Source organism: Papaver somniferum, chromosome 1, assembly GCF_003573695.1.
Source record: "Papaver somniferum cultivar HN1 chromosome 1, ASM357369v1, whole genome shotgun sequence".
In the NCBI taxonomy this organism is placed as follows: Eukaryota; Viridiplantae; Streptophyta; class Magnoliopsida; order Ranunculales; family Papaveraceae; genus Papaver; species Papaver somniferum.
The window spans coordinates 126222952-126295040 of record NC_039358.1 but is presented as its reverse complement, the minus strand read 5'-3'; the positions used below and the strand labels follow the sequence as shown (position 1 = coordinate 126295040).

At 37.6% G+C, this 72089-nt stretch overlaps 4 protein-coding genes across 4 annotated transcripts; 2 read left to right on the top strand and 2 right to left on the bottom strand.

Annotated features, from left to right (window-relative positions):
* Nucleotides 1-3394: 3394 nt before the first annotated feature.
* On the top strand, nucleotides 3395-13198 carry LOC113299791 (mitogen-activated protein kinase 10-like). The gene is made up of 9 exons (XM_026548881.1): nucleotides 3395-4048; nucleotides 5520-5928; nucleotides 7577-7704; nucleotides 7963-8022; nucleotides 10648-10797; nucleotides 10900-11055; nucleotides 11267-11478; nucleotides 11596-11697; nucleotides 12641-13198. The coding sequence occupies exons 1-9, from the start codon at nucleotides 4013-4015 to the stop codon at nucleotides 13017-13019; spliced, it is 1632 nt and encodes a 543-aa protein (XP_026404666.1). The 5' UTR covers nucleotides 3395-4012; the 3' UTR covers nucleotides 13020-13198.
* Nucleotides 13199-15592: 2394 nt separating this feature from the next.
* LOC113332582 lies at nucleotides 15593-18790 on the bottom strand. Its single transcript, XM_026579118.1, has 7 exons — nucleotides 18554-18790; nucleotides 18315-18451; nucleotides 18110-18241; nucleotides 17651-17761; nucleotides 17269-17550; nucleotides 16607-16806; nucleotides 15593-16433 (listed from the first exon to the last, which is right to left on the bottom strand). Exons 1-7 carry the CDS (start codon nucleotides 18774-18776, stop codon nucleotides 16232-16234), a joined length of 1287 nt encoding a protein of 428 aa, XP_026434903.1. The 5' UTR covers nucleotides 18777-18790; the 3' UTR covers nucleotides 15593-16231.
* Nucleotides 18791-39510: 20720 nt separating this feature from the next.
* Nucleotides 39511-42548, top strand: LOC113299779 (peptide methionine sulfoxide reductase MsrB-like). The gene is made up of 5 exons (XM_026548870.1): nucleotides 39511-39785; nucleotides 40571-40682; nucleotides 41719-41784; nucleotides 41942-42139; nucleotides 42252-42548. Exons 1-5 carry the CDS (start codon nucleotides 39563-39565, stop codon nucleotides 42277-42279), a joined length of 627 nt encoding a protein of 208 aa, XP_026404655.1. The 5' UTR covers nucleotides 39511-39562; the 3' UTR covers nucleotides 42280-42548.
* A 150-nt stretch (nucleotides 42549-42698) lies between these two features.
* LOC113350476 (F-box protein At3g07870-like) lies at nucleotides 42699-43454 on the bottom strand. Its single transcript, XM_026594617.1, has one exon. It carries the CDS (start codon nucleotides 43452-43454, stop codon nucleotides 42699-42701), a length of 756 nt encoding a protein of 251 aa, XP_026450402.1.
* Nucleotides 43455-72089: the final 28635 nt, after the last annotated feature.

Here is a 72089-nt window from a genome sequence, read left to right as displayed (position 1 = left end):
CTGGTAAACGGGCGGGTCGAGGCTGGCTTGTTAAGGGTTAACACGGGTCCAAACTTGCGGGTCGTTATTCTTCACGTATCGTCATTTCTTCAACCCGAGCTTGTATGGTGCGGCTACGATGTGGTCGGGCCACATACTTCAAGTATGTGGCCCCTTTTTAAATGCTGACACCTCATATAAAGTAAGAAAAAGTTTAGAAAACTGTTTTATTACCTAACTGTTTTGCTTTTTTATATTTTCAACTTCCAACTTTTTTATATTTTCAACTGTTTTGGAGGGGGTAGGTTTTTTGGTTGAATAGGTGTAAAAAAATAAAGAGGGGCCACATACAAAATGGATGTGGCCCGACCACATCATAGCCGGGGCGGAGCTTGTAGTGGGTAAAGCTTGCGGCTTGCAGGTTAGCTTGTATCGATGAGTCAACTCACCGGAAACCGATTCTGATAGAGTTTCCTATGTTTACAAGTCTATTTCCGACCACATTCAGACCATCCAAAGCTCATTTCCCGCAACCTAACATTCATTTAATTCATTCACTACAATCACACATTCAACTCATTACACACTGCTACAATCTCTGCTTCAATAGCAACAACAACTTCAATCAATCCATATCATATTCTTCAATCTCTCTACAACAACAACAACATCAGTTCAACCACAAACCCGTACTAGATTGAGTCGATTCAATTCAATCAACACCAGCGAAACCTCATATTACCCATCCATTTGTAGCTCAATTACCAGCAATAGAAACCCAATTTCATTCTCATTCTCCCATCTGTAACAGATCCCCTTTCTACTTCACTCATTCAAACCAAGACTCATAAATCCATCTCCACAATTTAAACCCATAAGTTCTTCTCACTAATTTCTCCATCCAGATTTCAATAAGAAAAAGAAGAAAGAGGTGGTAAATTTGTAATGGAGATAATGGCTGTGATTATGAGCGGCGGTGATGAAAGTTAGTGAGAGCTGTTGCTGCCACTGAAAAGAGGGTGAAGAAAAAAGAAGAAAAAAATAACATTTTCAGGGTTATAACTTATGAAATGTGTATATATATGATTATGTTATTTATAGACGGGATAACGGGTTGAACCCGTAGGTTTTACGGGCCGATCCGGGCTAACTCATTTTCCGACAAGCCAACATTTTTCCAACCCTAACCCGACTTGTTTAGACAACCAGCCAACCCGGGCGCGGGTTTTTACGGGCCGGTTTGGGCCAACCCGTGGGTTTTGAGATTGTTTGCCAGCTCTAGTTGGCGTCCTATTACTTGTAGCCTATTGCTCATCAGCATTAGTGGTCTACTCTATTAATCGAATTGTTATAGTTTATCGAGTCACTACGAGGCCATTAGTCAATTACTTGACCAAGTAATCTTATACGACTGTATCAACTCAACAATAATAACATATTGTTTCTGCTGGTTGATTTCTATGAGATATCAAACATGTCACACTGGGATATTCTTTAAGGTTTTCGTCAGCAGTTTACGAAAGAGCAATGTGCCAGCTCACACTCGTAACATGAAGAAACTAAGTTGTGATGAACTTTGAGAGAGAAAAGGGACAAGTGAACATGTAGTAATCAGTCTTCCTAGTTTTACCACGTTTTCTACATCTTCTTGAGTCTTCTTGAGCCTTCTCGATCTTCCATTTTCAACACTTTTTACACTTCTTACGGGAGACCGATGTACTACTGCTACTATAAATAGGCAACTCAACCTATTCACAAAACATTGAGAAAGCATCCCAAAAGTACCAAGCTATCTCTTAACTAGACAAGGGAATTCTCATAATAGTAGTTTACAACGAAGTCTACGTACTTGATATATACAATTCAAGGACACCACCTAAAATCACATCACCAAAATGATCTCTCACTCTTTATATGTTTCTTCCCATAAGATCAACCATATCTCCTCGCTTTGTGACCTAAACGACGCCTGCACGATCATTTCTTGGTTTAGGCGAGTTTTCACGATTTTGATACCATATAAATTCCCCCATTCTCAATAACAAAACGAAGATCTCCTCTCTCATTTGTTACAATAAGGTTTCACAGACACATACATTTAGATAATATTATGACACGATGAATCTAGAAAATAGGACACGTGGAACGTTAGATTGATACCTAAATTTAATTTTAAACGGTAAGAATTCCTTTCAAGTTCCTCAAAATTTTTAAAAAGAAAATATAGTGGATCAAAATCCGCTCGTGTTCTATTTCTAATTAGGTTTAGAAATATCCATTTATCTTTTTTTAACTTGGAAAGAAATAAAACAACTAGAGCTTAACAATCCTGGTGTAAGCTCTCTTCCCACCAAATTATCGTTTAGACATCCTACTATTTCAACCGGTGGACTATCTGTAGAAACACCAGATAAATTGTTACTACTAGTACCTTTAGCTAAAATGTTTGTTACCCCATTAACTTATTTTTGTTCAGGTGTATCAATATTACCAAAGCTGCTTGATATTCCCCATTTTTACTCATCGACCATGAGGTCACGTGATTCCCATATAAATCCTTCGGAAACCCTTAAGACTGAATCATATGGGATAAATTTGGCTGCTAGATTAGCCAAAAAGCGTTGCAGAATAAAAAAAAGTGTTGTATTTTTTAACACTACTTCTCTCAAGATATATCTCGCATTTGAACTAATAGCGAGATAGTTTCGCTGAATGGTTCATCGCAGCCAAAATCACATTTTCTCTAAACGAAAACGCGCAGCCTATTTGCTGAACCATACAACGCCAAAAGATTTTTTTTTTTTTGAAGGAAACTAGCTTTAGAGTACTAGTTATAGAGTACGAACTGCAAATAAATATGAGTTGTGCTACTTAAAACCAAACATGTGGTGACGGTACAATTGACAAGGGTAAGGCTCCCTCATTTGAATTTGAGATTTTCAAATTTCTTAACACTTTTGAAAGGGAAATGAGGATGTAAATTGAACTGAGTTGATTAACGGTCAGAAAGTGTCTGAGAATGATTAAATGTTAGTACTATATTACGATGGCGCTGAACCATTCAGCGCAACCTCGTTGTTTGGTTCATCGACTGGCATACTAGATTAGCACCCCTAAAGGATTTAGGAGGTTGTCCTAGCTACCCATCTAGATGCTAGATTAGAAGACCATAGGAGCTAAGTCACTTGGACGAATGTACCTTTACGACATGTCATGTGAAAAAGCGCTGGCCGCAAATTGTGGGCACCAAGCACGTCCCTCACTCACCAAGTCAGCATGAGTCAAACCAACACCGGTAGTTGTTACAAGAAGCAGCAATGCAGCATGATTTCGAAAGACTCGAGCGTCCCTTTGCACATTTTAGACTAGACAAGCAAAAGTATGAAATAATATACTCCCAAAGTCTTACCTATCTGTCTGTGTAAACTAGATAGACAGGACATCGAAACCTTCATAAAAGTTGCCAAATAAATCCACTTTCCGTATTCAATCCACTATCCGTATATAGAGATCCATTTTGGATAAGAAAGAAAAGAAACGAAGAAGAAGACAAGTCCTCTTATATAATTTCCCCACTAGATTTACGGGCAAACTTTTCTGCTCTGCTCTGTCTTTTGTCTGAGAACAATTTAGATCTCTCTGAAACGTAGCAGTAACTAGGGTTTTGTTTCTTCTCAAAAACTCTAATTTTATTTTATTTATTTATATTTATCAGATCTCAACTGATAATAATCATTCCCTTTTCAGTTTCTTCTTTCTTTCTTTCTATCTCTATCTGTGATTCTTTGTCTCTACATGGTTCAGTTGTAACCAAAGCTAAGTTGGAGTGCACGAGGGATCCTTTTTTTACTTTGTTTATAGTGAAGAAGAATTTGACAAGTAGAGAGAGATTTGTGGGCTTATTAGGGGTAGGTCGGGGAAATGTGGTTAATTTGAGTTCTGAGACTAGTATTTCATCTCATCAACTACTAACCCTAACTGCAAACATAGGGTTTTCAATCTGGTTTAAGTTGGATTTCAGATTGTTTTCATAATGCAGCAGCACCAGCAGCAAGAGCACCGGAAGAAGGTTGAATTTGTTGAAAATTTACAGTCTTTCTTGTAAAATTACTATTAGTTTTGAGAGTTTCTTTGTTTTCTTTGTTTAAAGTTGGGATCTTTTTGATGAATTAAGCTGTTTTTATGTTTGGGGATTGGATTTGGACTGAAAATATGCTCATAGCTCACTTTAGCACAACATGCAAACTTCATTCCTACTTTACTGTTTAGGATCGAATATTAGTTGCAAGAAAAGGAAGAGTTATCGTTGTTATGCATGTTCATTTATGTGTCTCAATGGAAAACCTAGTTCTCATTCATGAAATGATCCATTTTTAGTTCCTGGTTTCTATGTTCCCCTTTAGGATTGAATATGAAAGCTTAGATTCGTTATTGGAGTTATCGTTGTTATGCATGTTCATTTATGTGTCCCAATGAAAACCTAGTTCTGATTCATGAAATGATCCATTTCGTTATTGGAGTTATCGTTGTTATGCATGTTCATTTATGTGTCCCAATGAAAAACTTAGTTCTGATTCATGAAATGATCCATTTGCAGTTCCTGGTGTCTATGAATATGAAAGCTTAATTTCGTTGTTTGAGTTATCGTTGTTATGCATGTTCATTTGTGTGTCTCAATGAAAAACCTAGTTCTGATTCATGAAATGATCTACTTTCAGTTCCTAGTTTCTATGTTCTCCTTTAGAATGTTTTTTGTTGTTGTATAGGGTTAAGTGTTTACATGGATTTCCCTTGGGTTTCATTTGTTTATGTATAACATAACCGCTTCCTTTATTGTTTTGTGAAAACAATTGAGTGAAACTAGATTTGGTATGTTCTCTAACTTAGTGCTGTTTCATGATTTGCATAAGAATTTAATTATGTGTTATGTATCAGACCTGATAGCTTACGTGGATCTTGTCGAACGTTTCAGCTTAACCGTTACCGTTATCATGCACTTCTTAGACCTACTATGTTCAGTTTAACGTTGTACAGCATGAACATATAAGGCGTTAAAGTTCAGTGGATTTTGTTCTGCGTGTAGTAGTTTTTTGACCAGCCTCATCATTGACAGCAAAGATGTTGTTATACCAATTTTGCTATGAAAGAAGAGAACCTAGACTAACGATTTTGTCGTATTCCCGATCAGGTGTTTCGGTAGTTTCATAATTATCGTGAGCACCAAGTTCATTTGTGCTGCAAATGATGAGCTTGAAATAAAATCTAAACCGTGATATTGTATTCTGTTTTTCCATGCAGATTGTGGTACTACTAGAGATTGTTTGAAAGCAAGTCCCTTTTTGTAGCTTATGATGAGATTGCAACTGGATCTAAAACTTGATTGTTGTGATTCTGTTTCGCTAGTTGTTTATGCATGTGTTTTTTTCACTGTGTTACTTCTACATGTTACTCTGGTGTTTGGTTCGGGAACATGAAGTGTGGATAGTTCCATAATCTCAGTTAGTCATGAGCTCTGATGTAGTTTTTCTCTATTTTTGCAGAATCCCTCAGAGATGGATTTTTTCAGTGATTATGGAGATGCCAATAGGTATAAAATTCAAGAAGTTGTTGGAAAAGGAAGTTATGGTGTTGTTTGTTCAGCCATTGACACCCATACTGGAGACAAGGTGGCGATAAAGAAAATACATGATATCTTTGAACATGTATCTGATGCTGCTAGAATACTTCGTGAGGTAAAGCTGCTCAGGCTTCTAAGGCATCCGGACATTGTTGAGATTAAACACATCATGTTGCCTCCATCCGGAAGAGCTTTTAAAGATATTTATGTTGTTTTTGAACTCATGGAGTCGGATCTTCACCAAGTCATTAAAGCTAATGATGACTTAACGCTGGAGCATTATCGGTTTTTTCTTTATCAGCTGCTACGAGCCTTGAAATATATCCATACAGGTACGATTTCTTTACTTTTTTCATATTTCAGTTAATTATCACAAAATAGGTATGTAATTTATGGATGAATGACCTGGTTTCACACTGTACTATTGCGTATGTGATAATTGATCCCCTGTTAGTCGATTCCTATGCAGTTGCTGACTTCAATAAATGGCTTTTATTATTATGTCTATTGCTGCATTTTTCTAGCTAAGGTTCTAAGCCACAAGGTTAAATTCCTTGGAGTTCCCTCTGTATGACAGCTAAGCAACATTCTACATAGTGGAACGGCACCTGATGTATATTATCTTATTAACATAGAATTTCCTGTCACTCCTCTGTTTTAATTTGAAAGAAACCTGTATTTTAACATGACTTTGGAATTGTTTAGCGGTGAGAATAGGCAGTGTCATGCTTGTTTCCTGGACAAGTTGTATATCATGATTGAATCGGGACCAGATATAGGGGGGCCATAAACATACTAGAATCCACATTAACGTTCTCACATTATTAGTACCTTGGTCTAAAATCGTAGATTCGGTGCTTTCACTCCATTAACATAGGAATCAGATCACATTTATAGAGAGAGTAACTAATCCCTAGGTTAGATACTAAGATGAATTTGTTGGCTGGATTAGTAATAAATATTAGTTGAATTAAGTTAAATTCAGGAAAAAGGTAGGTTATTCCGAGGTTCATAATCAGTAAGATCTTAATAAATGATGTAAGGAATGTGACACGTACTAACTGTCGGTGGGGCCCATAGGACGACTTTGGGCCAGTTTTTTCCATGCTCTTCCAAAGACAAGAAATCATATACAAAGATGTTTATTGTTTCCCTGCTGTCTTTAAGGTTGTCTGAGAGTTTGCCACAAATAGGTGTAAATGTGCATTATCCCTGTCGTTAATCTGCAGCCTAGTTTTCATAAGGTTAGAATTTAGACTTGCATGAGATTTTGTGTAGATGAGTGTGTGCTGAGGAGAATATTCCAACATAGTGATCTTCATATGAGCCACACAACCATGTGTTTTTTGTGGGTCAAAATTTTGTGTCAATAGATCTCCACTCATCAGACATCGGCATCATAGTCAGGATTGTTTCATGCCTTCGTAAATTCCTACTTATCTGTAGCTATTGTTTCTCGAAAACAGTGAATCAGCAACCAGTAAAACTTAATTTCAAAAAGTGTAGTAAAAAGTTTTTTTGAAATAAGGCTTCGTTGATATTGCTCAGAAGGCTCCTAAAGAATTTGAAGCTCACTACCAAAACTAGTCAAATTAACAAGTAAGACTTTTAGTGTGCATTTTAGAATTTGAAGGTTCCTAGAGATTTTTGTGTGCATTTTGGAATTAGATCCACCAAATATGGTAACTCTCTCTCGAAGCTTGTAGTAAGGTATACGGGGAATCTTGAATAATTTCTTCAAGCGTTGTCCTGCCAATAAGCATAATACAGTTTGTCCTATGATTGATTAAAACAACTGAACTTTATTTGTTCCGGAACTTTGACTCTGTGTTTGCATATTCTTACCTGGTGTTTTGTTGTTAGGAAGTAGAATTAAATGGTAGTCAAGTTGAGTACTGATAAATAGTTTATTTTTCTGATGTCTTTCAGATTCCTAAGATTTAGTAACTTCTATCTGAAACTTTAGTTATTTGGCTGCAGCAAATGTGTTCCATCGGGATTTGAAACCGAAGAATATATTGGCTAATGCAAATTGCAAACTTAAAATTTGTGACTTCGGGTTAGCGAGAGTTGCATTCAACGACTCTCCGACAACTATATTTTGGACGGTACGTTATAAATATTTGATGTGAATCAGTTTTGATCCATCTAATATTATTAAAATAGCTGTTTTAAATTTATTATAACTATTTTGTTGTTAACCTGCCCTTTTATTATTTACCATATTATGTGCACTTACATGGTGAAACTTTTGCCATGGACTCACCATCACAGCCTGATACATGAATAGTTAGGTGGAAGCAATTGTAGTTTATTTTATCTCAACTGTCGACAACAGATTCACTGAGAACTGCTGCATTTTTCAGGATTATGTAGCCACGAGATGGTATAGAGCTCCAGAGTTGTGTGGATCATTTTTTTCTAAGGTATGTGAAATTGTTTCTGCAAGTTCTGCGAATTGTAAGCAGCACTGAGATTTTTTTGTTTGTTAAGATCTTCATGTCATCGCCCTTTCCTATATTGTTTTAGAGTCGTGTGGATTAGTTTTCTGAATCTTATATGCATGAGTTGCTACTTGCTAGTGCATTTTCTATCTAGTATGCAAGTCTTATTGGGTTTCCTGGACCGAGATTTGGTTGAAACAAAAATGCATGCTTGTGTTTTTTTCTTAAATATCTTCGACCAGTATTATATTAACTGCGGTAGAATCGGCCTGGAGTACTTAACAAGAAGTGTATATTCTTTGCATCACATGGAAAGGATCTTATACTCCTTTTAAGATGCACTACATAAAGCTATCAAATTTTTTCTTAAATATCTTCAACCGGTATTATATTAACTGTGGTAGAATGGACCTGGAGTATTTAACAGAAAGTGTATGTTCATCAGAATGAAGAGAATCTTATACTCCTTTTAAGATGCACTACATAGAGCTATCAAATACAGGGTCCTTACTTTTACCTAGGTAACTACTAATTTTGAAAATAAGTGTGAGAACTTGCAAACTTAGAACTTCTGGCTACATTTTCTTACCTCGTTCTTTTCAGCATTGCATTTAAGTTGCATCTATGTCACCCACGGTCTTGGCTGCAAGTTAAGGATTTCCCACTTGGAACCTTATCAAAGGCTGATTCTGGTGAGGATGATTTGGCGTACATGACTTGTGGAATACTCAAACTAAATTTATCTTTCTAATATACTAAATTCACACTGATGCCATCTTTCTTATCCATGACTGGAGCCTAGGAGACAGTATGCTTATCTAAGTAATAAGTAAGACATAGTTGTTTGAACTCCACTTTTTATTCAGTTGTGATGGAGCATGATGTGGACATTTTGGACATTGTTTGATGAGTTTCGTCTAGCAACTAGGTTTACTATTTTTTCCAGAGTGAGTTTGGTAACCAGAAGTGGAAGTCTTCTGCTTCTTGAGGAGAAATTCTTCTGAGAAGTCAAAATGTGACAAAAGTTTGGAAGCTTAATAATCCCGATTTACAAGTCCCATTAATGAAGCAATTTAGGAATCCGGAGAAAGATTTGATTTTCCGATTTAAATACCACTACGACATTCTCGCGTGGACTTATATTTTGTGGTGATAAACGGAATCAGCATTGATTGAAATATTCAAGCGTTCGGCACAGAAAGAGAAACAAAAAGGCAAAACAAAGACTAGTGAAATAACAAGTTTATTGAGCTCTCGAAGAAAAGCATCAGGTTCAAAATTCTTTACCTGTAACAGTATCCTGTACCTATTAGTGTAGTTTATGATATGGTTAAGGAAACTTAAAAATAAAAATAAACTTAGTGCCACTGGAGGAAGAAGAAAAGTATGAAACAATATTTGAAATGTTCTGATTCGTAAACTCCATTGTTTCATCTTTCTTCTCTTCGACTCTAATTGATCTGAAGTGTTTAGAACTCTCACTGTATTCATGTCTATATCAATACTGAAAAGGAGTGGAGGAAGCAGAAAATAGAAACATGGTCCGATCTTTCCAAATTCCTTGCTTCAACTTTAGGACTTGCAACGGCTATAATCCCAGAAAGACAAACTCTGACCCTTGCGGAACTTTCATTGCCTTTTACAAGATGGCAGATTTTGTCATAATAGGATTATAGCTGTTAGAAAGCCTGGTGACAGTCAGCTGTAACTGTGTGAACGATTTTGTCGTAATAGGATTGTAGCTGTTATAAAGCCAAGCGACAGTAAGCTGTGAGTGTGTGAACAATCTTATAGAGCCCTAACACAGAAGTCAGGGGAAGAAGCAGCAAACAAATTTCTTCCAACAGCTGATCTACTTACAAAAAGTTAACTTCTCTCCTCGAGTAGCAGCGTGTTATTGGCTTCTTCTTTTTTCTGTTTCACTCCTTTTTTTTTCTCGTCATGGAAGGTAAGCATTGATATAGCTTACACAAACTCTCTGCCGCATGTCTCTCAAGCTCTCTTCAGATTCGATGTTTTTAACTATTTTGTGACCCGATTTTTAATCGTGAACAAAATTTCTTACCTGAAGTTGGGTTGAGGGTGTTTGAAAAAGGTGCAGCAGAGTAAGTTTGGTTAGATAGACTCAGCTTACAAAATCAAGTGGAATCTTATGTGATCTGCGCCAAAGTCGTATCAGCTGGGTTGCAATGAATTCCACGAACTAGTGGAGATCCCACATTGATGTATAAATGGACAGTAAGCGAAACTTCTATCATTATATGTATGAATCTTGTCACATATCTCCAACTTTGAGTTAGGCTGTGTCTAATTTTGTATGTGCTCCTGTTTCTCAGGGTACTGATATTAGTTTCACCGTGCATGTTCTGTATCCCTTTACCTTCTCTCTCTCAGTCTCTCCCTCTCTCTCTTTTTCTTTCCCGTTTTTAGGGTTTGTTCGTTTGGTTGTGATGAAGGAACACTGAACTCTCCTGCAAGTTAAAATATCTTGTCATTCTGGTGTGTTGTTGATTCCGATGCTAGTCTTAAATACAGTTTTTTTCTGCATTTTGTTTTTATTAAAGTTTTTGTGCGCTTACTTGACAACTGATGCTTTGGGTACCTCAGTATACACCTGCAATTGATATTTGGAGTATTGGCTGCATCTTTGCTGAGGTGTTAACAGGAAAGCCATTGTTTCCTGGAAAAAATGTTGTTCACCAGTTGGATTTGATGACTGATCTACTCGGAACACCTTCTTTAGATACCATTTCACGGGTACGCAGAATACTCTCTCTGTATATGCTTTTGTTCCACCTTATAGTTATGTTTTTGTCGTTATCATCATGATAATTTTGTTTCATCTTGTGTCTAATCTAGGTTCGGAATGATAAAGCTAGAAGATACTTAAGTACGATGAGAAAAAAGCAACCTGTGTCATTTGCACGGAAGTTTCCAAATGCTGATCCTATAGCACTTAAATTATTGGAGAGGCTATTGGCATTTGATCCAAAGGATCGACCAACTGCTACTGAGGTATGCAACCATGGCAACATAGAACACTGTTAATGGTTAATTAATCAGCTACTAACGCGGACGAGTGACCAACTTCTTTTTAGTCTTTTCTGTAATTCACTGCTTCTGGAGCATTGGGGTACATTTGACTAGTATTAGATCCCTTAAATTTGTATATTGTGATACAGATGCTCTTTACAGTCAAGTAACAGGTAACTGTTTGATATTTTAGGCACTAGCTGATCCTTACTTTAGAGGCCTAGCCAAAGTGGAGAGAGAACCCTCCTGCCAGGCAATCTCAAAGCTAGAATTTGAGTTTGAGCGGAGGCGGGTGTCAAAGGAGGACATTCGAGAACTAATATTTCGTGAAATACTAGAGTATCATCCGCAACTATTAAAAGATTACACTACTGGAAGTGAAAGGGCAAATTTTCTCTATCCCAGGTTTCAGCTGCTCCTTTTATTTACTTTAATTAGTATTATAATGGGTAAACATAAGAACTGTGCTCTTAAAGTCAATTTTTTTTTCTTTTCTGATAATTTACGCAATTCTTTTTTCAGTGCTGTTGATCAATTCAGAAAGCAGTTTGTTCACCTAGAGGAGAACAATGCAATGATGGAGCCTGTTATTCCACTTGAGAGGAAACATACTTCTCTCCCAAGGTAAACACTCATGACAAGCTGGTTCTCTTTCATTTCATTTGATCTCTGTAAACACAGTTAATTCTGGGAGGAAATTTGGATGGGTGAAGTCGTCTTGTAGGACTATGTATCTCCCTCATGTGACATTTTTACTACATTAACACCTGAGTGTTGAATTATACATGCTCGACTGATATTACTGTTGAATGCACACTTCCAAATGGTAGCTTACTCTAGATTTGGATAATCAAGCCTCTAGGATTTACCTTAATACACGAATGGGGTAGCAGATGCATGTTTTAATTGATTACTGCCTCATGAACTCAATTGTTGTTATATAATAAATTACTTATAATACCACCATATTAGCTTTCTTGTGTTTTCCCTAAAATACCTGAAAGAGCTTGGATCCTACTTTGGTACTAAATAGACAGAACCAGGGCGCAAAGACTGTTAGATTTTTCTTAGTTGATACACATTTCTGTCTCACTTGTTTGACAACATAAATGGCTATATTGTCCTTTTAATTCTGATCTGGCGATACTCAAAATTGTGGACGCGTGTATTCTCGAAGCTTTAGTTCTGATACTCAAAAAGGTGACAAAATCCACAAAAGCTGTCAAAAAAAAAAACTTGTACAGTAGTCTCACCCATTGGCATCTGTATGCTGAGTTGAATGATTTTTCAGTATCAATAATAGATCTAGCAAATAGCACCCCTTTCAACAGTTATATTTCAGGTCTTGGCACTGGCAGCAGCAGGAACAGGCTAGTGATTGATTGACGGGTTCCACACGCTTCCTCAAGGTCCCGATAGCCGCTGCTGCTCACCTTTTTGGCCAAAGCTAGAGAAAACCTGTTGAAATACACTTACTTGAAGCCATATTAGTGATACAATTTGTTGTTTGGATGATGCCAGATGTTTTGATACGTAATATTTAGAGTTTTTGTTTCTTTCAATGCAGATCAACAGTTGTGCAGTCGAATACAGTTCCGCCAACGGGACAACCATATATGGGTTCAACAAGAGATCGGCAAGACCAGTTTCAGAACTCTGGGGATAGAGTTCTTCCCCCTCCACCGCTCGTGGAAAAAACTAGAAGAACCATGGGGCCCTCGACCGTTGTGATGAAAGATACTACAAAAGCATATGATCCAAGGTTGTACACTAGGAGCGTCGCAGTTTTCCCTCCTCAACCTCCCGTCTCATCCTCATCATCTCAGATAAGTTTCCGCAGAAGTAGCAGTATGTCCGGGAAGCAAGAAACAGTTAGGGCAGAGATGGAGAGAGACATTTCACAATCTTATTTGAATAGTGCTGTAGCTACATCTCCATCTTTGTAATGCAGGTGGTAGTGAAGATGAAAGATAGAGCGAAAAAAAGGGAAAATTACAGAAAGAAGAAAGAAAGCTGGAGGGTGTGATAGAATCATGTTAGTGTTTCATTCAGCGTCAGGTGAGAGTTTACTTTAGAACTTGTTGTAACAAAATAATAAGCAAATAAATAAGTACAATTTAATGTTTGTTCTTTTTAGCTTTTGGTACCCGCATACTGACCACCTACCAGACTTTCGTACCCCAATCATTTGAAAATCAAGTGGCAGTACTTGGACGTCAAAGACTCCTTAACCGTTGACTGTCAAAGACCCTGTTTGACAAAGACTATATAAGCTACAGGGTCGGACAATAGCATAATTTTGACTTAGACATGCAACGTGTGATCGAGTTAATCGTACCTTACCTGAAGAACCCGATGAACCCAACTCTTTTTATTTACGGTAAAAACTCTGTATATTAATAGATTTGGTACCTAAAATATTAATATTACACATTGATTTCATGATATTTTATTGGAACTGGTGAAATCAGTTTAAAAGAAACCGAAAGATCTTATTTCCGTTACTGCCCCTAGGAGTTTATAGGAAAATGGACTTAGACTCATTTATTGCCATGGGACCCGGGATTTCTAAATCGTTAATAAATCACGCCGTGATTAGTGACTAATCCAACGGCCAATTTTTAGTTTCAGTTAAGAACCCTAAAAATGAAAGCTCCTAATCGTATATATGCTGGTCGACTTGAAGTTTCAAGTGAGTTCTTTCTTCGGAATCATTTTCATAATTTTCCAACGCATAGTCCAGAAGTCTGATGACTAATAGTGGGGTCCTGTTAACTTTTTCCCAAGTTATATTGATAACCATTACTAAGTTACTCCCTCGGTTACTTTTTAATAGACCAGTTTTTATAAATAAATATTTCAAAGAAATAGATCAGTTTTTTAATTGGGAAACTCAAATGTTACTTTAATTTTTTGGGACCATTTTTCTTGTAACTTTTTTAGATGACAAGTGTTATGGGGACCATTTCACTTTTATTGACAAGTGTCTAAAGGACCACTTTCAATAATTAGTTCTCTTAATTTCCTTAATTTTCTCAAAGAAAAAGAAACTGGCCTATTAAAAAGCAACAGAGGGAATAGATCATAACGAAAATATTTGATTTTTAAAACAAGTTAAGAAAATTAAATTGGGTAAGCTCCATTGTAATTGGGTACGGAATGAGACGAAAGAAAGTAAAAAGAAGAGAGAAAGACTGAAAGAGGAACTTCGGAAGATTCTATCAAAAACGTGTTTCGTGTGAGATGTGAAAGGTGGACTCCACAGAGATTGTTAATGATCAGATACAAGGGTATTAAAGGAATAAATATTTCACAATTATCATTTGTTTATCCTATCGAAAATTTTGTAACAAATCATTAGATAAAATTGACAGCTCGTTAATGTTTATCTTGTATAATGAGATAGGGTATTCTTCACTTGTATAGCGTATACATGTTAAGGAGCCATTAATTATTCACTTTTATCTTACTTTTCTGAGTCACTAATTACTCTCCATTAATAACAAACTTACCATCATAAAATTGACATAGGTAACCTTAAGATTTGTTTCACAATTTAAGTATTTTGGTCCCACTACTTATAAGTTATGATTATGAGAGCAGATTCATTTACAAAATTAAATATTTTTTTAAGACAACTGTGTATTTTCGTCATTGCACCGATACTTCTCCGATAGATGTTGGAGATAATCTGTTTGACTTTTTTTTTTTCTTTTCTTTTTTGTACGTTTGTTACTTTAACCGTAGATATTATGATTGCCACGGGTACAAATAATTAACGGTGTATTTAAGATAAACATTTTTTTCTCGCAATTTTGTAGATAAACATCAAAATTGATTTTTAGATAAACATTAAAATAGCTGATCAAAAGAAAAAAGGATAAACATTAAAATCAACTGTTGCATCAAAAGATTATTCGTAGGCTTTTATAAGCTAAACATACGTAGATGTGAAGTTATAAGCAACTCAATTGAATGTATGAGTTAGTATATTATATAATGATAAGGGTGTAAATGGAATTAACATTTTATAAAAAACATGTAAATCTTATTTCAAGATAATGTAACTCCAACAAAATTAATCAAATTCTAAGACAAAAAATTAGAAAAACAAGATAAAGGTGAGCTATTAATGACTCATTAACATGTATACAGGTATACAAGTTAAGAAGACCCTACAAGATAAGAGGACCCTCTAAAAAATAGGCTTGTTTGATTTTCACAAAAATTAAGAAAACCAATCATTTGAGCAACTTTTTCATGTTTTTTCCTATTCTATTCTTGATCCACAGTCCCACACTCATTTGATATAAGAGAAAGGGTAGAGAGAAATAGTTTCCTTTTTATACTATTAATAAAGAAAAAGGAGAGAGAGAAGCGGTCTCTCTATGAGTATACTAGTAAAATCATAACATTTGACTTTACACATATGGAAACAAGCATATCTTTTTGACATACACAAGCCTATTTTTTAGAAACGGAGGGAGTAATATATAGTAGAGATTATTAATATATGTAGGTTATTCTCTGTATATTTTTACAAGTTGGGGCCAAATTTTTTATACATATAGAGTTTATATTATTAATATATGGAGTATCAATATTACTCACATCCATGGTTTAGAAGATTTTTCATGAGGGTTTGTCCACACCCTTTGGTTGCAGGATTCCGAGCGAGGCGACACATAAATTTATCTTAGACCCGCAGATTTTGCTGCATCTCTTCTCAATAGGTCAACCTAAATCCTTGGAGACCAATTTTGTAGTATGAGCAGCTCAGGACACCAGATAGAGTCGACGCCTTGAAGTCTCGGACAAGTTTATTTCCAGTGTCTTTAGGCTCCCAAGAAGCTGCAGCTGCATGAAGAGCCTTTGAAGTTAACTGACGCCATGATGTTCCTTCCTCGCGGAGCACCATTTCGTTGTACCCTTGAGGCCCACATGTAAACGGGCATGGAGGTTCAGATTTTCAGTTGAGCGTGAGCGGGGTGCATCCTCCTGTTTAGCTCAAATTTGTCTAGTTTCTGGAAGAAATAGACTGCCAGAACAGAATGAATCACCCAGCAACTAATTCTCTATCTATTATACGTAGTGGACACTGTACAGTTTTTGAGTCTCCCGTTACGAACAGAACAGAAAGGACACTGCCAGAACAGAATTAAAGATCCTTATTGATTATTTCGTTTGCTACTATAACAATTGCAACTTTCCCTTCAGATACGAACTTCAGGCCCTTTTGTAGCAGATCTTGAGTTGGATTTAGTGTCCTTTCAGTTCCCTGGGCACTATTAAACTCTGCTGATGCTTTTGAAGAATTCTCTTGTAATTTGGTTTTGTTTGCATTGATGAATTCCAATAAACTATATATGCTCCATGGAATAAAAAATGCCACATAATATTAGGATAAACACAGAAAAGTCTTTACTTGTACATAAATCTAAGAATAATACTCTGTATGTACTGGATATTAGCTGGAATTAAGCTCAACTACATAAAGCCTTTAACGTCGCTAAAAAATCAGTTGGTGGGATACCTGATAGAGGGCGTCACAGTATTCTGCATCGCCTGTTGAAACAATTTGTAGTTTATGCCAACAATTTGATTTGCAATCAAGCTCTTTTGAACTTTGTCTCCAAACCTTAAGCCATCGAAGACATGTCTTTGTTCCAGTTCAGAAAGTTTCTTTTTAGCGGCTATGAGCCGTTGTGTTGCCTTCTTTCTTTCTTTCCACTCCTGCATCAATTCAACAAATCAACTAGAAACCAAAACTCGTGTGAAGACAAAACAGTGGGATTATCATTTGAAAATGATGTTTTTATTATTAAAATAGAAAAAAGCCAAATCACGACAATTTTGGCTCTCACTCTTTGACAAATCATAATGAAATTTTCCATAAAAGGTTACTGCTGGAAAGAGTTAAGAGATCACTTGTTCAAAAAAATTAGACGTGAAATCACCCACAGCTAGTTCTCACAAGTAGCAAGTTCTAGTTCTAGGTTACTACAACCAAATATGGTATTTTACATGCATTTCAAAACTTCTATTGGAATAAGATTACGTTCCAGTGCCCTTGTTTTTCTCAACGTAAGTAAGAACCCTAAAGGTGATTCTAACTTACTATTAACTCTGGAATGACGGTATTTTTCTAGTTCTAGACCCTAATAAAAGTTAAAACTTGCAAAAGTAAACAGTTACCAGTTGTCGTCTTTCTTTTTTCGACCTCACATCAGAACGCAGGTTCAATTGAAGAAGCCCCTTCGGAGGAGTAATCTGCATTTCTTTTCTATCAGTATCCACATCTGGAACAATGGCTTCCACAAATGGGATCCAAACAAGGGGACCAGAAACATCACTCCCTGCCTCTACCAAACCAGAACCATTATGTGTTTCTTCAGTTGAACTAAGCATAACTTGCAAGAGATCATTTCCACCACTGCTAAAGACATTAACGACGGTTCCCACCAGTTCGCCTGTATCCTAGAACGTGGAGTATAAATCAATTGCAACAGCCAAATGCCGTTAAAACGGCAGAAACGATGAAACTCTACTTCATTCACAGGGTGGTAAGAACTCAGACCTTAAGCAGAACCCTCATGCCGATAAGATCTGGATTGTAAAACTCGCCTTCCTCCAAAACTGGTCGGTCTTCTTCTCTTACAAGTAGTACCGACCCAACAAGTTGCTTTGCCTGAGAAACAGTAATATGAGAAAATCTGAATATCTCCTAAACGTACGTGCTATTGCATCAATAATACGAAATACAGAAACCCATTACCGCTATTTGGTGAAACTTGTACTAGCAAGCCAAAAGTTAGCATCAGAATCAAGAATAATTTGCTTTATTTGCTTAATCTTAGCTCAGTAATAGCACATTACTTATAAGATAAATGCTCAGTTGCCGATATTAATGATATTATCCTTAATTTGCTTTATACCACTACACCGGTTAATTATACTTATACTGAAACGACATATACAGATATAGTATCTAAGCCACAAACAGAATAAGTAAGGAATGATTTTAGATTAAACTTACTTGGTCAATAGTGTCAATCCCTTGAAAACTAAGGATCCAACTCTTCTGTCCAGCATGCTCTCTCCCCTCAACAATCTCAACCTCCCTAATTACTTCTTTCCCCGAGATTCGTTCTTTTAACCATCTTTTCCCCTAAACAAAAATGAAAAACATTACACACGAGAAGGTATAAAATAAATCTAACAATTCGAAATCTTAATTTTACCTCTGAAAATCGTAATTCAGGGAAATCAGTATTAGGTTTTACACGAAGTTCTCCTTGAAGTCCATGAACATTACATACATACCCAATTTCAATAAATTTCAGTTCATCTTTACTTGCTTCAATAATTTCTTCAGTCACTGAAACAATCAAATGAACGAATATAAGACCTAGAAAGAAAAATCAGAAAATTACCGTAAAAATTTAAAAAATAAAAAGAAGAAGAAGATGGATAAGATTACCAGCGGTGCTACGTAGGACAGGAGGAAGAGTGCGTCGAAAAAAGAAGGAAGAGTTTAAGGGTGTTGTAGTTGTGTAATGGTGGTGTTGATAAGGAAGTGAAGATAAGTTATGTCTATTAAAATTAATATGTAATCCATCTCTGATGGGAAGAGGAAGTGAAAATGGTGATGAAGAAGAAGAAGAGGAGGAACAGGAAGAGAGAAGAGATGTTGTTCGCTGCATTTTGGTTTCCCTCTAAAAACTCAAGTTCAAGTGTTTTCTAAGCTCAGGCAAGGAAAATGCATTAGTAAAGAATGATTTTTTAGGACCATGGTTTTTTTTTGGAGGGACCGTGATTTTATTAGGCCACCTTACCTATAGTGATAAAGGGTGTCCTAAAACGTTGAAATGATTAACCTATTCTTAACCTAATTTAATTTAAAATCAACCTAATAACCACCAATATATATATAACCACCACCTCCTCCCACCACCACCGCCCACCACCGCCGATTACCATCACCGCCAACCACCGATTACCACCGCCAACCACCGATTACCACCGCCACCGCCCACCACCACCACCTCTGATTATCACCACTACCAACCACCGATTACCACCACCACCTCCTCCCACCACCACCACCACCACCGCTTATTTAAGAAATGTAACAACATCAATGCAATCACAATTAAGTTCTGTTACATGATAATTTTATCGAGTATAAAAGACGCCAGCCGCAGTCTGATTCTGCTATGGGACCACTCCGGAGGTATTTTCCAACAAACCCTTCACTTTAATTTGATTTTGATTGCTTCAATCGAATAGAAATCATCAAAATAGGGTTTTAGTAGGAGTTACAGAGCCATGTTCGGTTATGTCGATTTTCCAAAAAACCCTAGTTTACTAACCGAACTTCTTGAAAATGAAGAACACGAAGAACAGTTCGGTTCTATTGGATTTAAAACTAAGTCACCGAACTCTTTGTTCGGTTGTTTCGCAAAAAAATTTAAAACTACAAAGTAACCGAACTCCACCCTTAGAACCGAAAAAAAAAAAAAAACAAATCCAGTCTAACCGAACTGTGTTGTTGTGGCCACTATCTTGAGTTCCAAAATAACCGAACTTAGCCAGTAAAGTTCGGTTTTTTCGCAAAAAAATTTAAAACTACAAAGCAGCCGAACTTAGCAAATAGAGTTCGGTTGATTCGCAAAAAATACTTTTAACCGAACTCTTTGTATTAGAACAACAGAAGTCCATAAGTTCGGTTCCTTCGCAAAATAAGTATATCACCGAACTTTAGTTTACGAAAATAATGAGAAGTCCACAAGTCCGGTTCTTTCGCAAAAATGTTAAGTTTTCTTTGTAACCGAACTCTACCTAATTCGCCAAGAAATAAATTTCGTAGTAACCGAACGTTTGCCTAATTGCATATATGCATATATAAGCCCAGTTCGGTTGATTCGCAAAATATGTTGAAGTTTGCGAACCAACCGAACTTCTAACACTAGGTTACTTTTAACTTGCAGTTCGGTTGGGAACTTGGTTGCGTTGAAGTTTGCGAACTAACCGAACACACAAGATGTACCCAAATAAATTGTTAAGTTCAAAGTTCGGTTACCTACCATTTTATCCTAGGTAACCGAACATTACATTGGATGACCAAAACCTCCATTAACGAGCGAGTTCGTTAACCTGCGCGTTTGGAAAACGTAACTGAACTACACTTTCAGGTGTGTTCGGTTACATGTTCTTGACATGGTAACCGAACTGACCCAAATCTACATAAAAAATTTCATTTTTTTTTGAAAGTTTGGAGCAATTCAACCAACATTATCTAAGTTTGAACCACACCTGGGTACCCAAATACCCTTCCTCCGGTTGTGGTTGGTAAAATCCATTGTTTTTCATGTTTTCCTTCTTCATCTTCTCTAACTTTACTCTCTCAATAATTCTACTTCTTTAAAAAAAAACCATCTGATTTTTTAATCTCACTAATTATCTTTAACTTAATCATCTCACTAATCATTACACTAACTATTATTAACACTAACTAATCATCACCCAAAATTAATCAGAAGGGTAATTTAGGTATTAATATAAATATCCAGATAAGGGGTGACCTAGATTTACTTCTAATGTCTTTACCCAAAATAAAACAATGGTCCCCCAAAAAAACCATGGTCCCCAAAAAATCGTTCTTAGTAAAAGAGATAAGACATAAGAGAGAGCATGGGCCTGGCCTGGGCCTGTGAATCCAATTAGTGAAAACTACTGTCAAGCCCATTTTCCAGTTTTTTCGGAAACCTGTTTTGAGGCATACTCATTTTTTTTAGGCATACTCATTCATTATACCATATAGGGTGGGTTTATAAGGGGTGTCTAAAGGTAGTGTAATTACCTATATATCCTTAAATAATTTAAATTACTAGAGTGCCCTTGTTCTCAAAAATCAATATAAACTTTAAACTCAAACATCTTGGATTCCAATTCAATCAAGAAATTGATCAAGCAAAACAAACATGAATCGAAGTGAGCGATGTTGGAGTGCGAAATCCAAATCTCAATTGCTCTTAGATGTATTTTAGAATGTATGTGTAACAAACCCATCTTGTTTTTGATTGATTTTATTTTGTTTGATCGATATATGATTTCAAAAATGAAATTAAGTTTTCAGAAGATCAGTTCGGCTGATCTTGGAGTATCAACTTTGAGCCGAACCTAGTGTATGATTTTGAGAAACACTATGTTCGGCTAATGCGACTTGGCTAGATTTTGTTCAAAATCAGTCGAACCAAAATTCGTCAGTTACAGAGTGAAGTTCGGCTGATAACTTTTCAGCCGAACCTCAGTTTTTTGAAAATATACCTAGGTTCGGCTGATAACTTTTCAGCCGAACATCAGTTTTTTGAAAATACACCTAGGTTCGGCTGAAAAGTTATCAGCCGAACTGTTCATTTGTCAGTAGATCTGGGTTTTAAAAATTAAGTTTTTTGACAGATTCAACTTATACAAAGAAATTAAACCTCGTATAAAAGTCTACTTATGATTTGAATCACACATTTTGGTCACTTCTAATCACTAAAATCTCAAAATTCAAAACCCAAATTTTTTTTTCACTTCTTCTTCTTCCTCTCAAAAATCCCAACTCTCTCACATAAATTTGATTTATCTACTAATTCACCACTAATAATATAATTTTTAATCAATCCTTAAAATTCCTAGCTAATCAAATCATAATCATTAACACCAATTATATAAGGATAGTTATGCCATTATCAAAAAGGGTGGATAAGGAGTGATGTTGTTTTTATTTAGTGACCCTATTTTGACATTATTTAGTATGCCTCAAAACAATTCAATATGCATCAAAAGAAGTTTCTTTTTTCCAACCAGGAAACCCACGGACGGAAACCCACGGACGGAAAATCACATACGCGCACCAAGTTTTTAGGAAAAAAATTATGACAGACCCATATTTTTCTAAAATTATCAATTACTATGTTTTATCGGCTAAAATTTTCTTTTGTCCGTCACGTAAATATTGCAGGATTTTAAAATCTGTATTTATGTTCTCACAATTTGATCAAATTGAGATTAAGCTTCTAATCAAATGCAATCTAATAAAACCAGTCCAAAGTTCATTGAGTCATGCATTAAATCGTTTCAATTTTAAGAAATTGATCAAACAACAAAAAACAGAGAAAAAGAATAAAGAACAGCGTACATTCGAACAATTTTTTCATCAATTTCTTTTTATTAACATCAAATTCTTCCAAATACCCCATTCACTAGTTTGATCTATTACATGGTCTACTAATTATGAGGTATTTGATTCTGGAAAAACATTGATTCATCAATCAATCAAGAAAAGAAACAGAGCTGCACTTTAGCTAGTCGGCTATAGAAGATGGATAGCACGTACAGTAGTAAATTGATAATAGAATAAATAGACGTTTTGATCTATGGGCAAATGCAATAACAAAAAAAGAAGAAAGATATATGGAGCCGGTAGGTCGGAGGAAGAAGACTGCCGCAAGAGTATAGAGGAAATTTTGTTGTTTTAGGGTGTATACTCCTTAATTTGTATACGTGTAGATCATGCATCTCCTGTTAGACACATGTGGACCACCGAGAAAATGAATCCTTTTTCTATCTTAAGGCACACCAATATGATGTATAATGCTACATTATTAGTGTAATTCCACGTATTCTCCGAGGCAATCTGGACACTCTAATGCTATATTGTTATTAGGCCTGCACACGATTCGGTTAGGTGCGGTTATAGCTAAAACCGTTCACCTAACTGTGTTCGGTGCGGTTATCACAATTAAAACCGCAGCCGAACTGTTTAGTATTCGGTTCGGTTTTTAACCGCACCGATACTATTCGGTTACGGTTCGGTGCGGTGCGGTTTTCACCTGTACATAAATACATTCTGAATTTCTAATAAACTGATACTACATTCCATACTTAAGTCTTGACAAGATAACCATAGTCTACAGATTAAAAACAGAGTTGAAGTTCACAAACAAGTTGACCAAAGATTAAGTATAAAGATTAACCAAAAAGTCTGATGAAACCAAAGTTAAAAAGAAAGTAGCATAAAGAGTTGCCAGTAAAAGAAAAAGAGCCATCCATTTGATCTTCATTTCTCAAGTAGCAGACCAGTAAAAGATTGCAGTCCATCCATCTCTCAAGCCAATCATCCCCTTAATCTTCATCCTTTCCCAAAATCTCTGCAACAAGAATGCAAAGAAGAAATATTCAAATATATTCAATGAAGTCTGCATCTAACAGATAAAAGAAGATAACATTCATTCAAATTTCAAGTCAAAAGAGAAGAGATTCTATTACCATCTTCAATGTTGGAATTGTCATCTGGTACATAACCACACAGAAAATCAAGAGAGATAGGTTTCTGCAACCAGCTTTGCGTACAGAGAAGTGCTTCAACTGTCCTGGCAGATAGCGAGCTTCTCCATGGGGTAAGAATGCGCTTTCCGGTACTGAATGCAGATTCTGATGCAACAGAAGACACTGGTATTGCCAAAATATCCTTCGCCATAAGTGATAGCACCTTGTACTTGGTACTATTAGCCTGCCACCATGCCAGAATATCAAACTCCCTGGTAGACGCTTCACAGTCATCAAGCAAATACCTTTCAAGTTCTGACTTTGGATTAGTACTATGAACATCCATTATTCGCCTTTTCTTCCTTGATTCAAGCATATCCTCAATGTTCTCTTCTTGCACAGAAACAACCATGTCATCAACACCAGCAGCAGCTGTTGACCCAATACCTAAGACATCAGAAAAATCAATAGTAAGTAATGATAAAAAGCAGATAAGCAATATTAAGTAATGAACTAATGATGATCAATAGTAAGTAATGATTTCACCTTCCTCTGCATTGGAATTTGAATACATGCTGGTGTACTCATCATAAAGTCTTCCCATATCTTGTTTCACAGCCTTCAAAACAGTTGTAACCCTGAAATCATCTTGCTCATACAAACATTCCATATCAAATTTCAAACCAGATTCTTTCTCCCGAGGATCAAGCAACTTAGCAAAATACATAACAGAGTTCATATCTTCGTAATCCCCCCAATATGCGTTATACTTCCGAAACATTATTTCTGCCATCCTAGAAATATGAGGATCTCGGTTTCCTATAGCTCTAAGACGAACCAACTGTTCATGGATCAATGCCAACTGCCATAGAAATTCATGTGAAGTAACCTGAACTGAAGCCGAGAACTTAACAGTAATATCAAAGAAGATTTTTAAACACTTAACAAGACACCTAGCATATGACCAGTCTGCATCATAGGGAGCATGATGACGGGGCTTGTTCTTTTTCTTAATACTATTCTTTCTAGATACATCTACCTCACATTCAGATTCACTAGATGAACTAAGATAATAATCTTCATTATCAATTACAATAGTATCATCATCGGTATTAGGTAAAGCTTCACTTTCAGATTCTTTGAAAATATACTTAGAACGAAAGATCTTGTCCTCCCTTTCTAACCTCTTAAATACCTTTTCATATGGAATGGCAGCTTCAAGCATCAGATACGTAGCATTCCACCTGGTCTTCACATCAAGGAAAACTATCTTCTTACAATCAATCTTCTCTAGAGCAGCACATTCTTTGAATTTGGCCAACCTAGAGGGAGAACCGGCAACAAACTTGATAACTGATCTGATCCTTCCAACTGACTTGTGATACAACAACACAGCATCTTTGACAACAAGCGCAAGAACATGCGCAGCACACCTTACCTGATAAGAATGGAACAAGGAAATATCATCAAAAAATCAGTAACAAGCACAAAGAAGTATAGAATAAACATAGCAATAGAGCTAAGAAAAGTAATCATACCTGCATGTATTGAGCTCTCACTACTGCTCTTGTCCAATTGATGACACTGGTTTGAAGATACTCAATTGCGACAGTATTTGCACTGACATTGTCCAAAGTCACACCAAAAAGATCTTCTAGACCCCAATCCAACAAACATTTCTCAAGCATTTTCCCAATCTCCTCTCCAGTATGACCCTTGATCAAGCAAAACAGGATGATCCTCTTTTGAAGTTTCCAATGGATATCAATAAAGTGCACTGTCACACACATATAATTGAAGTTGTTTGGAGAGGTCCATGTATCAGTTGTAAGAGAGACTCTTTGTTTACTTTCTTTGAAGTATTTCTTCAACTTCTCTTTCTCATCTTTGTACATAATTAAAAGATCTCTGTAAATGGTCATCCTGCTTGGCACCTTGAATCTAGGTTCAAGTTGTTCACTATATCTTCTAAACCCTTCTCCTTCTACAATTCTAAATGGCATTTCATCTATGACGACAAACTTAGTCAATCTTCTTCTACACATATCCTTGTCATAACTTACAGCAACCAGTTGTGATGACTGTCCAGGCCTTGGTGGTGGAAACACCAAACTCTTTTGTCCCTTGAGCTTCTTGTTGGGATTCTCTGGACATGTGGCTAAATGTGTCTTCATGCTGGAAGTTCCATTTCCTCTACTATGTGCTTGCAATTTCTTGTAACAATGCTTACACTGTGCTTTTTCTTCGCTGATCCTTGTAAAGTCATTCCAAACTTTTGATCTAGTTTTCCCCTTCTTCTTAGGTACAACTTCAGGTGCAGGGTCCTGTGTAGGTGTAGCCTGCTGTGTAGCTTGTGTTTCTTGAGTAGCATCAACTTGAGGTGTTATAGATAGTGTCACATCAGTAGAACCAGCTGCAGTGGATGGAAAGGGAGATGCATTTGCCATCTTGCAGCTTGATAATGAAGCTGAACTTGATCCAATCATTGCCCTGCCAGAGGTAAACAAGTTAGTTCTTACTTATTACACAAGCAAAATCTTAAGCAAAAATTAAACCCTTAGAGCATATGAACTAAATAAAGCAGTTCATATGCTCTAAGGAATTTTCTATGTAAAACTTGAAAACAAAAATAAAGTTGTGGCACAGGGTAGGCTTTAAATAAACCTAAACAGTTATCCAAACTCCTAAGATATACTCCACTTAGAGCTAGAAACTCCCCTAGTAAGGGTTTAATGGAGTTATACCCAAATTCAAAAAGAAACACAAATCAGAAGCCTACCTAATAAACTCATCAGTTTGATTTGAAGTGTCAAGTATGAACAGGCCTTATAGAGTATGTTTAGAAACTTAAGCAAAAATCTTAAGCAAAAATTAAACCCTTTTTCACACAGTTACAGATCATAAATCAAAATGATTATCAGGTCTACCTAGATTGTATCAATAAATTCTGATTTCATTATCAATCAGCAGACTACATATAGAAACAGAATTGCTAGATGATGAAAGAATTAACAAAACACATAATCAAGTTCATTATGTTATTCATAAATCTATTAAATTATCATCAACAACTACAAAATCAGCACAGTTCATGTTTTTCAATACGTATTAATAAAACAAAATTAACAAAACATCTACCCAAGGATAAAACAAAGATTCAACACAATCCAATTCAAATAAGATCTAAATCTGTAATACGGATTGATATTCACACAAATTTAGTCAAAGAAATAACGGATCCTTGTATACATATACAATTGATTCAACAAAATCGAAATGAAACCAAACAAATCAGAACAAGAGAGATAGGTTACATGTAATCAGACTCCCTTAACTCAACCAAAACCTAAAATAAAAAACCCATGACTGTAATCAGAAAAATAAGATTTGACAAAAGAAATTGATTGATAAACACAAAACAACAAGCAAACGATTTCGATAAAAGAAACCCTAAGTCCTAACAGAAGAATAATTAAAAAAAAACCCTAGAAATTGAAAAACAAACAAATCAATCGAAACCCGTGACCTATTTACTTACTAGATAGAGCCATAGAGGTGGTGGTGCTCTTGATGGAGGTGGTGGTGGTCTGCTGTCTACTGGTGGTGGAGGCGACTGAGGTGATTCAGGTGAAGGCTGCCGCTGAAGAGAAAATGAAGAGGGAGAGGAAGAGAAAGAGAAACGAAGAAGAGAAAATGACGAAGAGATTAGGGTTGCCAGAATATATATGGTGGAGGCTTTAATCTAGACGGCTAGTATTAATCAGGATCAAAACTAATCGACGGTCCATACTAATCGGTTGTTCGGTGCGTTTAGTGTGCGGTTATGGGTGGAACTGTTCACCGAACCGTAAATCTAACGGTTATTAAAATGAAAACCGTGACCGACCGTTGGGTCATCGGTTCGGTGCGGTTTCGGTGCGGTTAGTGCGGTTTCGGTGCGGTTTGCGGTTTCGGTGCGGTTAGTGTGCAGCCCTAATTGTTATCATGCTATATTATTATACTTGCACCAATGCAAAAACAAAGACCGCATAACTTGTCATGCATCTACAATAATATCTGCATAACATGTTATGCAGTCGCGAAAATAAATGCATAACCTGTTATGCATCCGAAAATACGGTTGCATAATGCATTATGCATCGAGAAAATTATTGCACAATCTTTTATGCATCGAGAAAATATATGCATAAGTCATTATGCATCTATTTTTTATGTACGCACCAATACAATGGTTACATAACTTGTTATAGATGCATAATTTGTTATGCAGTCGAGAAAATGGTTGCCTAATTTGTTATGCAGTCGAGAAAATGGTTGCATAATTCGTTATGCGTCTGCAGAATGTGTTATGCATCTTTTTTGGTGGCTGCATAATGGTTATGTAGTCAGTTTTCGAAATTTTGCCTAAAATGATGATCATCTCAGCTTTTTTCGTGAAAAAAAAAAATTTAATATTGTTGTTTGTACTCGTTGCGTAGCTCTCTTAAAAAGATTTCCAACGATATAAAATTTGTAAAATTCCAAGGCACGGATTTTTAGATATGTTATATCCAAGTTGCGTTGCCAATTATACCCCTGATGCATAACCCGTCATGCGGATGCATAATCCGTCATGCAAACATTTTTAATAATTTCATATAATTATGGGTCGGAAATAATTATGGGCGCCGCTGTACCTAAAATTAATTGTGGGTCTGACAATGAGAATATTATTTTTTTGGGCCTACGCCTAATTTTCCAATTATCCAAGGGATTTTGGGTATTTTTTTAAGAAGCATACCTAAATTTTTTGAGGCGTATAAAACGATTTGATTAGCTAGAGTATGTATAGAAGGGGTGTCCTATAATAGGTAAAAAAAAAATTTCTAAGAAAAACACCATGGAATTAACAAACAAAAGAGTTACAAACATCGTTCAAGTTTTCCTTCCTAACAAGAGAGCTGAGGAAAGTAGGATAGGAGACCCAAAGACCCTTAAGACTAAGTTTTCTAGCCCGACGTGCAAGCCGGTCTGCTAGAAGGTTTTTCACACGGTTAATATACATAATTTTAGACGACACTGAGCAAGAAAATAAATTCCGACACTGATCAAGAAGGTCACAACTTCTCCAATCAATGTTTGAACTGCCTCCATTTACAAAATCAACCAGTTATGAAGACCACTTTGACAAGATTCATCTCTTCTTCCCAAGAGAACGCCAAAATAAGAGCAGCAGCTTCAGCACCCACTGCATCTTGCATCAAGCTAAAGTCTGAGCGCGAACCTCTTATATTTCCTGCTGTATCACACCAAATAAATCCCAAACCCATTTTTAAATGTTTATAAGAACCATCAATAAAGATAAAATGATCAACTTCCTCTATAGGGACCTTCAAATCCCTGGAAAATCCAACAGAGAATAACTTAGGAGAAATATAAGAGTTAATCATTTTCCTGGTTTCCATTATGACCTTGTTCAGATTAATCGGAGAGTTTCTAAAGAGCACATCACATCTTAACTTCCAGATAAACCACAAAACAACAACACCTATGCTAGGCCAAGAGACTTTAAAAGGAGAAATACCAAGATCAGAATTATGCCAATATAGAAAAATATCATCCAACCCATCAAAATCTGTAAGATTCAAATGCTGAAGAGAGAGACCAAACCAAATATGGGAAGCAACAAAACAATTCACAAAAAGGTGCATGACCGTTTCTTTACTACTATGACAAAGAGGACAAGTAATATCCACATACGAGTTATAAAACTGAAGCAAAGATTTAACCGGAATCATATGAGGAAAAAATTTCCAAAAAAAGTACTTAATTTTCGGCAGACAATCAACATCCCAGACTTTTCTCCAAAAACCTGAGTCTTCAGAGGAACTAAAATCATTCATATAGACTTTATAATCTGATTTAATCGTAAACTTACCATTTCTCGTATGAAACCACATTAACTTGTCACTATAATTGAGGTTTAACCTAATAGACCTAATTCTGATAACATCCTCTTGCGAGAATAAAGACGGTAACAGATTTACATTCCAACCTCTACTTTGAGTATCAATAAGATATTTAACAAAGATATAATTACCATGATTAGGATGAGACGAAACAGGAGGATTATTATCCCCTGGAATCCAAAAAGAACTCCAGATTCTTGTGGACTCCCCATTATTAATTTTTACCACTGAATTAGCTCTAATGAAATGTAAACCGTTTACTATACCTTTCCATATCCACGAAGAAGTGTCAGCAACTTTATCAATTTCAAGTAAATTCTGATTAAGGAAATATCTGTGTTTTAAGAAAATTGTTAGCAGGATATTCGGATTATTCGTAACTCTCCAACCAAGTTTACAGATGAAAACTCTATTAGTAGGAAAGGTGCTCCTAATACCTAAACCACCACTCAATTTGGACTTACCTATATCAACCCAAGACCGAAAATAAGCAGCATTTTGAGGATTCTTTTTAGACCACCAAAAAGTTCTTTGAATGAAATCAATTCTAGAAGTAACAATTTTCGGCAGTGGAAAGCAAGCCATATGAAAAACTGCTAAACTAGAAAGAACATGTTTTGTAACCACAGTTCTACCAGCAACATTTAAATTTGACTTTTTTGAAGAACTCAATCTAAAATAAAAATTCCCAATGAGAAAGTCAAAAGATTTTGTTTTATCTTTTCCTATGAATAAAGGAGTGCCAAGATATTTTTCAGAACTACTAAGAAATTTCATTTTCAGAGTTCTAGATAACAATTTTATATGCCTATGATGCATCTTACCACTGGTGATGAAGCCCGACTTATCGAAATTGATAGCCTGACCAGACGCTTTTGCAAAGACATTAATCACCTTTAACAGATTCCTAGCATAAGTAATCGAAGCTTTAGAAAACAACATACAATCATCCGCAAAAAATAATTACGAGATAGAAGGATTGTTCTTCCTAAACTTAAATCCCTGAATCAGCTTGCCTTCTTCAGCTTTTAAAAGCAACTGAGAAAGGACTTCCATGCAAAGAATAAAAATGTATGGTGACAGACAATCACTCTGTCTAATGCCCCTACAAGGAAAGAATGTCTCACCCGGCAAGCCATTAACCAAGACAAAATAAGAAACTGTAGTAATACACTGAAAGATCAGTTGGCACCAAACTTCTGAGAAACCAAGCTTCTTAAAGACTACTAGAATAAAGGGCCATTATAGCCTATAAAACGCCTTATAAATATCCAACTTGATAGCTAAATGACCATTTTTAGAGTTTTTATTTTTCTTCTTAAAAGCATGAAGAATTTCATGAGTGATAACTATATTATCATGAATCTGCCAATTTGCAACAAAAGCAGATTGAAAAGGCGAAATTAAAGAATCCAAAATAGGTTTCAAACGTTTAGTTAAAATTTTTGAAATAATTTTATATATCGAATTTGACAAACTTATAGGTCTGAAATCATGAGGGGAAGTACGACTTTTTATTTTGGGTATTAAAGTAATAAAGGTGAATTAGATTGTTTAAGGAGAAATTTATTTCTAAAAAAACTCTGCACATGAGACACTACTTCAGCATGAACAATATCCCAATTGTCCTTAAAGAAGCCAGCCTGGAAACCATCCGGGCCTGGAGAACTCCAAGGAGCCATATTACAAATTGTATCCCTGATTTCACTAGTCGAAGGAATGACAATTAAGGTAGAATTAATTTCATCATAAATAATTGGTTTGACATACCTTGAAGCCTCTTCTATATCAGGATTGGATGAAGTAAAAATCTTCTTAAAATGTTTCGAAAGCACATCTGCAACCTGCTCTCTATTTTCTAACTAGTTTTCTTGATCATGTTTAATGGTGTGAATTGTATTGTACATGTTTCTGAGCTTAACAATATTATGAAAGAAATGGGTATTTCTTTATAATAGGCAAATTACTAAGTTACCTTGGATGACTTTTAAGATTACTGCCTAGTGACCCTATTTTGTCTTGATATGCCCAAAAAAAATTGGTATGCCTCAAAATAGGTTTCTTTTTTAAAGAACATGAATTTTATCATAAAATTAGAGAGCCATTACACGTGGGTATGTGGTATCCATAGAGTCATTTAACACCATCTAATTATGAGAAATTGGAATTTTTAGTTCTAGATTGTTGTCAAAAGATTTCTCATTTGATCGTCATTCGTTGCGTGATTGGTAGGCCATCTGCTGTTGGATAAAGAAATGTGGTATTTGGTGCATTCTCTGCTTCATTCCAGTGATCATTCCAGAAATATACCAAGGTGGTGTAGTAAGAGAGGCTATGAAACGTAAGAGGTTTTATGAATCCGTCACGAATACAACTTTTGGCCATTCTCTTTCTGTCGCGGTTCTGGAAGCCAATAGCATGGCTCAAATTTTAACTGATGAAGAAGTTGTACTTCCTAGTGGATGCGTTAATAACATCACTTTTATTGTCTCTGAATCCCTGCAGACTTTGAGATTGTTTCTGGGCTTAAAGTAAATCTGAGAAATAGTATTATTGTTGGATTTGACCAATTGCAGAATGGGTAACTATGTGATATGTATTTATATTTTTTTAATCTCAACTGCCAATAAATTACCTAGGTATTCCATTAGGTAGTAAATCACAGATTAAGGGGGTTTGGATTGATATAATTCAAAAGTTTCAATAGAAATTTTCACCTTGGAAAATATATTATCTGACCAAAGGTGAAAGGCTGATTATAACTAAAAGTGTATTATATGGTCTTCCTATCTATTATTTGTCAATGTTTCAAATTAATGCAAGTTTTCGTGGTTAAGAAATTGGAGAAAATAATGAGAAATTTGTTGTGGGGTTCTTTTGATTCTTGAAAAAAGAGAAGTTGGGTGGCTCGGTACTCCCCCTAAACATAAAAGTGGTGTTGGGATCAAGAAGCTTCGGATAGTTAGTAAAGCATTGCATTCGAAATGGATTTAGAGGTATGGAGTGGAGAAGAGTGCTTTATGGAGAAGGATAATTTGTAAGAAGTTTGGTGGTAATAAAGATGATATACTACCTAATGATTATATTAATTCTGTCTATTTCAGTTCATAAGTGGGTGTATTGAAGTCTAAATTTTTTGTTGTTGTCAATTATAGACTGACTCTGAATAATGGTGCCAGTATAAAAAAATGCGGGAAAGTAACCATTGAACCTTATGTTTCCTCTTTTATACAAGATTTCTAAGAAGAGAATGTGTGTAATAAAGGATATGGTCACTCTGGAAGGGGATTGAGTTTACATTTACCAAGAAATTTAAAGGAACAAGAGTTACGAGATGTGTGGCACATTTATTGCAAATAATTGGTGAACCTAGAAATTTATTATCTGAGTTTGAAGATGATAGAATTTGGTTAGTTGGGGATGTTGGAAAATGCTTATGGGTCATAAGAAGATGAAGGTTTTTTAAGGTTTTATGGATAAGCAATTGTAGAACTCTAAGGCACCTTTAAAAGTTTCTTTTTTGGTACGAACCTTATGCTACAAGGGTGCTCCAACTTTGAATTATCTTTTCAGTGCACGTACAATTCAATAACTATAATAGTTTTTTATGTGTCTCTCACACTGAAACAAATGATAATTCGTTCTTGCATTCCACTTTTACTTTCAAAGTTTGGTCATATTTCTTAAGGAGGACTGGATCTTGGCTAATAAAACAAAAGTTGTGCTTTGGGGAATGGGGACCTAAGAAGGTTCTAACAAAATTAAGAAGATATGCAACCTTCTTTCTTTTGCTATTTGGTGAGGTATTTGAAGATGAAGAAGTAAAACATTCTACAATTCTGCTAGAAGTGTCAAGCTAAGTGTCTGTTATTTAATTAGGATTTGAACTCAATTTTTTTTATGGGTTGCCTTGATCAACCTTAATTTGTAGTTGGATGATGTTGTTTACACATTCATGTATATGTATTGTAGTTCACTTTTCTAGTGGCCGTTTTTTCAATATATCCTCGCCCTATTGTTATGAAAAAATAAAATATACTTCACCAAGATTTGCGTCACTACATAAAAATCCAAGTCTTTGATATCCTCGTCAATTTGTGTTGTAACTCCGTCGTCATCTCCATTGTTTACCTGCTTAAAATAGAAAAAAAAGGTAATTATGGTTAAATTCACAATTGACCACGATTTGATAATGTCAAAGGTTTCACCTATTTGCACCCATGCTTTTACTATTTTCCACTCCCTATAATTCCTAAAGTAATTCTACTTTTCAATTATTTTTTATCCTATTTACTACATACAAAAGTCAAACTAAATTTGACTATAACTATTAACACTCTTATTTATCTTTTTCATCATCAATTTATTTTCTTCTTCGTCCTTTTCCATTAACAAATTATTTAAAAGCTATTAACCCTGAATTAAGATTATTTTTTATAATATTACACCAAAAAAATAGATTATTTCTTTACTTCTTATCGTTTAATTTGTTGAAAAATAAGCGAATAACTCATAAATTGTTATTATAGAAGATCCCACTATATAAAATATAGGGCAAAAAGTAATGTTTAATGGATATTACTTAGAGTGTTAATAAACCGTTGAAGTAATTTTGATGAAATGAATATAATCAAAACATTGAAGCGGATACGTTTTCCAAATGCAGTCGTAATCGTCCAGAAAATGACTGCCAAAAGCAGTCTTAGTCGCCCAGAATACGTCGACTACATAATTAAATTATAAATCATGTATAAGTGATTCCAAACTGTGTGGACAAAGTCGCAGTGAAGTGATAAATGTGGGGTAGTCTCCTCCTACGCATAATTTCGAATTAACACCAACTCCTCTATGTCGCATCATGCATCTAGTAGGAATAGAGTGATATAAAGTCGTCCAACCAAAAAAGTAAACCTTGGGAGGAATTTTAGAATTCAAGATTTTACTAATAAAATCATAAGACTCGTAATCTCTCACCAACAAATCATAGACTTCCCTAGTCTTGAAACAACCATTCAACGAAACCTCCACCTCCAACTGTTAGTTCATATTTCCCAAGTCATGCTTCAGTTATAACAAGTTTATACTCTCAGCGGATCCAACTGCTTCTTAAAATTCAATTGATCATTGATCTATATCTCACCTACATTTGCATCTTTAGTTGAGTTAATCTTGAAGAGCTAGGGTATTTAAGTTATTCATAAACGAGTACCTTTTTCAGGGGTGGGGATTACGACAATTTTAGTGTGTACATGAACGACTAAGAAAAGTTATACTCGTCAAGTATAAACTTCCCAGAACAGTTTTCATCCTAATTTTCTTTGAGTTTTAGTCATCGCTATATAAACGACTAAAGAAATTGTGATCGTCAATAATATGACTGCCCTACATAGTGGTAGTAGTTCTGGATTTGATGTTTTCAAGTTTATGAATTTTATTAATCATTGTATGAACACACGTATAAGATCGGCAAATTAGAGGAAATAAAAGGGACTAAAGGAGTTCTCCTTTTTGAAAGAAAGCGATGGTGTCGGTTGTGGGTAGTATGGGTTCTAGGGTTTTTAGGGGTGGATAAAAAGAATTTAAATTCAAAATATATAAAGGTAGTATTTAGGATATTTTAAAATCTATTAAGATAATTAGGGTGTGAAAAATTGGAAAAGTGTGGGTGGTAAATAGGTGAAATCATGTCTAATCTATTAAATCTAACATTGTGAAAGACGCTAGTTCAAAGGCAATCTTGTTGCACCTTTTTGTTGTTGTTGTTGTTAGAAGTCTATTTTATTATACTTGCTTACCCTAAGTATTTTGGCAGTTCTTTTAAGAGGGAGGATCCCTTCACACTCTTAGATTTACACTATCTCAAACTTTGGGAGATATTTTTCTCACTAAAACTTAAACTACTGTAGAGTACTTGAAGCTAATACTTTGAGAATATGCTTGTCTAACAAAGTTATACATACCCACAAATAATGGGCACATTCCGAAATGCTAAACCGCACCATCTACCGATCTTAATTTTAACCGTCGAAAATTCGTTAGTTTTCGATAGTTGATTTTCAAAGTAGTAGATGGTGGAGTTATACGTTTCGAATGTGTTCATTTTTTATATATGTTGAGCTTTGTAAAACGAACATATTCCCAAAATATCAGCTTCAAATGCGCCACTGTTTGGTTTTTGAGAAAAAAACTATTCTATGATTATGCAGGGTTCTGTTCTTCTTGCTTTATTCTAGTTTTGTGTTTTAGATGTGTGAATGATTATGCAGGGTTGATTTTTGATCTTGTAGGAAGAAAAAATCAGTACTTTTCCTCATACTCAGAGCTATTCTATGAGCAAGATAAAGCAGCAACATCTTTACCTTCGGCATGATCACCATCTTCTACGTTTAGTAGTTGGGGTTTCTTCCCTGGTGATAGTGTCCATTGGTATTTGTTGGGTATTGTTTTAATTTTATGTAATCTTAGTTTTGGGATTTTGTTGATTCGGTTATGGTATGATCTTTTTCTTTATTCACTTGAAGACATGTTTAACTGGAAGAACATGGTTATTTGTGGAAAAAAAAATCAAATCCAGTAGCCACAAAAACATCTTCAGCTCCAACAAAGGAAACAAAGACACTAACAAGATCAACATCATTCACAACTTCATCGATTAGAGCAAATGTTACAAAGACTCTTATGCCGATTCAGGCCAATTCGTCCCGATTCAGACACCTAAAGACCTATTCAGAAGACTCGCGTTAATGTGATTCCCGTTACTTTAGATTTTGTAGATACTGGTATTTTAAAATTTTAAATCATGTTACTTAAATGTACATGTTCGTGAAATCATGGGGTTAGATCTGATCCAATCACTGCTTTATGCAATCAAATTAGTTTTGTATCAAAACTAATATTTCCCGGTGATACGATTTGGTCTCTTTGGAACTCTAAAATGGTGGTTAAGTCTGGGAACTTAGGGTGGTTAGTCAAGAACTGGGGGAGATATTATGAATCTGATGATTGTGTAATGAAATTAAAAAAGAATTTAATTGTTTTCTGATTCCCAAATCGGTTATGTTAATGTAATTTCCTGAGGATTTTTACTCTTTTATGAAGAAAAAAAAGTGAAAAAAAAATATTCGAAAATGTGAGATAGTGTGAATCTAAGAGTGTGAGGGGATCCTCTTTTTTTTTTATGCCCACCCATAGCTAAAGATGGGAGAGCAATCTGATAGGCCCCTAATAAATGGCCTAGGCCCCAAACTAGGAAGGATTAATATCATTGGTACTTAATGAAGAACATAATGAATTGATGTTTAATGAAGAACATAATGAATTGATGCTGCTGACGACCTAATCAGTGTTTGCATTAATGGGTTTTTGTTGATGAAGATGGGTATTTCTGAGATGGAAGAAGTGACGATGAGGAGAAGTTCATAATGAAGAATTAGGGCTCAATGTGGTCAATTGACAGAGAAGTTAGGTTTTATGTGATGAGATGCAGTTCTGAATCAAGAACAAATGATGTCGTAACTGAGTAAAGATTAATGAAATTGAAGTATGGGTTGTGGAATCGAGAAGATGAAGAACTCAGAATTGTGTTTCTGATACTCAATAGATGTATGTTAGGGCTTGAGTTTTGAGATTTTGTTGATTGTGTAATTTGTAGGGAAGAAGCAATATCTCTTCTTTGATCTAGTCTAAACTGGTAAAAACCCGGTACCGGTGTTGTGCCGGACCGGTACCGGAGGTACAAGTACAGGTACCGGTCCTCAAAAGGAGGTACCGACCAACACCAAGTACAGGGACCGGTTCCATAAGAGAATGGAGCCGTGCCGGACCATGTGCAACCTTAGTGGGGTGTTATATTTGATAAAAAGACTAATTTAACCCCAAAAATTATCCTTTTACTAACCCATATGAATACTAATCCTTACCATTTTTGTTAAAAAAATAAAAAACATAAAAACTAAACCAAAAAAATACTTCTATTCTCATCTAATCCTTCAAATTCCATAAACCCTAATTAATTTATATTTTTTGGTCTTCTTCTCCAACGATCTCCGATCCAACCAAGAAAAGGTAAATCTCCATCAATCAGTTCTATGATTCACATTTCTTCATCGATTTACATGTTTAAAACTTTAATTTTGAAAATCAAAATTTCTGATTTATCTAGAATCGGTTTGTGTATTTCATTGTATCAACCGATTCTGGATTTTGTTCTTCGTCCATGAAGAGCATGCAGAGGAATTGGTTTACATAATGACTAGCATCGACCGATTTCAGGTAGAAATCAGAATATGAAAAGACATCACCAGATTCGATTTATAAGTGCATTAGCATTAGCCGATTTTTTTTTTTTTTGAACTCTATGCTCTTAAAATCGGTTTTTATGTACGTGTTAATGCATCAATTGTGGAATTGTCTCTTCAGATTCCATTTCACAATCGGTTTTTATATATGTACCACATAAAACGATTCTCAAGGTTTCATTTTTCTGTGTGTTTTTCTTGTTATAATCGGATTACATGTATTGTTTTATAAACCGATTTTGTAGTTTGATTTTTTTGTTGTAGATATGGACTTCAGTTATCTGAGCTTCTTTAACCGCCCCATGGAGAAAGAGGATGGTGCCAGAAAACCGGAGATCGTGGAAATGAACATGTACAAGTTCGCCTTTGGAAGGGTGACCAAGTTGGATTAGGCGTTGAAACTTGCGGACCAGCTTTCAATAAAAGAGCTGATTGAGCTCATCCAATTTGCCAGAATGAGGAGGAATAAAATTGCAGCACGGAGGGCGACCGACTCTAAGAATGATACGATGTGGGAAGAAATGTTCACTGCTGTTGTAGCTGGTGCTGCTGCCGATGCCGGTGATGCTGTTGCAGCTGCCAATGCTGGTGGTGTTGGAGCTGAAAATAACGTTGATGTTGCTGATCCTTGATGACATTATATTATCATAACTATTTAAGTTTGAATTATTATGTTTATGGTTTGGATAATTATGTTTTTTGTTTTGGATAATTATGTTTTATGTTTTAAGTTTGGATGATTATGTTTTAAGTGTGGGTTATTATGTTTGAAAATGGCAGAACAAGTCAAAACATAATCATCCGAACTATACGACGTATGCACCTATAAACCGATTGTTAAGGCTTTACCATGGAATCGGTTTATGTGCGTGTTAGTATAATCCGATTCTTAATGCCTCGGAAATGTCAGTTTTTCTGTATCCTCCTCTAGGTAGAATCGTATTACATGTGCAAATATAAACGGATTATAATCGGTGGAAAGTACTACTCTTTTTTTTGTTGATCTTCAGGCACAACCGGTTTATGTTGCCAAACATAAAGACGGATTTTAATGGGCATGCAAGAATAATCGGTTTTTATGAACATTCGAGAAGACCGATTGTACCAAATTTTAATTCTCGAAAAAACTAGCCGTTGGGGTCTTTCTATATATACAGAGACCTTATCCTTGGACCCAATTTGCCCCAAAATTGCTCATTCTATTCCCTCTCACTCCATATACTTCATAACTACTCATTTCATACCTCCACATGCAAGAAATGACATCGTTTGACTCCGCAAAAAAATTGGCAATCACCAAAGCATGGTACGCGGAATGTCGAGTTCACGATCACTCCTCGTCCGAGAGCTTTTGGGCGAATATATATAACAGATTTAGACGAGATTATGGGAACCCGAATAGAAGAAGTATTCAACAAATCCATGATAGACACCAAATCATCCTAGATGCGATAGTAACATGCCCCAAATAATTGACCTAGGCTCCAAATTAAGCAGGCTATTAATGTGTCCAATTTTAGGATCTGAAAATGGACCGGAATCAAATCATCGGTCATGAGTAATCAATACCTATAGAGATTCGTGTGTGACACATTTTGAAGTCGACACATTTTGCAAGGCTGCTAATGGGGTGCCAGTTTAGTGGGGTGTACTAAGTAAAGGCAAAAACTGTTTTATCCTATATAAAAATCTGGTTTGTCTTATTATAATTTTGATACACCCCCACTTAATTTGGTACCCCTATGAGTAATGTTGACATTTTGAAGTCGTGTTTGTAAACCCGAACACTCACTTTATAGTTGATCTTCATTGATTTTATCCACATTCCACGGTGTAAAAAGCTACACGAATGCAAATAGATCTAAGGCCGCAAAAATAATCAACAAAAGTTGATGGTGTTGGAGAGGTACAGAAAAATAAACACAAATGGCTTTGAATATAAGCTACAGTAGACTTTCAGCTCACCGGTTATCATCCCCGTTTCCGTCATCACCAAAATCGAAACAACATCTCCAATTCCTCCTATCCAATTCTCATCTTGTTGTCACTTCCAATTCCCCTCCTTCAATTTCAAGGAAATCACATCGGAATTTTCTTGTAATGGGTTCTTCTACGTCGTCTTTTCAAAATCCAGATAACAGTGTTCAAGGTTACTCTCTCTCTCTGTTTATTTATTTTTGTTAACTCATAGTTTCCACCTTAGTTCTTCACTTGGTTGCTTCAATTTCCGATTTGTTCTGTTTCTCTGATGCTTCTGGTTTCATTTACATTGTAACTTCCAGTTTCTGAATTCTCGTCATACTTTCTACTTGAAAACATAATGAATTGTGAAAGACCCTTATGTTCATATTGCCATTTCGACTGCTGATTGATTGTTTTCTTGATGTGGTTGATATTGATATTGTTATTCTTAACTAATCGTTGCAAAATTGCAATCTTCAGCGGATAAAATCACCTAGTTTGGATGAAAATTTAGTATATTTTCTACTGCCCCTTTAACAAATTCGGGTTTTGTTTTTGAGAAAGTTATACTACTCATAATTTTTAAGGCTTTGGGTGATGTTATCATCAGCCATTGCAATTTATCCAATGAGAAGAATAGCACAAGAACATGCAAGTTACAAAGAAAATCCAACTGTATGTCTGTGGAAGCCATGAGCCACATCCTGTGGAGACAAAAATATATGATATGCAAGTTAGGTAACGCGGTTCTCTCGTTTATACAGTATCAATTGAGAGAGGACCAGTTTGCAAAGTTTCAAAGTAGAAATAGACCTATTAACTGTTCTTAACCCTTACTTTTTTACGTTTATCTTCTTTAACTTGCCGTCAATGTTCCTTCTATGAGATATTTCCGTCAATGTAACTTCTATGATATCACATATCTGTGCTACCTAGTGTTCCTCATTAAGTGCGTTACCTTCCTTTGTGCAGAGACAGGCAGGGGAGATTATTCTTCCGTAAGTGATGCAGAGTGGAAGAAGCGTCTCACTAGTGAGCAGTTCTACGTAACTCGCAAGAAGGGAACTGAGAGGGCTTTTACAGGGTACAGTATTCAATTCAATAATACTTTATCGGTAGATTCTACAAACCTACATATAAAACTTTAAATGATAAGACATGAACCAATGTGAACTCAAGTGATTTGGTTAGGCAGAAAACTTCTCGTGCATCATGAGAGATTTTGCAACAATACATGAGTATCAAAACAAAAATGTGAAGCGGTCATTTTTTTTTTCTCAACTCAATACTACTGCTTGAGTGAAAGGCACGTGTTTTACAATATATTAGTTTCCTCATGAAGAGCTTACTTAGAGCATTAATGTATGACGCCATCTCTCGAACACCGACACAGGTTTCTTCAAAATCCAAATATGGGGTATCATGTTCGAAAAATGTGGTGGAAGTAAAAATCGTAGAGTTGGTATCATACTTAAAGTTTAATTATGCTTAGATACTGTATTATTCTACTCCCTGTACTGTGGCTTAAGTGAAGATGTTCGTATCAGGTCTCTTTCCGCCTAAGTTATCCCACTCTCGGTATCATCAACATGTTAGAAAGACTTCGTAATTCCATTTACCTCCGTTGGTGGTATCAGATATTTAGACATGTCTGCTCTTCTTCTGTTTCTTCAATCTCTATCCACTTTATCTTTGTGTGCCAAAACTTGTATGCAGCAACCGGCATTACACTTTATTTTAGTTCCTTTTTTTTTGCATTTTGATTTAGAGCAAAATGTGGTGGCAAGAGGGAGTAAGATGTGAATCAGATGCTTGTCATTTTTAATTTCAATGGGGTCCATACACATTCTTGAAGGAATTAGCAGCTTTGTCTAGGATGCCTCAAATCTTGTAGTTTATTTAGTTCCAGATATTTAATCAGTAGAAAAGTAATTGTAGTTCTCATTAATTATATTTTCCTTCTAGAGAAGCTAATAACATGCCATAATTATATTTTCCTTCTAGAGAAGCTAATAACATGCCATAAGGGTAAGTACATCAAACGACCTTTGGGTAACTTATCATAGTTGTGGCAATATTGTAGTGTTGATGATTCGTTATTCATGTTATCTGAATTTCAGGGAGTATTGGAACACAAAATCCGCAGGAACTTATCACTGCATCTGTTGTGACACGCCTTTGTTCGAGTAAGTATCACCTAATCTCTCTCTCTAGGTGCACACTAATGATATTGCGGAGTTGGGCCTCCTTTTCCTATTTATTATTATTTTTCATTAAATAATTCTTCTGGGTCCACCTTATCAGTGCTAAGTTAATGAACGTTAATGAATGTTGTATGTGTAGATCATCCACGAAATTTGACAGCGGAACTGGTTGGCCATCATACTATCAACCCATAGGAAATAACGTGAAATCGAAATTAGACTTGTCGATTATATTCATGCCTAGGCAGGAAGTTCTTTGTGATGTGTGCGATGCCCATCTTGGTCATATTTTTGATGATGGCCCTCCACCTACCGGAAAACGTTACTGCATTAACAGGTTAGGGCTACTCCTCTCATTAATCGAATTTATTTCGATAATATTTTCCCCTGTTGAAACATGTACTTTGAATATATGTAAAATCTTCCTGTGCTATGCTTATGTGATGCAGTGCCTCTCTGAAACTGAAATCAAAATAGTTCCAAGTGTTGTCATTACGTACCAGAAGTTTAAAGTCCTGAATCAATTTCCTTCTAGTGAGCAAGTTGTTCCTGTACTAAATTTGGCAAGTTGATAGAAGAAGCTCTCTCTCATGATTTTTTTGGTAGTTTCCTTATTCTCAGATCACTGTTTGCACTTCTTCTAACAAAAATGTATATTTAGACTGTTTGGAAACGATGCATAAACATGGTAAGATGAAAAAATAAATAAAAGAATTCTATCTTATAAATAAGAGTATATTGTCAGAGATACCTGAGCTGCTAAACTAGCTAGGCTACTGCTTTTCTTGTATGGCTTTTGGACTTTTCTCCTAAAGCTTCGAGCGAAACAAGAGTGTTTATGTGCGGAATTGCTTGTCTAAACCTCCAATTCCGGTCGCCATCGTTCCATAACTTCTTTAAAATTTTAGTTTCTGGGTTGTAAATAAACAAAGTTTCTCCATGGTACCACAATAAAATCTCATTGTTTTTAGCAAGTGCAAGGGCCAAGCCCAACGGTATCTCATATCGCCCTCCGAATCATTGACCTCTATATTGAATTCCTTACTCCAGCTCCGAGGATGGTTAGGCTCCGTGCCAGAGTTCTTGAATCCCCATATGTCCACGCAATTATTATCAGGTTGGATATCAACAGCACACAAATACCCTCTTAGCACTTGGATACCCCAACCAATGGAGACACAAGGGGGTGATGGGAGAGTTTGGAATTCCTCAGTCCCCAAATCGAACGCCACTACTTGTTTCTTTGAGTAATCTTTCCAGTGAAGTGCTCCATAGACAAATATACCAGAAGAGTTCACTAAATGGTACCGTGTGGACACTTGTTTGTTTCTCCATCCTTGTTTGTCACCAAGAGTGTATACTTGGACGTCGACTTGTACTCCTAGTGCTCTGTAATAGAAGATTCTAACAACCTTATACTCATGGGTGGATTGGTGGTAGGCAAACCCACTTACCGTATGATCAAAGGGATCATATGGCTTTTCGTGTAGTCGGGGAAGATTAACATATTCTCCAGAGATGGGATTGCAGATGTATATTGGATCACAGATATGATTGCGGGTGTCATTGACGCACACTAAACCGTTACATGAACCAACCAGAGATGGGATTGCAGATGTATATTGGATCACAGATATCATTGGGGGTGTCATTGACGCACACTAAACCGTTGCACACTAAACCGTTGATCATGGATATCAAAGGGAGGATGGTCAATCTTCGTAAGTGTGTCCAAAGAGAACCGAGTGTTGTTTTTGTCTTCGTTGTCATCGTCGCTATTATCAATGTCGCGGTAGTAGAGTTGCACTGAACTCCACAAATCATTTTTTTCTTTTTCTTTTCTTTTTTTTTTTTTTTTTTTTTGAAACTGAAAGAAGAATTTGATTAATTATGAGTGTTTACAAAGGATGTATCCTCCTGTAACTGAGCAGCAATATTACTAGGAGGAAAAGTAAGCCAAACACTACTTAATCTTTCTATTCTAGCTAGCTTGGACAAAATGTCAGCTACTTTATTTTTTTCCTTTGGAACATAAGAACAACTCCAAAGGTTAAACACTTTAAATAAAATTTTTATATCTAGAATCATATTATGAATTCTTCAGTCGATACTGAAACTCTCATTGTTCACAGCATCTGCAACAAGCTTTGAATCGAGCTCGAACTCCACTTTTCCCATTGAACCGCTTCCCAAAATGCTCTGCATTCCGCCTGTTCTGCATTCTCCACTCTATTCAAGAAGATACATTTGGGACCTTGATGTTCACGTGCAAAATTACAAATGATTAGTCCCAGACCACCTGTTTTATTTGTATCAAGAAATGAGCCATCACAATTAATTTTCCGAGAGTTTATATCAGGAGGTATCCAATGAAGATCACGTCTATCTTCATGAGCAGGAGATATAGTCATCACAGGGGGTTTATTTTCGAACTAGAAAATTTCTTTTTTGCAGGTTAGCACAATAGCATTCGGTGGAGTAGCTTTCCCATTGAAGACTCTATCACAACGAGCATTCCATAAGCACCAGGCCACAATAGCTATTTTACAAAGATGATGTTCTTGTAACTGATTAGTGAAGTACTTCTCAAACATTTCACAGATCCAGTGTTGAAGATTATTGATGCCTTGAGTCTGAATTCCCAGCACTGCAAACCAAACCCCTTTAGAACTTGAGCAATTCAAAATGCAGTGAGTGTTAGTTTCTGGAACTTGAGAACAAGTTGGACAACTTAGATTTCCATCTTGGATAACATGTAGAAGCTTATCCCTTGTAGGTAGTATGTCTTTGAGACATTTCCAGAAGAACTGAATTATCCTTGGCAGTAAGGGAAGTTTCCAAAGTTTCTTCATTCTTGGGTTCACTGGAGTATGTATATTCTTCTCCTCAAACATCTTTCTATACACTGATTTAACCGAAAACACTCTATTCTTTTCCAACGTCCAAATAATTCTATCTTCATGTTGATGATGAATAGTTTGTTGCAGAATTAGACTTGCAGTTGTGGCTTCGAAAAGAGAGATTACCATATTGTAGTTCCAGGTACCAGTATTAGGTAAGAACAGTTGGTGTATATATGTGTATTCCAGATGAGAATGAGTACTAACTTTAGGAGAAGGTGGACCTGGTAAATCCATTTACCATTTGTGCTTCCAAATCATGATCTCCTTACCATTTCACATGCTCCAGCAACTGTATTTTTGAATGAAACCCATTTCATTATGGATACTTCTCCACGACCATGTGGAATTCCCGTTTTCCTGCGCATTAAAGATATCTTCGTCCTTGTAATATTTTGCCTTGAGTGATTTTGCACACACTGAACTGTCGTCTGTACATAATTTCCACGCACTTTTAGCTAAGGCTAACCCCTATGGGATAGATTGAACTGCTAGATTTTCCAAAAAGTGTTGCAAATCATGAAAAAAGTGTAGGAAATTTTTTTACACTGCTAGTTGATAGTTCTGTCTCCTAGCAACTTCTCGCAGTTCAACTATCAACGAGATTGAAATGCTGAACCATTCAGCGCTCAAAAAGTGGTCTAAACGCTGAACAAGGATAAATCTCTGAATCCTAAACCTCCCTCCTCCTTTGGCTTATTGACATTTGACCATGAAATATGATGTTTGGCTCTGTTTGTTTTCTTATTTCTACAATACTTTTGCTGCAAAGAGTTTAGTTTACCTATTGTTTCATCTGGTAATTCGAAGCTTATCATATGATGAACGGGTATGACATTAGTGACATTCCTGATCATTACAGAACGGCCTGATTCATATATATTCGAGCCACTCCATCTTGTTAACCTTGTCTCCATCTTTTCAGCAATGTTGAGAAGGGAATTTTTTTATTTCTACCCACAAAAATTGGCAACCCTAAATACTTCTCTTGCTTGATATCTAGCTGTCTTACCTGCAGTAATCCACTGATAAGTTGGCCTTGATGTGGCAGAACATTTCTACTAAAGAAGACTGCCGACTTATGGAAGTTTATTAGTTGACCTGAGCATGAACTGAAAGCTTCAATGAGTTTGAGTAGTTTGTTAACTTGCACTTGATTAGCCTTGCAAAATAGAACACAATCATCACCGAAGAGCAGGTGATTTATCTTTGGTGCAGACCTTGATATTTTCATACCTGTGAGCTGGTTGGTTTGTTCACAATGATTAAGTTGTCTCGAGAAAGCTTCCATCGCAAGAATAAATAGATAAGGGGAGAGAGGATCCCCTTCGCATCATCTTCCATTGAATACTTAACTACTCCTACCACTTGCAAAGAAAGAGTAAAAACTATGTCGAAACGAAACAACACAAAAATTTCAATGGGCTGGGGCTCTTACTTATATGTATAGGAATAAGTGCCTTAACCTAGAATGGATTCCTAATATAACTAAGAAATAAAAATCCTAACATAGAACAAATCCTAAAACCTACTTTAGGCCCATGCCTTTTATTCGAGAAAGATAAATTCGAGGCTTATCACTAAAAGACCAAAACAGGTCATCATGATGTAATTCCAATAACTCGTTATCTACCTATTTTAGTTGATGACTAATATGTTCCCGGTTAATTAATGTTAATTTAATTGATTATTAGTAGAACTATCGTTTTAGATATGAAAACTTGTGTTAAAACGAAAAAATTTAAAATTTTTGATTGATTTTTTTAAAGAATTCTAACCTAGAATCGGTCGATAATATGGCACCCGTATACCAATTCTGGGTTGGTTTTCTTCATCCACCAAGAACACTAAGAATCGGTGGATATTAGTTGTCCATACAACCGATTTTGAAATTACACTCCATAATCGATTTATATTGACATTGGTATCAACCGATCGTAACTTCAAAAACATACAATTTTTTTTTGAAATTTACTTTTACCCAGCATCGGTAGATATGAACCATCTGATGAGTGCTAAAAAGTGCATATTTCTATATATTTTTCTTGGCATTTAACTCATCTTTTGTGCATTAATTCTACATTTTATCCCATATTCTGTATTTTCATTGTTTTCAAGAATAAATATTTTTATTAATTATTTTGCAATTTTAGGTTGTAATTAAAGTTTGGATGAATTGCGGAGCGAAAAGAGCAGAAAAGTAGTGAAAAGTCGGGAGGAATTACGCAAGGAAGCCGCGAGGAATGTTGTACACAAGACCAAAAGGCTAGAAATGGGCTTAACAAGGAAGAATTGTTCTTAAAGAAGATATGGGCTTGGCATACCCAAGGTCCAAAACCCTTACCCAAACCCATTTCCAATATCCATACCCGCCTTCATCTTCAGCCGTCAGATTGGATCATCTCAGCATCCTACGGTCGCTTCATCATAGTTCATCAAAATCTGAAGCTCCTGTCAAACACTATAGCACCTAACTCCATCTTGAGCCGTCAGTTTCGTTGTGTCACGCATCCAACGGTCGCTCAAGACCTGCTTCCATCTTGCCGTTAGAATCAATCTAGAATTGATAATCCAACGCTTTCGCTTTGATGTGCATCAGATTTTGATGTTCCGCTCAACAGTACAACACCTGACACCTATACCCTTCATCCAAACGCACCTTACCCAAATTCTCATCTTCCTCCTTCGAGCAGTCGAGCTCTGCTCCTGCCAACTCCACCCTCTCCGTCGCCTCAACCACCACCACTCCCCTCCACGAGCCGTCAAATCCCCAAACACTCGAACCCATCACTACCACCTAATCCCCCATCATTCTAGCCTACTATTCTATCACTTTCTCCTCTTCACAGTTCCTGAAACCCTAGGAGAGAAAATGATGGAATAGCTCGAGTTAGGGCAATTGTACCAGAAGAGTGAGCAGGAGAGGAAGAGGAATCGTGGGTCAAGCTAATTGAGTGGATATCAGAAGTAGTTGGTAAGAATTTTTGATTTAATTTGTAAACCCTAATTTTAGAAATTAGGTATTTTGGGGGAATTGAAATTGGGTATAAATAGAAGGCTTGTGTGTTGTGTTGGGGCATGCCTGGACTAGCCAGTGCTTCACCCAAGAGGACTGGAATAGCCAGTGCCTCAAGGGTTAGTTTTTATTTTAAATGATGTTGTAAACTTCAATTGTTTTTATCCTATCCATGCTCTGATCTTGTTGTGCTTGAATTGTCTAGGATTGAATATCCTTATAGGTTGTTAAAACACTAAGCAAGCTTCTCTGCGGGTAGTTGCAGTGTGAGAGCCCCAACCACCACAAGGTTTAGAATTCATCTTAGTGCCTTTAGCCTCCTTTCTAGACCAACCCTTAGATGAACAGCCGGCTTTGAACCGCAACTGTCATCTAGTTATTCAGAAAGCCTAGAAGCTGACTGATAACTAACAAGGGACAAGAACATAGTTGGAAGACCTGCCTTTGTTTCTTTATCACTGCCCTTGGCTAACAGCCTTGGTTTTTTTGTCTTTGTTTCACTGTTCTTATTCACTGCCACTGATTTTTCTTGTTAACTGTCACTTGCTTCATTACTTCAATTCACACCCAAGTCTCTGTGGTTCGACCCTGCCTTACACACTCACTACAACAAACCCTGTGCACTTGCAGGTATCATTTTTGTGACTCTTTTAGAGAGCCACCACCATCACATCTACCGATTATATGTTGATCTTGAAAACCATCAAACACAATTTAGATCCATACTCCATATATATACTCGTGTTATGAATGAGTATGATTTCCATACTCCATATATATACTCGAGTTAAGAATTAGTATGATTTCATATTCATTCTCAAATCGAGTATGAAACATACTCTATTTGAGAATGGTACGAAGTCATACTCATTTCAGTTCATAAAATCATACTCATTTTCAATTTGGGTACAAAAATCCGAAAATCATATTCATACTCATTTACAATTTGGGTATAAAAATCCGAGAATCATATTCATACTCATTCTTAATTCGGGTATAATCTTTTTTTAAGTAATACTTATTTTTAGTTCGAGTATACATCACTATGAGTATGAAATAAGCTGAAAAATCAATAGAATCGGTGGATGAGGGTATGAACCGATTTTATAGGAAAAAATCAACAATTTTTTTTTTTTTTTGCGATTCATGTTAACCAGAATCGGTTTATGTCAGTGTCCACATCGACCGATTATGGGTTGTGTTCTTCGTCCATGAAAAACACAAACCAGAATCGGTTTATGTGAGTGTTCACGTCAATCGATTCTGGTTTGTGTCCTTCAACCACGAAGAACACCAATATAAATAAATCGGTCGAGATGTATGTGATCATCGATCGATTATGATGGACTCGGTTAATATATACATGGGCATCAACCGATTCTGGTTAAACACGGGAAATCTGGATATATCTAAATCTCAAAAAGTTAAATAAATAAAAAACCTAACTAAGAGGAACGAGTTAATAAAATTACATCATCATATTACTACACTTGGCGATTTTAAGAAAAAAAGTTTATACCAAACGAGAGAATGAATTAATTTGATTGGTGTATTTAGTTTTAGGTTTTATTTGTGAGAGAGATATGATTTTACTGAAGTGTTAGTTCAATAAATTTGATTGTTCGAAGAATTATATTTATAATTAGGTAAGAATGGTGAGGCTACCTTAGTATTTTCGTCATTTTCAGACACCCCTTATCCTTTTCTATTGGGTAGATAAAGAAATTCATAGGCTTCAAACTAGGGAGGTAAAACAAGTCGGTGTTAAACACATCTAGGAATGTGCTAACTTGACCTTTGATCTCTGGACCCCGAAATAAAAGGAGAAAACTAGGCGGCCTTTGTTGTCCAGAGAACACGCTGAATGTCTAGTCCTCCCATGGAGATGGTTTAACCGGTGGTCAAAAAACAAGTTTTGGGACCAAAATATTTATTCTCTATCCCATATACGTACAAGAGATATAAGCCCAGTGTTTTAAATGATAAAATTACCCTTTTGTTCTATTTAATTTACAATCACTATAAAATAATACACGATAAATTAATAATAAAGATAAAATATTTTTTTTATTGGTAATGAATCGGGAAAACGTGTTAAATTAATAATTCATTGGATTTACAAATTAATATAATTTTTGATTCAGTAGAACCAAAGGTGAAGGTAGAAGATGTAGAGACCAGGGAAAAGATATCTTAGGTTTATGTATATACATATAAAGGGGAAACTAGATGGATCACACATCCATAGGCCGGAGGCCCTGTAACACTCCCCCTTGTGCGGTTCAATAACAAAACTTTATACATAGTGCTTCATATATAGTGCTTTGAATGTAGTTCTTCAGATGTCGTTCTCTCCTTGATGACTTGTGCCGAAATCAATTGCCTTACTAAATTTTGACAAGGAAAAACCCAGTGGGATAAAACCTTGGTACAACTCTTCATATGTAGTATTTCACATGTTGTCTCGTACTTTACATGTAGTTCATCACATGCAATACGATCTTCAAAGATCGACGAGTCTAAGTTAATTGCCTCGTTAAAATTTCATCAGGAAAGCCCAGAGAGACAAAACCTGAACTAAAGAAAAAGAGTACAATATTAAGCAAACTTATAAAATCCTGTTGTACTCGAATATGTTGCCTCATTAAAATCTTGACAAGGAAAACCCATTGGGAAAACCCTTGACGAAGGGACAAGAGTACAACGTGACAGATGCAAGTAAAGGTGGTCAGTTGCAGATGATCACTTTGTTCCGTTGACGTTGAGTAGTTGCTTCACTACTCCTAAGGAAGAAAATCCTCGTGGGAAAGACAATAGCCTTAGTTGGGAAATTACTTCCCGGTATTTGTTGCTGTCTCATTACAAACCTTGCTGAGTAACAAAACCCTGTGGGAAAAAGCAACCTCGGTGAAGGAAAATAGTTCAACACACCATTAGATGCTCCCCCTTATGTCAGACAATTTTCATTAGTCTAATGCAATCAAAGGGAGTTTATCACACTTTACTTCGGTGACTTGAATGTTTATCAGACCATGTTGTTGATTCTGGAAGTTACGTTGATTAACACACTATCGCGTTTCATTTCTTTGATTCAGATATTTTCAATAATATCAATGCGATCTTTATGTCTTCAACGTTCAACATACTTGATGCTTTTAGTGTTGTCTCGCTAAAAACCTTGTCGAGTAACAAAACCTTTTGGGAAAAACTATTCTCGATCGAAGGGAAAAAGAGTACAACACAGCTTCAATTTCGAAGTAAAATATGTCGACATCATATCCTTGGATCCTTCCCCTGATGTCGGCATCTCCCCCTGATTACTTTCAAAGTTGTTCCAGACAGTTCTTTTAGTCATGTACTTTTCAAAACTGAATATCGGTAATGACTTAGAAAATAGTCTACCATATTTCCCCCTAATTACTTTCATTGGAGAAGATATTATTTTTCCTTCATAATCAACAACCTTTGGATTGCAGTTCCTTTAGCATTCCTTTTTTAATGTCTTTGCAGGGATAAAACAAACTCATGTCAATGGTTACTTTTAAGTATATGATTACGTCCATTATATCATTCCAATGACGTTGCATTGGCGCTAAGCTATATCTAGCTAACAAGTTCATTGAGGATGTAACATTTGGTCGAGTATATTATGCTAAGTACAATAATGCGTCTATTATACTTAGATAAGGAAAGTTCATCTACCGACCCAACTTCGTCATCTTCCTTTAGACGAATTGGTCATTTATGTACATTTGAAACTCGACTAATCATGGGAGTGCTAGCAGCATGAACGTCCTTGTTAAATTTCCTAACAATGGATATATGCAAACTGGTGGAATAATATACCACAAGCTCGGTCTTCTAGTTTAGGACATAGATAAGATCGAGATTTCCCAGGATTTTCATCTTAAGTTCAGATTTTAAATAGCTTGTAAGATCTCTTACTCCATTAAGAGTACTTATTATGTCCATACCGTCGACATAGATAGCTATAATTCTGAATCAGGAACTTATTTAATACGCATGGAACGAAACCTTACTTGTTTATCCCTTCCCAATCAAATAGTCACTTAGACGGGTATACCACATCCGCCTGATTGTTTAAATCAATAAGTGAGTGTTTCAGTGTAACTGCAAATACACTCTGTGGTTTAGAGTCAATCGACTTGGGAAGCAAAAGGCCATCATGCACTTTTGCAAATATCTTTGAGTCTAAATCTCCAGATATATAACCACATCTACTATGTTTCAAGTTCTTTTGAAACTACCAAGCAAACTAATTAACTGGACATTATGATGTTCAAAAGAGTAAACGATCCAGGGGTTTGTGAGAAACCTCGCGCCACAAGGTGATTCTTTATACTTTAAGACCTCATTCTTCTCAGTACACTTTGTGACAAATAACCACATATGTCCCACAGGCTTTACACTAGGTTGGTTAGCACTACCACACCAAATACCCGTATGTTTGTCAAAGAACTAAGTTTTACCTGGATTGCGTAGGCCATATACGCTATTTATTTGAAATTAATCAAAATAAATCATGGTTCGATCTCATTGTGCTCTACTTCTGGAGAAACTATTTATGGATTATATCATCATTGTGCACGCATGATCCTTCCATTGACTCATATGCATTCTCATAATCCGTCAGGATTTCATTGTTCTCTAGAATCATTTAAAACTTCGGAGCGTCCTCCAGTTTGATTCATGGACATATTCAGACACAATTTTATGAGATGATTTCTGATGATATAATTAAGTTGTGCCTTACTGTTGATGGTGGTTTTTTGGTTTAGGGTTAAAATCGTAAAACCTTAGTCAAACAGTGACATCACACTTGAGTAATAATGTCGCTACTAGCACATTTATTAAACCATTCAACATGTCTGCGTAAAATTACCGGGGTACCTTTCTTTTATGTAAATGTCATGCTCCACGGCAGAGCCCTCGAAACTGATTGGCATCATCCCTACACATGCCAGCCGCATCACCGTGCCAATGGAAAACCATGCCAGCCGCACCACCGTGCCAATGACATGCCATGCCAGCCACATCTCCGCGCCAAAGGCATACCAACCATGCCAGCAGCACCACCGTGCCAATGGCATGCCATGCCAGCCACATCTCCGCGCCAAAGGCATGCCAACCATGCCAGCCGCACCATCGTGCCAATGGCATGCCATGCCAGCCACATCTCCGCGCCAAAGGCATGCCAACCATGCCAGCCGCACCATCGTGCCAATGACATGGCATGCCAGCACAATCTCCGCGCCAAAGGCATGCCAACCATGCCAGCCGCACCACCGTGCCAATGGCATGCCATACAAGCCACATCTCCGCGCCAAAGGAATGACAACCATGTCAGCCGCACCACCGTGCCAATGGCATGCCATGCCAGCCACATCTCCGCGCCAAAGGCATGCCAACCATGCCAGCTGCACCATCGTGCCAATGGCATCCCATGCCAACCACATCTCCGCGCCAAAGGCATGCCAACCATACCAGCCACACCACCGTGCCAATGGCATGCCATTCCAGCCACATCTCCGCGCCAAAGGCATGCCAACCATACCAGCCGCACCATCGTGCCAATGGCACGCCATGCCAGCTACATCTCCGCGCCGAAGGCATGCCAACCATGCCAGCCGCACCACCGTGCCAATGGCATGCCATGCCAGCCACATCTCCGCGTCGAAGGCTTGCCAACCATGCCAGCCGCACCACCGTGCCAATGGCATGCCATGCCAACCACATCTCCGCGCCAAAGGCATGCCAACCATGCCAGCCGCACCACCGTGCCAATGGCATGCCATGCCAGACACATCCCCGCGCCAAAGGCATGCCAACCGCACCACCGTGCCAATGGCATGCCATGCCAGCCACAACTCCGCGCCAAAGGCATGCCAACCATGCTAGCCGCACCTCCGTGCCAATAACATGCCATGCCAGCCACAACTCCGCGCCAAAGGCATACCAACCATGCCAGTCACACCATAGTGCCAATGGCATGCCACGCCAGCCACACCTCCGCACCAAAGCCACGGCGGCCATGCCTCCACGCCACTGGCTACCAACGGAAGGTAACCACAATCAACGGCTAACCTTCCTCTCAAGATGCAAAATCTCGGCCGTCGAAGGTCACCACCGAACCGACAAGCCTCTCAATCTTAACTTTCCAAACAATAAAAACATGCTACATGTTTTCCATGAAAACACTCGAGACATCAAAACATGTCACAAACTGGGAGATGCTCATCAGGGTATTGGTTTGGCGGTTTACAGCGTGCCCGTTACAAGAAAGTGTCATAAGAGTGAAGCGGTTAGTAAATACAAGGAGTAATGGTGAAACGTTTCCTTCATTATGGAAACATCAATTCCAGGCGTTACTCGTTACCGCTTTCTTCCATTTACTCAACCGTTTCCACTTCTTACGAGACCAGGGTACGTTTCGTTGCGACTTGTATGAATAGATCTCACCTATTTCCACCAAAGAACAAGTTTTTGGTCAGGAGAATACAACACTCAGAAATCACTTGTTAGCTTTCCCATCTGTTAGCTTTCCACTTTCTTATACAAGTCGTCAAACAACTACTCTTCCCGAATCAACTATTTTGGTCTCAACACTCTCTTCGCTTCCCTCCCTAGACCAACTCTTCTCCTTCACTTTGTGACCGAAGCAAGTCTGGAACGACCATTTCTTGGTTTTGGCTGGATTTGTACAGATTGATCTCTCGAATCAAAGTACTCCTTTGCAATACATTGTTTAGGGTTTAGACTCGTTTCTCACCCACACACTCGAAATTACCAAAATCAGTAGAAACTGTTTTCACCCTCAAACAATTGGCGACCACAGTGAGAGATTAATCTCTCGGTTACAATATCGATTTCCGATTTCACTTTTCAACTTCAACTCAGGAAGATAGTCGGTTTTAGAACTGAATTCATGATCCCAAATTCCGCCAGACTCTGGCAAATGGCGATGTCTCCTCTCCCAACACGGTATCCACTGGAGCAGCCGATGAGGAAACTCCAAGGTTGGACGAGTTGGCACGAGTACAGGAGATCCACACCAAGAACATGGACTTGATGAAGGAGGCGATTAACAACATACTCGACTTCCTTATCAGATTAACGTCGGATTCAGGTGGCTCACACGACCCGGAAATTCGAAGGCTGGGGACTGACGTCCCGGACGATCACTCTCAGGTCAACGGTTTCACCACCAACCGGAAACCAGTAGGCCAGGAGGCTGCCTCGCTGGTAGAAAATTTATGTGAACTCCTACACCTTTCGAAAGATCCACGAATGGAGACGTTTACTGCCATCAATCAAATAGCATTAAACGCATCTTTGGTTCCTTTACGCTTGGAAACTTCAAGAATACCGGAGATGTCCATCAACAATATCACGTTCACCGACGACGATATGATGGCAGAAGAGGGACATAACCGGGCTTTACACGTCACAACTCGTATCAAGGATGTGGAGTTCAAGAGGTCCCTTATCGACACAGGAGCGTCCTCCAATGTAATTACTCTCAGAATGCTCAGAACAGCCAAGGTGCGGCCAAGCGAGGTCGTGCGGCAACCTACTACGATGACAGATTTCGAAGGCAACCAAACCAACACGTATGGATACATCAGCCTGAATTTATCAGTAGGACCGGTCCAGTCAAAGGTGAAGTTTGAGGTAATCGAGAAAGAGCCAGATTACCACATGATACTGGGAAGGCCGTGGCTCCACGACAACATAATCATTCCTTCGACATATCACCAGTATCTGAAAGCCATGCTAAACGGAGAAGTCATCCGCATCACCGCATCATTATCCCCCTTCGCGCCGATCTGTGGTATGGACATGTTTTAACCAAGGAAGAGTTCGCGGGACCCGACATGCAAGACTCACCACACTCCACTACCGAAGTGGGCGTCAATTGAAGAGAGCGATAGGCTCGCGTCGTTTTATGGAGAAACCCGATCTCACATCATCTCTTCGAAAGGGAAGCACACCGGTCTTCCCCTGCTAAGCCAAAGTTTGGCTCACTCCCATACCAAACGAGAGCGGGGTTTTATCACAAGTCATTATGAAAAAGGGAAAACCGTATATCAGCGCCGTTGTTAGCAATTAACATGGGAGAATACCACCCAGTCTCTCCGCCCAGTAGAATGCAATCACAACAACCAACCACAAGAGGAAGTGACGGATGCACCACGGCAACTACAGGACGGGACCAACTCTACCACTGATGAACTTGAAGTTGTCAACATCGGGAGCGAGGAATCTCCGCGACCCATCTCAATCAGCTTGACTATGTGCGCCGACGAACGCGCGAAGCTGGTAGACCTTCTCAAAGAATATCAAGACGTATTCGCATGGACATACGAGGAAATACCTGGCTTGGACGAGAAGCTGGTCACTCACCATCTACACATAATACCCGGATCCAAACCAGTCAAACAAACCCCGAGACAGTTCAGGCACGACGTGGAAGAACAGATCAAGATGGAGATTCAGAAGCTACTGGTCGTTGGTTTCATCAAACCCATTCACCATCCTACTTGGTTGGCCAACGTAGTTCCGGTAAAAAAGAAGAATCGCCAAATCAGGTGTTGCGTCGATTTTAGGGATCTGAACAAATGTTGCCCTAAAGATGATTTCCCACTTCCTAACATTGACATGCTGGTAGATGCCACCAGTGGACACGGTATTTTCTCTTTCATGGACGGGTACATCGGCTACAATCAAATAAAGATGTACGAACACGACGCAAGTAAGACGGCTTTTCGAACTCCTCTCGGAAACTTTTAATATACTATGATGCCCTTCGGTTTGAAAAATGCTGGCGCCACTTACCAACGCGCCATGACTACCATTTTTCACGACATGATGCACAAGCAAGTTGAAGATTATGTAGATGACATAGTGGTTAAATCAAAAACTCGGGTGGCCCATATGGAGATTCTACGGAAAGTGTTTGAAAGGTGTCGCGAGTACAAACTGAAGATGAATCCATTAAAGTGTTCTTTTGGTGTCTCTTCGGGCAAGTTCCTAGGTTTCCAGGTAACCGCCAAGGGAATTAAAGTCGACCCGGTCAAAACCCAAGCCATCCTCACGATGCCACCACCGCGAACTGTGAAAGAAGTCTAGAGTTTCATGGGTAAAATAAACTACATTCGCCGCTTTATACCGGGATTAGCTCAACTTGTTGCTTCGTTTACACCCTTGCTAAAGATTGGAGCGAGCTTTGTCTGGACCACGTTACAACAGGAGGCGTTTCGGAAGATTTAGCAAATATTGTCTTCCCCAGCCATCATGAAGTCTCCCATACAGGGAAAACCATTGTGCCTCTATACTACTTTCAGTGACACTGCCGTCGGAGCTCTCCTCGCCCAAGAAGATGATGAAGGGATTGAACATCCCATATACTACTTCAGTCGGATTTTAAGAGATGCCGAACTCAGATATACCACAGCAGAAAAGGCGTGCTTGGCCCTGATTCACTCCATCCAGAAATTTAGACATTACCTGCTTTCCAACAAAGTTGTGCTGATATCTAAGTCCAATCCTGTGAAGTTCCTCCTCTCAAAACCGGCTCTGATAGGAAGGGCAGTCAAATGGATCCTCCAAATGTCAGAATTTGACATAACATGCGCTTCCCTGAGAGCTATGAAAGGGCAAGCAGTTGCGGATGTACTAGCAGCGTTCCCAATAGAGAATACCACAACACTATACGAGGACCTCCCTGAATATTTTCCGGAAATCTCTTTCATCGAAGAAGAAACGTGGCTACTATTTTTCGACGGCTCCGCCACCCCTAGCAACGGTACTGGAGGAGCAGGTGTGGTCCTAGTATTCCCGACTGGTGAAGTCTTCTCACACTCCTTCAAGCTAGACTTCCCTTGCACCAACAATTCAGCAGAATACGAAGCCTTTCTCATTGGACTGTCATTAGATAAACAAGCTGGAGCCACGCGTCTGGAAATATGAGGTGATTCTAAACTACTCATCAACCAGTTGAATAGAGTATACGCGCTGAAGGAAGTAACATTGGCTCCGTATAGAATCGAGGCACAAAGGCTACTAAATTACTTCGCCGACACGACCATAGCGCATGTTGGCCGCAACGGCAACAAACATGATGATTGTCTAGCCACATTAGCATCAAAACTGCAATTCGAAGGTTTTGAGGAAACTCTGACAGTGAAAAGACGAACCGTGGCTTCAATGTGGCTTTCACAACCCGAGGAGGCTGAAGCCGACGAATGGAGAACACCGATTATCCAAGAGCTTAACAGCTCGCTTTCCCAGGGAAAGGTCAGTTTCAAAACTTTACGAAATTTCGTCATGCTCTGAGGAGTGTTGTACCATAGGAACCCGGATGGTTCCTTGTCAAGATGCCTCGGAGAGGAAGAGGCGCAACAACAACTCAACCGCGTCCATAGTGAAATTTTCGTGATAACACTATTGGTAACACTCTATCATCGTTTGCAACGCCTTGGCTACTACTGGCCAGAAATGAAGGCTCAATCTCGGTTGCTTCAAGGAACCTGTTCCAATTGTCAAGCGCCGCCGCATCAATCGAAAGTCTTCAATATTGGCCACGCCGGGGACTGGAAGGAGCCATACATCAGTTACCTTCGCGACGGCGTGCTCCTCACCAACAAGAAGGACGCAGTCAAGATAAAACAAAGGTCCAAGAGATTCATATTCCATGAAGGAATCTTATATCTAAAATCTTTGGAGGAAGTTTGCTACGGTGTTTGAACGAGGCAGAAATCCCGGTCATGCTGAAAGAAATGCATGAAGGCGAACACCAAGGAAAACGGAAATTATTTCTTCAGATGCAGGAGAAATACTACTGGCCAACCATGGAGGATGATGCAGCTATTTTTGTTCAGAAATGCAAAAAATGTCAAATCCACGGAAACCTTATCCATGTACCGTCGACTCCTCTGCACTCAATAGGCAGTCCGTGGCCTTTTTGTAGCTGGGGACTCGACATCATTGGAAAGATCAACCCGCCGTCTTCAAAACAGCACGAGTACATAATAACGACGACCGAGTATTTCACCAAATGGGTCGAAGCCATACCTTTGCGAGGAACTACGGGAGCCACAATCGCGACGTTCATTAAGGAGTACATCATTTGCTGATTTGGCGTGCCTAACCATATCATCACCGACAACGGCACTCCTTTCTCCAACAAACAAGTACGGGAATTACTCGAAGAATATGGAATTAAGCAAGTTTTCTCCACCGTATACTATCCCCAAGGAAACGGACAGGCTGAAAGCACTAACAAAACTTTGATCTAAATCCTCAGTCGAACAGTGCACGACAATCCTCGGACATGGCACGAACAATTTCCAATCTTACTTTGGGCGTATTGGACATCACCAAGAAGTTCCACTGGCGCCTCTCCCTACTCCCTCGTCTATGGTGCAGACGTCATCCTCCCAGCAGAAGTCAAAATCCCATCATCTAGGATTGCCGAAGCAAGCGGATTTCGATGGAATGAAGCCGAAGCATTGATCTCCAGGATAACAGAGTTGGACATTGTGGATTCCAGAAGATCCAGAGCGGAAGAACACGCACAGGAGTACAAAAATAGAGTTTCCAGAGCATATGAAAAAGCCGTGAAGCCTCGTGTTTTTCAAGTAGGAGATTTGGTACTGAAGACTGCCAAACACATCCAGCAAGACGCGTCGGCACCAAAATTCTCCCCGAAATGGGAAGGGCCTTATATACTCACGAAAGCATACAACAATGGGTACTACAAGGTCACTAAAGAAGACGTAGGAAAACTAGAAGCAGTCATCAACGGAAAATGGCTCAAGGCATACTACGCCTGACCGTCGCCTCACACCTCGCCATATCATAGCACGGCTGGCCAGGCATCTTTCCGCTTCCTTTCACATCTCAGTTACCAAGTTTCTTTTCTTTTGTTTATTTGAAGCAAATCAATAAAATTCTCTTATTTATTTGAAAACCGATACAAAAAAAAGAAAGAAAATACACGCTCGAGACCCAGAAAGAAACCAAACATCTCGCAACTACATAACTCAGAAAAGCCCATCCAACAGATTGTAGTTCCTCGAAAGAATCATTTTCAACCGGTTTTGATACTTTTCAGTCATACTCTTCAAGTTCTGGATTGACTCTTCCACCTTCTGTGACTCCATGGTCAGAGCCTTCTCCTCTTCCAAAATAGCCTTTGCAGCAGGAACGACATCAGCAAGAATACCGGCTCTGTCAACCTTCACAATGTCAAGGCGATGCCGCAACCAACTCACGTTGAACTTCAGGGACTCACAGGTAGACACCATGTTCTCCCACTTTTGAATAGTTGGTTCCACGACTGCACAGATGGAGACAGTTCACTGTGGAAACCAAGGCAGACGAGAAATGTTGCACCACACTCCTGGTAGCGATGTGGCCGTATCTTTTCCATATCTTTGTGTAAAGAGTCACGAATTCCTTCCGCACCAAAAACCCACCAACGTTCCGGTAGTTAGAAGATAAACACTTCATGCGGATTCCGAATGACAAACCTGCATTGGGATACTCATGACAAGAAATACCTAAGTCGGCGTTTTCCAGATCTGGATCGGTTGGAAGGATCGGACTCGGAGGAAAGGGAGCAACCAAGTCATCCTCATCAACGACAATCACGCATGCTCCAACAGGATATCTCTGCACAAAATAAAATCTTTTGTCATTCGTCAGCAAACAATGAAGCGTTTATTGATCAATGGAAACATACCGGTATAATCTTCTTGACTCGGATAATCCGGGTAGGAGAATTGTTGCGAGAGTCAGGCCTCACGTGCTTGACTGAAGAATCTAGCTGGCTCGAGGAGGATTCACTTCTGATTGACATGATAAAAGAAATATGGACTCGAGAAGAGGAAAACTTTGTCTTGAAATGGGAAAGACGATGCAGCTTCACCGGCATAAATACTGCGGAAACCCTAAATGAAGAAAGGGAAACGGAGGCCGAGCAGATAAGATGGGACTATATAACGGCCGGAAAATTAGCCTCAAACGAAACCTCTTGTCAAAAACATAATGAAAGGTGAATAAAACAAAAAACACGAGGGCGTAAAACCTTGGAGTTTTGAATGAGGATTCCTTATTTGAACCACGCATGGAAAAATGCAACCAGGCTGCGCTAGCAAGCGCTTCCCAGCGCCATGCCATGCCAACGCCCACGCCAAGACAACGCCCATCCCAAGCCAATCCAATGCTAACGGCTTCATCCCAAGCCGATCCACTGCTAACGGCTCCATCCCAAGCCGATCCACTGCTAACGGCTCATTCTAAGTCGATCCAATGCCAACAGTCTGCATCCCAGCCAGCAACCACCTCTACCATTTTGCTCCCTAGCCGGCAGCGCGAACAAAATTTGCACAAAAGCATCCAAAGCAAGAGTCATGGATTTTCTTTATCTCCCGAAAAGGTTAGTCGGATCTTTCTGACCATCTCTTCATGACTTGCCATTTCGATTTTTACTTGTCACCATCTTATGCTTACCTCGCAACAATGCCCACGTTCCGAGCTAAGCAGGGGACTTAATGTTGATGGTGGTTTTTAGTTTAGGATTAAAATCATAAAACCTTAGTCAAACAGTGACACCACACTTGAGTAATAATGTTGCCACTAGCACATTTATTAAACCATTCATCATGTCTGCGTAAAATTACCGGGGTACCTTTTTTTTATTAAATGCCATGCTCCACGGCAGCGCCCTCGGTACTGACTGGCATCATACCTACACATGCCAGCCGCACCACCGTGCCAATCGAAAACCATGCCAGCCGCACCACCGTGCCAATGGCATGCCATGCCAGCTACATCTCCGCGCCAAAGTCATACCAACCATGCCAGCCACATCTACGCGCTAAAGGCATGCCAATCATGCCAGCCGCACCACCGTGCCAATGGCATGCCATGCCAGCCACATCTCCGCACCAAAGGCATGCCAACCATGCCAGCCGCACCATCGTGCCAATGGCATGCCATGCCAGCCACATCTCAGCGCCAAAGTCATGCCAACCATGTCGTTCGTACCACCGTGCCAATGGAATGCCATACCAGCCACATCTCCGCGCCAAAGGCATGCCAACCATGCCGGCCGCACCACCGTGCCAATGGCATGCCATGCCCGCCATATCTCCACGCCAAAGGCAAGCCAACCATGCCAGCCGCACCACCGTGCCAATGGCATGCCATGTCAGCCACATCTCCGCGCCATAGGCATGCCAACCATGCCAGCCGCACCACCGTGCCAATGGCATGCCATGCCAGCCACATCTCCGCGCCAAAGGCATGCCAACCATGCCAGCCGCACCATCGTGCCAATGGCATGCCATGCCAGCCACATCCCCGCGCCAAAGGCATGCCAACCATGCCAGCCGCACCACCGTGCCAATGGCATGCCATGTCAGCCACATCCCCGCGCCAAAGGCATACTAAGCATGCCAGCCGCACCATGGTGCCAATGGCATGCCATGCCAGCCACAACTTTGTGCCAAAGACATGCCAACCATGCCAGCCGTACCTCCGTGCCAATGGCATGCCATGCCAGCCACAACTCCGCACCAAAGGCATACCAACCATGCCAGACGCACCATAGTGCCAATGGCATGCCATGCCAGCCACACCTCCGCACCAAAGCCACGCCGGCCATGCCTCCACGCCATTGGCTACCAACGGAAGGTAACCACAATCAACGACTAACCTTCCTCTTAAGATGCAAAATCTCGGTCGTCGAAGGTCACCACCGAACTGGCAAGCCTCTCAATCTTAATTTGCCAAACAATAGCAACATGTTACACGTTTTCCACGAAAACATTCGAGACATCAAAACATATCACAAATTGGGGGACGCTCATCAGAGTATTGGTCTGGCGGTTTACAGCGTGCGGCGTACACTACGCCCGTTACAAGAAAGTGTCATAAGATTGAATCGGTTAGTAAATACAAGGAGTAATGGTGAAACATTTCCTTCATTATGGAAACATCAATTCCAGGCGTAACCCGTTACCGCGTTCTTCCATTTACTCAACCGTTTCCACTTCTTACGAGACCAGGGTACGTTTCGTTGCGACTTGTATAAATAGGTTTCACCTATTTCCACCAAAGAACAAGTTTTTGTTCAGGAGAATACAACACTCAGAAATCACTTGTTAGCTTTCCCATCTGTTAGCTTTCCACTTTCTGATACAAGTCGTCAAACAACTACTGTTCCCGAATCAACTATTCTGGTCTCAACACTCTCTTCGCTTCCCTCCCTAGACCAACCCTTCTCATTCACTTTGTGATCGAAGCAAGTCTGGAACGACTATTTATAGGTTTAGGCTGGATTTGTACAGATTGATCTCTCGAATCAAAGTACTCCCTTGCAGTACATTGTTTAGGGTTTAGAGTCGTTTCTCACCCACACACTCGAAATTACCAAAATCAGCAGAAACTGTTTTCACCCTCAAACACTTACTCACCTACTTTCTTTCTAGGTGAGGATTGATCGAACCAAGTGGTCTCTCCAACTTCCTGTATGGAGCCACGACTTCAACCACACTTCCACTGAGTGTAGTTGCAACACCTTAGTCTATGGTGTATATCCCATAGACTAAGGATTGAGGATTTGTGACTTCGCAGGTAGGTTTGCAGCTGGTATGTGTGATCTCATCACTTTAGCAACATCAGTGTACATTCTGAAAATCGAATATTCTTTATCACTCCACATTTACATTTGTGGAGTACAAGAATCAATATGAGACACAGTGGGAACACACCACGAAAATTCCTGTCGTTCCCTTATAAAATACTTTTTCTTATCTCCCCCTAACGACGGGAAGATTGTCTCATTAAAGTGATAACCCGCAAATCTAGCGGTAAGAGATCTCCTGCCAAAAGTTTTAAAATGCTGATAATTGTTGGAAACTCATTTCCAACATAACTACTTAACAGTTTTGAAGACCAATCATAGTACGATGTGGAGTCGTAATGGCACATATATAGTGCAACCAAAAATGCGTAAGAATACGAATGTCAGGCTTAAATCCAATTACCAACTGTTACGCAGAAAAGGTTGACTATTATTGGGTTATAAAAACGAATTAAGTAAGATGCGTGTAATATTGCATATCCCCAAAGCAATAAAATTTAGGTTGGTACGCATAACCTATTCCTAAGGCACCATTTGTAACCTTTGATGGTAGTCTCTGCGAGACCATTGGGTATAAGGTGCTCTATATTGATCCTATTAAACATGCAATATTCATCAAGTCCTTTTGATGTAAATTCTCTAGAATTAATAAGGGTGGTGAACCTTTGCACTTTGTATTGTGTAATATGTGCTAGGAGTTTTTAAACGCAAATTTCTTGGGAACTATAACTAGTCCAAAATGTCAAAACATTCACCAGAGGCATAAGTCACTTTAATGGTCTGCATTCTGCATGAATATTTTTCTAAATTTCACCTTGTTATCTTTGTAATATGGATTGTTTACTATTTGCATCTTAGGATGGTCTCGATCCTATTTTACTGAAGACTTTGTAAAATGAGTGATATGCTCTCTTACTTAAAAGCATAATGGGGGGGGGGGGGGGTGTGTTGTGCATCTGGTACTTTAGAAAAAACTTATTGAGATATATATCGTTACTTCGCATTCTGCCAATCTTTTTCCCCTTGTCTCGTCCACTCAAACACAACGATGTACGTATGAGTCCTTTCAAAACGGAACATCATGTCACAACCAAAGTGCCTTTATAGTTATGTCAAAGTCTGTATGAGTCAATTTCCAACATTTCATCGCCGGAGTAAATATGGATTCAATAATCCAAATTAATACTATAGTGATTTACATTCCACTAAATTGACTCATTAGTCTCTCTAAAGTATGTTTCCGTCCAAATACATTAGTGACTATAAAAGATGTAATCAATTACATTATCATCACAGTCAGGTTCCACATGATATCCATTTGCATGGGTTTCTTTGGAATTTAGCAAGGTGTGATTATCTCTCGGTACATATAAAAATTTTGTGACGTCTTTGTTCTATTTTGAAAACAAATTTTTGAGCAGTTTTGCGCTCGATGATCCAATCCTCGTAGTCACATTATAAGGAAATAGTTCAACAACTAGTTTAAATTCCTTCAGCTAGTGGAAGAAAAACAATTATGAGTTAGACATTTGGGTCTTGAGAGTTTTAATAAGTGGTGTGGCCTTATTACATAATAAAAGTGGGATTCAACTCAAGTACTTTAGACTGAATATACATAACCTTTCACCCAATATATGTCAAGTGCTTTAGAGAATTTATGTCTCGTGTTTTCATTCCATAGGTGCAGATATTGGATCTTGTTCAACTGAATAAGATAGTCAATTGGCCCCGCAAAGTTCTTGTTGCCATTGAATTTGATGTGAAAATTGGTTGCTACTATGATACACGCATTACATTGTATATATCGACATCTATGACCAGGTGCATTTTCAACTCTTTTATTTATGATGGGGGCTAGAATTACATCTTAGCTTCATCCCATATTCAGCCGATACCTGTTCTTTGGTGTCATTACTATTGGGAAAAAATACATCTTTGTCTCATGATATATATGTCCCTTTTCACATGCTTTATATGAGTCATTACGTCTAATCCTTATTACGTCGGGGTTCTTTCCATTTTCAATTTTGCTACATTTAGCTTAATTTGAGAAATTTCTTTATCTCAATAGGCCAAGAGAATCTCACGACACATGTCAACCAATTACTTTAGGTTGAATAGATTACCAGAGATAGTTCTCTTGTTGTCATATTTCAACATATACTGGTTCGTTAGTATCATGGATGAAGTAGAGAAATTGAAATTTTCTGACTCATATCATCTTTTGTGAGTTCTTCCACAAAATTTGGAATACAGGTGATTTTATTTGCAACGTATCTTTTGAAACTATCGACTCTTTAATATTCGAGCAAGTGGATTACATCCCAGGGAACATTCAAAATTTTTGGGGAGATAATATCAAGTACGCAATAATGGTCCAAGTACTTTTTAACCCCAAATAAATACATTGGAATCGAGTTGGTACAACCAATTGAACGAAAAAAAATACCGTTCAACTATAGACAATATCATATTCAAGGAACATAATAACATTAAGACCAAAAATTCTTAATGATCGAGATTAACGGTCATCATTTAAATTGACTTTTTACATGATATAAACTTTTAAAACAAAAACATAACTAGGCATGTTCTAAAACCAATAAATACGTCTAACAAACAATCACCCTTGAAACGCATATTTATTAATTACATACATACCTCATTTGGTTCCCACCGCACATAGGCAGAACCTGAGCGACTCTGGTCATGCACAGTCCGGAACAGGGCAGCTAAAATGGATCGGAGAACATGGCAGCTAAACCGGGTCGGGTCGGTTCCTACATTTTCTGTTACTACTTTCCGACTCTTAGGCTTCCCTAGCAAACATCATCTCCTCTGCGGCGTAGATGAGGAAATTACCTCATATACATATTCCACCAGAATTGAAAAATGAAAACGAAATATAGAACCTGTTGAGATCATTTAACGACTTGATGATCAAAAAAAATAAATCATATATTCCAACTTTAGCTTCACGGTAGAACTCGTGTTGATGACGTGATTCAGGAGAATCAAAGGTGAAGGTAGAAGATGTAGAGACCAGGGAAAGATATCTTATTAGAGAGAGTTGTAGTTATAATATATAGTTTATGTATATGCATATAAAGGGGAAACTATATGGACCGCACATCCATGGGCCGTAGGCCCCGTAACAATTTTAAAATTTCATAGGTCCCTCGTAATATATATTAACCCTCCAATTTACATAAAATGATTTATACATTTATGCTAATCTGGTAGAGAATAACTCAATTGTGTTTTGGTTTTTCTTTAAAATGATGTCATGTTGAATTTCATTTTGATATTTTCTTAACATTACAAGAGTTTTCATGTCATTTCATCATGCAATAAAAAATTATCTAATATCTTCGCATCTATCTATCATAACTTATTTATGTGAAGGTGGCTCTATAACTACACTTTTTATCTTCAACTTCCACATTGTCGTTTCCTCGTCAGTCAAAAAATATATAATTATATATTCTCTGAGATAGTTCAAAAGGTATTTAACATCACTTTACTATGATAATTCATGTCGATTGACTAAATTTTTTGAGAAGTATGCAAACAACATTATAGTAATTAATAAATTATTAATTCATATATAAATTAATAATTGTTATTTTATTATTTATTTAATATCGCAATGAATTGATAAAAAAAAATCGGTCCCAAAGCTACTAAATTATAGGGGTTATATTTTATTTTCATTGTTCTCTCTCATCGTTTGTGTTAGAGAAGAGCATGTATTTTCGATCTGCAGATTGTATTCAGCGAGTCGTAATCTTCATATTCATATCCAATTTTCCGGAAGCAAACAACTTTTGATTTTCTTAGACCTAGTTTTGATTTTTTGTTTGATTCATTTTTAAGTTCATAGGTTTGACGAACAATTTAAATCGAAACCAGCATCTATATTGCTTGTAGTAGAATAATTTGTCTTTGTTGTGATGTAATCATTGATTATTTATTATTTATTTATTATTTATTTTTATTGTATATTGTTTGTATTTCATTCATGGATTTGGCATAATCATTGATTGCTAAAATAGATATGGTTTTGCTAAAATCCTTGAAAACAAAATGAGGTTGTTATTTATATATTTTTGTTTTTATATCGTAAATTGTAGTGTTTCTTCGGGAGTGTTCGTTAAATTAAAAAGACTTTGCATTATAGATGATCTGTAATTAAGTTTTGATATCATCACACTTACTTAATTGACCCCATTATGCACTTTTAACATAAGTTAAATGTAATAATGCTCTGGTACAGTTGTCTTAAATAGTTGATATGAAAAATATTTCTATGAGAAATTTATCAAGAGAGTTAATGATTGAGGTCTTACTTTGGCAAGTTTCCTTATGCTTCACGTAGTGTTTGTAAGAGGCAGTCATATTGACATAGTTTAGACTAACTTGGGAAAATTTGGATATGACAATCGACTTGAGCTTACATATGATTAACTCATTATAGCCTACGTCCAGCTACAATCTTTCCTAGATGGAAAATTGGCTCATAAACTGTTGCATCTTTAAATAATTTTTGGAGTGTCACTTATCTTTTTATTAGGTTTTAACTTAATTTGTAGACATATATTTTTCAGTCACATCATTTTGATGGTATACCGTTAATAGTCAGCTGGTTAGCTATTATATCATGTCAATGTCTCATATATATTTGTATGTACTGATTTCACAATACATATTTTCTTGTAGTGATTTCGCAGTATATACATAATTGCTTTTGATGATTTTGCCGTACATATTTGCACGTACTGATTGTCTATACTGATAGAATTTTTAATTCTTTTGATGTCTATTTTTGTTCACAGTTGTATAGGTACATATTTTCATTTACTGTTCTTTTATTTATGTCTGCTCTTTTACTTATGTTTATTGTTTTGCATACATAGATCATTTGTTTTTGTTGAGTTAAAATTATCAAATAATGGCTACCACGTTGGTCTTTTGTTGCTCTATTTTGTTTAACTGCGTTAATACATATTTAATAAGGGTGTAATTATCATTTTTATCCGCTTTAATGATATTTGTGGGTGCACTTAAATTTAGTATATCAATTGCTAGTTATTATAATTGTATAACAACCGGTTATGCTCCGTTTTGCTACACTATTACAGCTGGATTGACAACATGTTCATTGTAACTAATATTGCTTGTTAATAAAGACATGTACGATTCTATTTTATTTAATAAGATTTCCTTTTACATTGCACTATCATTTATCTGCGGTATCAAAGATGGTTTGGGCCTGATAACCTTTTTCTTGCTTCCGCCATTAACATCTGAAACTTTTCTTTCAAGCTCTTTGTTTCTCTTCCAAAATTTGATATGGAATCAAGTACTCCCTCTGTCCCACTATCAAGTGACCTAGTTCAAGTTTGCACAATTTTTAAGGCAAGTAAGGGGAAAAGTATTTTTAAACACCTTTTACAATTATACCCTTATGGATAATAAATAGTGAAATTTTGAAATGGTTTATCTCTCAAACCACACCACGGATGTTCGCAAAATTCGTACTATTGAAAAGCATTTTAAAACACCTACGTAACGAATATAAACATGACTATCAAATTATGTATATTTCTTATATTTCTCATAATCAATTAAAAGGATAATTTTAGAAATATCTCTTTGTTTAGTGATATAGGTCACTTAATGGTGGGACAAAATCTAAAAATATCTAGGTCACTTATTAGTGGGACGGAGGGAGTATTTTAAAAGGTCCTTTTAATATAATTGCTAACCATTAAAGCTTCAAATCACAATTTCTTGACCTAGAAAGCTCTAATTTTTCCATTGTTCAAAAAATACAAAGTTTTAGGCTTAATTGATGGATCTGCACCTTATCCAGTTCAATATGTCTATGCTCGAGGAAATGCAGATGTTGTTGCAGCTATTAATCCAGATTATGTTACCTGGAATAAAGTAGACCATACACAAATTCTTTGGATTCAGTCAACATTTTCTGAAAGTGTTCTCTCTTATGTTGTTGGTCCAACAATCCTATGAGCTTCGAAAATGTATTGAAGAAAGATTTACTGCAATTTCTATAACTCATGTGATTCAACTGAAAATATGGCTGCTAAACTCCTCATACCTAATATTTTCTCTCTCTTCTCTCAAATATTGTTTTCAAAAACAAAAAAAAAAACGATTTTTTCAGCCATGGAGGAGTGGATTTAAGCAAATCTTTGAGAAATAGATGAGTCATGAGCTCTGAGGAATGGATCTTCGTTCTAATAGGTTTTAGATGTGATGAATTTCTTTTCTTGTTGGATTGAGGGAGAAAGTTGTTGTGGTTATCATTAACACAGGACTTTCTTTGGATCCAGTTATTTTGATGTTTCTTATTTACTTAAAATTGATGCATATAAGAGAGATTCATGTAATTTTATCTTCTTTGGATTGAGGTTAAAAGTTGCTATGGTTTCCAATATCACAGGACTTTCTTTGGATCCGGGTCTTTTGATGTTTCTTCTTTCTTTAAAATTGATGCATATATGAGTGGATTCATGTTAGTTTATCTTTTTGTATTGAATGACAAAGTTGTTGTGTTTCCGAAAACATGACTTTCTCTGGATCTTGGCGGATCTTGGTTAATGCTTCTCTTGATTTAACTTATTACCTATCTCTTTTCTCCTCTTTAGGTTATTGTTGGAATTGATTTTCGTGATCCAACATCAACATGGAATCTGAGATTGGTTTTTCTAGATCATGTTGGGTAGTGGATGGGTTTTTGGACATGGGGGTTTTAATTAATCAGTTTATCTTCATTCTTGTCATTGATCTAGACTAGAGCTGGCAAACAAGACAAAACCCGCGGGTTTATCCGTCCCGGCCCGTAAAAAACCCGCACCCGGCTCGTCTGGTGTCTAAACAAGCCGGTTTAGGGTTGGAGAAATGCCAGCTCGTGGGAAAACGGGCTAACCCGTCCCGGCCCGCAAAACCGCGGGTACAACCCGTAAACCCGTGTGTATCATATATAAACAACGTTACCATCTGATAACCCTAAAAAACTAAAATGTTCGACCTTCTTCTTTTTCTCTCACAGCTGCGGCCATTAATCCAATACAGAGAACCACCACTATCAATCAATTCACCACCTCTTTCTCCTCCTCCTTCTTCTAATCATCTTCTTCTCTCCATACAGACAAACAAAGTTATGCTTTTTATTTCATAGTTAGGGTTAGGGGATCAATTCGTGAAGGACTCAGGGGAGAAATTGAGAAGATGAAGCCGTTCTGAGTAGAAATCGAGAGTTTATGAAGAATTACTTGATGGGTTTAATCCTGAGTTAGGATAGGGATTAGAGATTGTTGCTTGTGGATGAGAGCAGATCGAGAAGACGTCTAGGGATCAGGGTGGATTCAGTTTCTGGAATCAGATGAAGATTGAGTAAAAGGGGTTTGTCGATGGGGGTCTGAAATTAGGGTTTTTGTTGTATGATTTAGTTAGGGTTTAAACTGGTTTGAGGTGTAGGTGACACAAAAGCTACTGAAGAGGTGGAAATGGATCTGAATTGAAGGTGGAGGAAATCAGTTAAATTAATTGAAAAAAGGAAAGCTACAAATGAATGGGGTTAGGTGCAGATATCTAGTTCAGTGATTAATCGAATGGATCAATGGAAGATTTCAAGTAGCCTCATCCAAACAGCTGGTGTTAATGGAGGAAATCGGTGAAGAACCGGAGGCTAATTTCTATTACAGAAACAACAGTTGAAATTGGGGATTTCGGGTTTTGGTTTTGGTCTAAATTGTTGTTGATTGTGTTCGATGGATGGAGTAGCTATATGTAATGATTTTGGGAGATTGAATTATGGCAACTGTAGTTTCTTGATGCTGTTGAGAAAGTGCATACTTAGATGTATGTTAAGACAGGGTTGTAAAGATGAAGATGCAGATGTAGCTCGTGATTTTTTGTGTTGAGTGGATCTGTATTTGATTTTTGTGTTGAAATTGAATGGATCCTTATTTGATTTTTGTGTTGAGTAGAGATTTAAGATGCTCAAAGCTTAAACGAGACCACAAATTAACTTCATTAGGTTTTAGATTAATATTAATTAAACAAGCCGGGTAACCCGTAAGCCCGCAGGTTTTACCCGCTACGGGTGCGGGTTGATGAAATGACGACCCGTGAAGAATATCAACCGGCAAGCTTGGACCCGTGTTAACCTGAACCCGTGTAACCCGTAACAAGCCATCCCCGGCCTGCCCGTTTGCCATCTCTAATCTAGACTGATGTCATGCTCAGTAATGATGATGATATTTTCTTATTTGATATTTTCTTGTTTGTTTCTATTGATTCTCTAATTTCAGTGGTTGTTGTGGAACTCCGAATTTTAGAAATTTGGTTTTGTTGTTTTGAATTTATTCTACATTTTATTTATTCTACTTGATTTTGAAGTCTTATTTAGAAATATTCTGGGTATGGGTGGGTTTTGTTTGAGGTAATAGGCATAAAAGAGGAATGACTTTCTATTTTCTGGTATTTTCGGTTTTACTAAATTTAATTTAACAAAATTATATCAATAGCTCAATACTGATTCTGATCGTATTGTAGTGTCGTTATGTTTCTTTAAAATTGTTTAAAAGTTTGGATTTAAGTCTTCATTCCGTTTCTAGTTATATTTTCTTTTTCCTCTGTAAGTCTCAATACCGATGCATATCGTATTTGA

Coding starts and splice junctions, on each gene's coding strand:
- LOC113299791 (XM_026548881.1), top strand. CDS start 4,013: ATGCAGCAGCACCAGCAGCAAGAGCACCGGAAGAAG. Junction 5,929..7,576: donor CTTGAAATATATCCATACAG/GTACGATTTCTT, acceptor ATTTGGCTGCAG/CAAATGTGTTCCATCGGGAT. Junction 11,479..11,595: donor GCAAATTTTCTCTATCCCAG/GTTTCAGCTGCT, acceptor TTCTTTTTTCAG/TGCTGTTGATCAATTCAGAA.
- LOC113332582 (XM_026579118.1), bottom strand. CDS start 18,776: ATGCAGCGAACAACATCTCTTCTCTCTTCCTGTTCCTCCTCTTCTTCT. Junction 18,242..18,314: donor CTGAATTACGATTTTCAGAG/GTAAAATTAAGA, acceptor ATTTTTGTTTAG/GGGAAAAGATGGTTAAAAGA. Junction 17,551..17,650: donor GCATGAGGGTTCTGCTTAAG/GTCTGAGTTCTT, acceptor TCCACGTTCTAG/GATACAGGCGAACTGGTGGG.
- LOC113299779 (XM_026548870.1), top strand. CDS start 39,563: ATGGCTTTGAATATAAGCTACAGTAGACTTTCAGCTCACCGGTTATCA. Junction 39,786..40,570: donor TCCAGATAACAGTGTTCAAG/GTTACTCTCTCT, acceptor TCCTTTGTGCAG/AGACAGGCAGGGGAGATTAT. Junction 41,785..41,941: donor TGTGACACGCCTTTGTTCGA/GTAAGTATCACC, acceptor TTGTATGTGTAG/ATCATCCACGAAATTTGACA.
- LOC113350476 (XM_026594617.1), bottom strand. CDS start 43,454: ATGACACCCCCAATGATATCTGTGATCCAATATACATCTGCAATCCCA.